The sequence below is a fragment of the Vicia villosa genome, linkage group LG7, assembly GCF_029867415.1.
Source record: "Vicia villosa cultivar HV-30 ecotype Madison, WI linkage group LG7, Vvil1.0, whole genome shotgun sequence".
NCBI lineage: Eukaryota > Viridiplantae > Streptophyta > Magnoliopsida > Fabales > Fabaceae > Vicia > Vicia villosa.
The window spans coordinates 106986263-107058351 of NC_081186.1; the positions used below are offsets into that span (position 1 = coordinate 106986263).

The following is a 72089-nucleotide window of genomic DNA, read 5'->3' on the forward strand; positions in this document are numbered from 1 at the left end:
ATAGAAATTTCTAATTGCAATGTGAGAAGACCAAGTCACAGGTGAATGAAATTCCTATAATTCTTGTTCTTGAAATTTGACAAAATTAAAGGGATGGAAAACACTTCTAAATATGTTGGAAACACGTTGAATTAGTGTGGTAAAACACTTCTAAAATATGATTACTTCTTGCTAATAATACCACTTTTGTGGTAAAAGTAAACTTATATGCTTATTTTTAGAAGAAAAAAATTTAAAATTTCTACTAGTTTAGGTCCTTTGCGTTCATCATGAGACTAATCCATGTTAGGTGTTAGTCACAATTAACTAATTTTCTCTAAGAATGTGTTTAACAAAAATCAAATTAAAATTATAAATTAGTTTGCACAAAATTGATGATTGAGTTCACATGGTTTCACAGGGGTGACAAACAAGCATGTCCGTCCCATTTAGGTCCGTCTCTCAAAAACTCGGGAAAAAATGAAACGGGGCGGACACATTTGAGAGTGTGGGTCTAAAACGTTGTCCCGTTCCGCAAAAAGGTGAGGGTGGGGTGGAGAAGACCCGCAGGTATTGAACTTTTTTAGGCCTTAAAATAATAAAATTGTATGAAAAAACTCATGCCCGCAAAAAAACGGAGCGGGACAGGGCGATCACATTAAAGGGAGCGGACCTAAAACTTTGCCCTGTCTCGCAAAAAAGTGCAGACAAAACGGGCTTCTCCTGTGGACCGGATCCGTTTTACCACCCTTTCGCCGCATGAAATTGACATTGTAACCTAAACTTTTTGATGTCAAATTATAAAATTTACATACTTTCATTGAAATTCATAAATACAGTTATGTCATTTTTTTTTTTACTTTAGTAGTTAAAACTCCATGGTCAATTTTTTTATTAGCTAGGACACATGATGATATGTTCATTGAAAATGGCTGAGTTGGAACTCTATGTGGGGGCTTATGCTGTTACTGATCATCATACCCTAAGAAAAAACCAATAAATTAGGTCCACCTGACACACATGATTGCATCCTTATATTCCAGAACCTTCCTCCATCTTGCACAATCACCAAACAACATTTCTATCTGGCACAAACTTAGTTGGCATCAATCAACTTTGTGTGTGTATGGTGCCAGAAAGTTTTCAGACCCTTCAACTACCAAATGCACAATCATCACTTTATTTTGTTCCCATGTCAAATTTCTATTTTCAGACCAACCAACATTGAATCTAGTAGAACAACTAATCTTCTATGATGAGGTGGTAAATTAAGGTTTGAATCTTAACTAGAATAAAATTACCTTGGGTAAAAAAAACCAAGACAAATTAAAAATTAGTGAGATAGTTGAACTGATATGTGTTAATAAAGTAAAATATGTATAAATCGTTGGTTCAGAGCATGGTAAAATATCTGTAGTGGTTTTTGGATTCACCGCTATGGTAAATATCGGTCAACACGATGAAGCAAACATAATAGATATGATTTTAAATAGTCAATCTCAATTTGAATCATCTGATTTTGATTAAAACAGTCATCAGTCGTCGACGATCTCGTGACTGTGAGGAATCTAGTGGAAAGGGGCCATGAAATAAAAAGTGCTAGAAATATATATTCTCTTTGTATTTTAAGAATATACCATTGTAAGAATGGTTAAATTGACAAAACAAGAAGACAAAGTCACATTGAAATGTGTAGCTGACTCAACTTAAAACAAATGCTACAAGCATCATTTGTCCATTAGGCTCTCAAGTGGCTAAAAGTAGATTAGTCAATTTTATACTGCATCAATGATTACTTATTTATTTAAGCTAGTTAGGACAACTCAATTATTGATGCCCAAATAAGTACTTTTCTATTTAATCACTTTAAAACAACTGTAACAGGTTTGAATCAAGTTTAATCAATTTGTATACAGACAAGAGTGGTTGAATTCCATGATTACACTTTGGAACAATTCAACAAAAGAGGTAGTTTTGTCTAATTTATTCTTCAACATATCACCAACTGTGAAAATTACTATTGTCTTCAATTATCAATCATTTTTTAAACTATTGAATGGAAAAAAAAAAGTACTAAGTAATAATAGAGAAGCAAAAAAATTGAGCAAATTGTGTTCAAATCAAACTTCTAACAACAGCTTGAAAGTTATGTAAATGTAATGCATAACTACAATGAAGAGACTCTAACTTGAATCTAAAGATTTCTGTTTTTATTTCTTTTCAACTTTTCCCTTTGTTGCATTTTCTTCTATTTTCAACTATGTAGCAGAGACACTTCTGATTGAAAACATGTCCTGTCTTCAACCTTGACATGACACTGACACGATACTGACACATATGATTTACATTCAACGTTCGATTTTCTCAATTATTTACCAGTATCAAACATGTCTGTGTCAATGTCTATATTCAGTGTCTGTCTCTGTGCGAGTCCTTTAGGAACCGGATAGAGTAGAGAAGCAGCTTTCCGACCTAGCGAGTCCAGAGACATGAATTTCTCGACTACTCTTATTAACCGGACTATTTGGTGTGGACCTAACCAAACTCCTCCTAAGAATCTGTCTCATAGCTGAAATCAAATGAACGGCAGGATTTGGAGGAGGACCTGAAGTATTGAATTTCTTGCAAAAGTTCATATGTGTTGCCATTGCTTCTTCTGTGCTTACAAGCCTCTCTGACCTCACAATTTCATCTTTAACAGCTTCACCGCACAATCCACAAACCCATTTTCCTTGATATCTTTCTCTGATTCGTTCTATGTATGCTGGCGTGCACTCTTCCGTTAGGCCACAGCATTCACATATTGCAAATTCAACTTCATTCTGTGCAACAACTAGATTGCTACTAGCTGCTGATTGAGTTTCTGGTGCTGAAGCTGTTATCATCATTGGATCACTTATCATTGTCGCAGACATTTTCAACCAACCTATAATGAAAATAAAAAAATCAATTATCAAAAAAGTTAGCATCAGATAAAAATGAATCATTTAAAAGAATCCGAAATCAAATCCGATTTCTAATCTTTTTGACCCGACTTAATTATCTTCCGGACAAAAGATAAGTAAATTCGAGTAAAAAATATTCTTAACTTTATCACATAATTTAGCCGAAAGTCTCGGCTAAACTTCGTATTAAAATTATGAATATTCCCTCTGATATTATTTATAAGAAAAAATTTACTTTTTAAATTTATTTGATAATCAATATATCTGATTTATATATTATTCAGATAAATTAGTTATTCAATATATTTAAAAAATATTTTTTTTATAAATAAAAACAAATATAATATTTTTCTTATAAATAAGACCATTGAACAAATTTAACATGATAAAATCATAAGCTGAATACATAAGAAAAAAAATTGAACATGAAATTTGATAAAAATTACCAGCAGAAGCAGATGAAAACAAAACCAAATTTGGAATAATAATCTTTCTCTACTTCTGCTTATTGGGTTATGTAAACTTCTCTTTCTTATCGTTCTTTCTCCCACTCACCTTCTTCTTCAATCTTTTCTTCTTTTATGCACAAAATCTCAGACATGAAAACCATTTCAAAAAAACAAAACTTTAGCCTCTAAGAAAAAGACCCTTTATAGCTTTGTTGAATCTCTTTTCAATAACAACACAAAGTTTGGTATTTTTTGTTTGTATGAAAGGAAAGATAGGTTTGAAGAAACAGAAACTTTGTAACAAGAAACAAAGAGATTGTTTTTTTGTTTCTCCACCACAAATGTGCACTCAACTATATACCAAAAAATAATTGTAGTGGGGAATATAGAATTGTAGAGAGAGAGAGAAAGAGGGGGAGAAAATATTTAGTGAGAGAAAGAGGTTCAATGATTGAGGATTTAAGGAGGTGGATTAATGAAATGATAATCCACATAGGCAGTATATATTTATGCAAATGTGTTAATGTTTGGCACTTTATGATTGGTTTGCCAGCTAAGCATGGTGATATTGGGATTCTTTCTTACCCAAGATGTGCTGTTTGGATTGATTTCTTCTTATAATAATGTAAATATATGTTATTCCCTAACATACTTGTTGAGTTGTTATTGGAATATTGTTTTGTATTCTCACTTTTAACTTTTTTTTGGTTCTTTTATAATACTTTCTCTTGTTTTTGTTATAAAAAATATATATTTATTTTAATAATTATTCAATTGAATTATTGTAGATTAAATATATTAATTATTTATAAAATATAAAATATTTTTTTTATAATATAAACTAGTTGAAATATTAATGAATCTTTAACTTTATTTTTTGATACTAATAAATATTTATTCTTTTTTTCCTTTTAATTTTTTTAATTTATTTTTCAATGTTAGGAATAAATTTAGGAACAAAATAGTATCTAAAGAACTAATGTATTCCATCTTTATTTTTTGAATTTATTTTTCATTGTTAAGAATAATTTTAGGAACAAAAAATAGTATCTAATGAATTAATGTATCCGATCTTAATTTTTAACTAGATACATCAATTTTTCACATATTATTTTTTGTTAGATTTTATTTTAGATAGAGTAATTCTTAATTTCTTTTTTTGCATGTAAAATTTCTTTTAAAAGTGTAAAAGTGTAAAAATGATGATAAAAAAAATGTAATATCACTTGATTCGATTTACTCTCTTCTTTTTAAATTATATTATGTTTTGATTATTTCAAACAAATTAAAAAATATAGTTAGTTTCGTACTACATATAAAATTATTAAATAATTTATAAATTTATCCTATATTAATAACATTTATAAGAAAAATATAAAAATAAATGTGTTGGATCATGTCGTCAATAGTTAATCGGATTATAATTAGAACTAATAAAATCGGCCTAAAAATTATAGTTCGCCTAGTATAGAATTTTCATAATATTGAGAACAGTAATTTTATTTTTAGATTTAAGTTTGGCTACATACTTTAATTATAGGGATATATAATTTTAGATTTAAGTTCTGCTACTTTTCAAACGTTCTTTTTATTTTCTAAAAAAAAAAAAAAAGACTTTAGCTGCATAATTTAGTTATAGTGTGAAAGGTATTTTAGAAAGAACTCAAACATTTTCTTGAAAAGTCTCATTAATTAACAATCGCATAGATGACTTCTAAAATTTATATGAAACAATTTGAAGTTTTTTTTTTTTTTTTAATTCATTGACATTTTATTGAGAATCAAACGTGAGGAAGAAGTCTCATATTGATTAAAAAAGAAAAGAATGAACACTTTATAAATGAGAGGACCCACACACCTATCACTTTAAGGTTTTAGATGGACAAGTGATGTGTCTCTCACAAAGTTGTGTCCCAAGTTTAAAATGCTCCCTCGTTGATGCCTGAGTTGCCTTCAACAGTGGTATTATGAGGCTTTGGTTCGAGAAAGGGACCGACTTACTTGTAGTTGAAGAAAGTCAACAGATACAATTGAATTTGGAAGAGAGAACTTTTACATAAGTGAGTTTATTATGTATAGGCTCACACTTGAGGGGGAGTGTTGAGAATCAAGTGTGAGGAAGAAGTCTTACATTGGTTAGAAAAGGGAAGAATAAACATTTTATAATTGAGAGAACCCACAAACCTATCACCTTAAGGTTTTAGGTGGACAAGTGGCGTGTCTCTCACAAAGGTGTGTCCAGAGTTTAAAGTGCTCCCTCGTTGACCCTCTGAGTTGTATCCAACAGTGGTATCATGAGCCTTTGGTTCGGGAAAGGGACTGACTTACTTGTAGTTGAAGAAAGTCAACGGATACAAGTGAATGTGGAAGAGAGAATTTTCACATAAGCGGGTCTATTGTGTATAGACTCACACTTGAGGGGGGAGTATTGAGAATCAAGTGTGAGAAATAAGTTTTACATTTGTTAGAAAGGGAAGAATGAAACTTTATAAGTGAGAGAACCCACACACCTATCACCTTAAGGTTTTAGGTGGACTAGTGGTGTGTCCTAAGTTTAAAATGCTCTCTCATTGACACCCCCCCCCCCCCCCCCCCCGAGTTGCCTAAAATGCTCCATTTGTTGACTTCCTGAGTTGTCTCCAACAAAGTTTGCAAGTTAGATAAACAAATGAATGGTATATGGATTTTTCTAACCTGTGCAACATTGCATAGGATAAGGGACAATTAATACACTATTTTTTAAAATATAAATTACCATATTAATTATTATTTATGTCCATTAATTGGGTGGGAGAGAAAAAATATAAAAGATTACTTTTCAAAAGAAAAATAATTAATATGATAATTTATATGGAAGGAAATAATGTATTAGTTGTCCTTATCCTATGCAATGTTGCATAGGTTAGAAAAACCCATGATATATTAAACATGTCTCGAGCAATGAGAAGAAAACTTAAATAATTTAATGATAACGAACAAATTCAAAGTGAATGAAAGTAACAAATATACCTATTATAAATTTGATAATAAGATTTGTACAATAATATATTTTTGTGTACACGATTTATTCATATTTAGTTCAAACATTCTTGTTATAAATGCTATCAAAATTATCATTGTCCAACAATTTCGATTTAAATGACCTTAGAGATGTATTTCTTAGTATTAAAATTAGTAGAGTAAACAAGGAAATTTTCTTGGATCAATTTCACTATGTTAAGAAGATCTTAAAAAAATATAATTTCTTTAATTGTGAATATGTTTGCACTATATGATCCGAGTATAAAACTAGTTAATAACACTGATGAAAGTGTATGATAGTCAGAATATGCAAGTATCATTTACAGTTTCAAGTAAGTCACTCATTGCACTAAGACCCGATATTGCATATGTCATGGAATTGTTGTGTCGGTTTGACAGTACACCTAGTAATGAGAACTTCCAAGCTTGTATTGATATGGTCAGTAGACCTAGCTGATCCTTTGACGAAAGAATTAGTTAGAGATAAAGTCCATAATCCGTATATTTAGATGAGACTACTTCCTATGAAAAAAGTGAATCACTCATGATAGTAACTCAATCTAAATGACTAGAGATCTCAAGAAATATGTTCAATAGATAATAATAAATTGTGAAGTGATGTGAGGAGAACATTCCATTATAGATCAAAAGCGATATGATTTCTAAATCAATACGAGGATGAACTGATATATACTCACAACAATATTTATACTCTACATGGAGTGAAATATCTAACGACAAGAGTCATAATAGACTCGATTTTGTGAATGTGAAAGCGGAGGACACATCCTATGAAATTAAAGGCAGAATACCTAGGGCGTTCACTAAACCAAGATTGACTTGCAAGCCTTTTAATGCACGAGTTTTTTTAAGAATACACATAAAAAGGTTGTTGGTGTTTTGATTTCAAAGATATAGTTCAACACCACGAGTTACGATAATAAAACATGAAGCTTATACACAGTAAAAAGGTTCAACGTATAAGATATCTTTTTCTAATGCACAATCTTAAAAGAAACTACTGAGTCATTTTTTAAATTCAATTGGGGATAATAGAAACACTATGTTTAAATTGAAAATTTTTAAGTATCACCTTTCTTAGCTTACACATGTTGGAACACTATGCGTATCCCATAATGTTTAATTTACACACCTTGGTTAGTTTCCAACAATAAATCAAGAGCGCTCATGTTTCTTTCGAAATCACTCTAAAAAGTGCTATGAGTTATTGAACATTTTTCTCTCTTCTCTCCCTAGCTATTGTTGAGTTATTGAGCAATTTCTTTCTTCTCTCCTTTTTATCCATATGAAAATTTATCTCTTTGAAGAGATTCTATGTCTTCAGAGAAAACTTGTTCTTTGAAGAAATTCTTGTCCCCTTGATAATTAAGAATGATTAAAGTATCATCGTTCGGTTGCCCCTTTGAAAGTTATAGTGATAGTGAACTATATTGTATGGTCTAAGTATCATATAGATAATGTATTTCTAAAATGAATCCTATAATTTAGCGGGAATCTCTACAATTGTAATCGAGTTGTTTTATTTTAGGATCGTCGTTGTTGATAGTTTGTTTGTATAATATTTTTGGATAATATTACAAAACGTCTTAAAAAGAGCTATCTATTTATTAATTTTTTTAACAATTAGTCTTAAATATTCAGAGCCTAAATAATTTTTAAGGTTTAATAAATATGCACTGATAGTGTATATGTCATATCATTAAAAGAATTTTAAAATAAAAATAAGTTGTAATTAGATACATGATTATGATTGCTTGACAGTGTAAAATTTACATATTACGCATTTTCTTTAATTTTTATGTGATGTAAAATCAAAATAATTAATTTAATATAATTACTAGTTAATTTTATATGATCTTTATATATATATGTTGAACATTAAATTTCGAGCAATTCTTTAGTTAATAAACATTCTTTTCGTTTAAACATTTTTTTTAAACATATTTCGTTTAAACATATTAAATGAAAAAAATTAAATTTATCAATCTTTTAAGCAATTTATTTTTATAACTAATATTTTCAAGAAATGGTATTCTTATTATGAATATTATTTAAATCCGTTTTTAAAACGCAGCACTTTTTTTTTTAAGTAGTAATAAATAGCATGAATATGCTGTTTGATCATTAACGTATATTGATTTATGAAGCAATGCTCTTAGATCGCGTGCGAAATATATCCATTCCAGTTAGGTGTACAAGTTACAACTAGCAAGACTTGGTTGTAAGGTTTTAATAATAATAATAATAATAATAATAATAATAATAATAATAATAATAATAATAATAATAATAATAATAATAATAATAATAATAATAATAATAATAATAATAATAATAATAATAATAATAATAATAATAATAATAATAATAATAATAATAATAATAATAATAATAATAATAATAATAATAATAATAATAATAATAATAATAATAATAATAATAATAATAATAATAATAATAATAATAATAATAATAATAATAATAATAATAATAATAATAATAATAATAATAATAATAATAATAATAATAATAATAATAATAATAATAATAATAATAATAATAATAATAATAATAATAATAATAATAATAATAATAATAATATTCTTCATGATAAAGTATATGATTGTCGGTTATGAAAGTGTGAAATTATTGAAGCAATTTACCTTCAAGTGAAATATATTTTTCATGAGATAGTATGATAGTTTTTAAAACTATGATTGTTGGTGAAGACAATGTGACAATTCTTGGAGTGGTGTAACTTCAAGTGACTATACTCTGTATGGTAAAGTATGATTATCAACAAAGACAATGAAATTCGATGTATTATTTTCAATCAAGGTGGGGATTGTTGAGTTTGGTTGAAAATATACACGTCAATACTCTTTTTGGTGGAGTATGATTGTCGGTGAAGACAATGAAAGTTAATGTATTATTTTCAATCAAGGTGAAGATTGTTTGGATTGGTTGAAAATATACATGTGGAAGAAGTCCCACATCGCTTAGTTTTGTGAAGGAATAGAGAGTCCAATGCTATATATAGGATTAAAGTTCTTCTAAGTCCCACATCGCTTAGTTTTGTGAGATGTAGTCAAATATTTGTTTTGGAGAGTGTGGGTGTAATGGGGGCCTGAGTTAGTTGAGGGTATATTATGTGTTGTAACAATTTTCACATAGTGTTATTCTCTAGTTGTCTATTGACAACGACCGTGGTTTTTCTTCGATTTCGGAGTTTCCACGTTATCTATTGTGTTGTTATTTTGCTCCTCCTTTTTCTCTATGTTTTGTTTTTTCCAGCACTATGCTATGTGCCACATGTTTGTTCTTGCAAGATTTATTTATTTGTGTTATTGGAAGAGATGTCATTAGAGTGGTTGATGATATAGGCTACACCCAAATACAAAATGGGAATAAGAAACAATAGGTCAACGTTCACTCATGCAATCTCAAAACCCTACAAGTTTTCTACTCAGTCCTTGGGACAAATTTAAGTCAAAGGCTATCTTCCTTCTTCGATGTGAAGTTATAACACTTCCAGATATAATAAATACTGCTCCTAAAAATATTTAAGCTATTATGGGTTCTACCTGTAGATTTATGAATGATTTGTTTTTCTTTGTGTCAGTTTACTTTTCGTATTACCGTGGCACCACTAACAAACTCAAGGTAACATAATACGATTGGTATTACCAGGCATGTCATCAATTCCATAAAGTTGCTAAAGGGGATAAACCACTATATACTTGTGATGATGGCCAAACTACGGAAACAGAACAAAAGGCATGATGCCTCCAACCCTATTAGTTGGATTATCCTCTTGCGAAGATGAATCCATGAAGGACAGACATGTAGAAATGACTGAATAAAATCGTCTTAGGAATGACACCATAGCCAAGAGTCCAGATCAAAATATAGACCACCCAAAGCGAGAGTAACCAAGAAACCAAGTGAATCTCTCAAACAAGCATACTCCACCTCCATCTGAGAATACAAAACCAATACCCCTCTTCCTAGTGACATATACTAGCCACTACCCCTTGCATTGCAACAAGATATGGTAAAACATCAGAAAACAAAGGTAAAGTGGCCTAAACCCTAGCCATATCTCATACCAAAATAAAGTGTGCATGCCATCCCTATTCTTTCTTAGTAGACCCTCGATAAACATGTCTGAAACAACATTAAGGTTTTAACAAAGAAGAGAAATCTCCTTCAACCAAAAAGAAGTTAGTATAAGATTAATACTCATCCACTATATAAGAATATGACCACTCGAGGTCCATATCTAATAGAAAGTATATCAATCCAAAGACTCTCACAATGCAGTATTTGCCAGCATCATTACCAAAATATATAAGATTCACGAAACAAGATCTCTAACGTTAAGTCTCCTAGTTTCTACTATCATTTGAGTAACTATATATTTGAATTTCATATAGTAATTATTGTTTCTCGTCTCATCGAAAATGAACTGTTAGATCAAACACTCTATAAAATTGTCAATAAATACTATATAAACTAAATCTGTTGGATGACACATCTTCTGTCGAGACCGTCTACTACATAAAATTGCGCCTACAACCGACCATACGGGTTAAATAACTGCATAGTATATGAGAACATTGTTTTAAATTGCGATCCGCAATTGTAATTGCGGGGGCCTCTGCAACCGCATCGACCACAATTTCGATGTAATTTAAGATCACGTGTCCGACCGCAGTAGAAACTACATTAGACAATTTCACCCATGATTTTTCAAGTCTTTTTATCAAATCTCAAAATTTTAGAACTCTAAGACTCAATTTACTTTGAATGTAATAAAAATCTTAACATTAAATGTTTTTTTTTTAAACTTTTCTCTTTTAAAATTCACGTTGTAACGGCCGCAATACACATCACAACAACCGCAATCGCAACACCCGTAACCGTAACTTCCAACCGCAATTTAAAATCATGTATGGGATACTTATCATGGGAGGGCTAATGTTCCTAAGATTAAATTTCCAAGCATTCAATAATAGTTAGTTTAGGTTTTGTTTGCAAGCGCAATGCTTCCTACGCAACAACTTGTTTCGTGGCCCTCACTTTATTTTCCATTATTGATCATTGGTAGAAACATATCAAATCAACAACAAATTAAAACAAACAATTGTTTAGCGAAAATACGCAAGTATACATTATATTATCACCCTTTTCAAGATTATTTTAATTCCTCGTGAATCTTATTTTCATCTATATTCATATAAAAAACAAAAACAAAGAAAAATCCTGGTCCCTACCATGTCACAGTCAAATTCAAATTGCATTTTAGGTTCTATACTCAAAACTAGCAATTAATGAATGGACCAAACATTGCCATGCCAATGAATAATCACTGCATGACATAAAATTGCCATGTTGCAAAAACCAGCAGTTATGATAAGGATACTTGGACACTTCCACACACACCAGTTGTCTTTGTGTCCAAATATGTATTTATTGAGAGACAAACCCACATATGTCTCTTATAATTTCCTCCTTGTTTATGAATCTCTCATTTTCCAACGAAATTTAATTCAACAAAGCAAGTTCAGATATGTGCCATGCAGTTAACAAAGAAAGATATGTGTCATGCTGATTTTAAATGCTCTGAGAATATGTAGCATAGTTCACATGGCTAGTAGGACTTTCTATGTTCAAATTAATATAGGACATGTGTGAAACCATGCATTAATTCTTGTTGCCAAAATGTTATATTTAAATTATGGATATATGTTTGATGATCAACACGTCTTTTATGTGGACCCGTGTTTATTTTCTTTCATTTTTGACAAATAATTACTTTTTCAGTTATTAGTATGTTATTCAGATGTGAACATCTCCAAACCCTATAATTGATCATCCCTACCTCATAACTAAAAAAATTGATCCAAACTCACTATATTATCACTATATTAGTAAAGTTTAGAATCCTATTTAGTAATTCTTAAAAACTATTGAAATAATCCTTCTAAATTATTAATTCGGAACATATTATATTAATGTCTAAAAAATATTTAGATAGACACAACTACAACACTTGGATTTCAATTAAAACATAAATTAAAACATAAATTAAATTTTAAATAAATTTTAAATTTTTTCTCTCCTTATTGTTTTTTCATAAGAATATAGATTTATGTTCGTAACATCCATTGAGTGAGTTGGAAAATTGTGACGTTACCATACTTATATGGCGGTTTGGCAATTAAGGATATTAAAGACTTTAATTTGACTCTTCTTAATAAGTGGAGATGGAGGATAGTTCAAGGGGGTAGGTGTTTGTGGTATGAGATTTTGAAGGCCCGGTATGGCGATTTAAGCATGCATGTTATTTGTGGTGGTGAGGTTTCAAATCTTTCTTCTTCCTCTTTTTGGTGGCGAGACTTGTTAAAGGTCGGTTTTCTCACACCTTTTGAAAAAGACCCTTTTGTTTCAAATTGTCTTTTTTATGTTGGAAATGGTTTTTCTACACCATTTTGGGAAGCTTGTTGGTTAAATAATGTTTGTTTGATGGAGGCTTTTCCGGAGCTTTATAGGGTGTCTTCGTTGAAGAAAGTGTCCGTAGCGGCGATGGGCGGTTGGTGTGAGGGGGTGTGGAAGTGGGGAAATCTAGGAATACCGGAGGGAGCAGCGTTGGAAGCGGGTTTATTTGTCAAGCTTTTAGAATTACGTGCTCTTTTGGAGTCACACGGTGGTTTACATGACGAGAAGGATACCGTTGCTTGGCTTCTTAATTCGGTTAAAGGGTTTTCGGTAGCTTCGTGTTACCACCGGTATACTATTTTACGCACTCCTTTTGGTCCTCATAATAGGAATGATGTGGTTTTGGAAAAAGTGTGGAAGATGGAGGTCCCTTTCAAGATCAAAGCTTTTGCTTGGAGGCTTTTTGTGAATAGACTTCCCACTAAGGACCTTTTAATGTATAGAGGTATTAACTTCTCTTCTTCTAATTTGAATTTTTTTTTTGTGATAGGCAATTGGAAAATAGAGACCATTTATTCTTCAATTGCGATGTTAGTAAGGTTGTTTGGAATGAAATTGCTTTGTGGGTGGATTTACCGGGTTGGAACGGCGAAGATTGTATTCCGTTTTTTATGGAATGGTTTTCCATGGGCCATGTAAAAAATATCAAAGGTGGCAAATTGGGGGTGTTGTGGCTTGCTACTTGTTGGATCATATGGTTGACAAGGAATGACTTTTGCTTTAGGAATGACTCTTGGAATATTAACAATATTGTGTGGAATATCAAAATTTTGGTTTGGAGGTGGTCGGCGTACGGCAATATTGCTTATCCCAATTGTAGCTTTTACGATTTTAGCAAAGACCCTTTGTCTTTTATGTCGTAATTGTAATTGGTTTGTAATTTCATTTTGTCGGATTTTATCCGGATTGTGTATCAAGGTTGGAGAACCCTTAGTCTCTCTTATATTAATTTTTGCTTACACAAAAAAAAAGATTTATGTTCGTTTTCATGCAAGTATTTCTCACAGTGTCTAACAGGGAAATAGTTAAATTCTAGTTTATTTTGTAATTAGAAAATCAATTAATTATGCAACTAGATTATTAAGGGCTAAGGGTTTTGTTAGTAAATAAATTTATTATGCAATTAGATTATTTATACTTTTTTCTATTCTGAGTTTGTTATTGAAATGAGAAAGGTGAGTAGAACAAGAGTAGAAAGTTAGAAAGAGTGTTAAAACATGTTTTTTTGGTGTGTTTTGAAAGTGGGAAGAATCCTCAATTTATAGGAGAGAAATATTACTTAAAAAAACTATACATACACTTTTTAATGCTCGTAATCAATTATGTTTATCACTTATTCGATTATGTGCTTTGTAAAAACGACCACCCTAATTTCTAAAAAGAAAACCATACAACGGCTAATGTTTTAATTGATTAAGAGCGTTCATAATCGATTAGAAAGTTGTATGTCTTGGCAGTCTTGCTCTAACTGATTGACTAAGGGTCTTGATCGATTAAGTAGTGTATATAAGTCTCATAAATGTTTAGGAATATCATTTATCAATTCCACAAGCAACTTGATGGTTCCTCTAAGGGTCTTAAGGAAATTATCAAATAGAGATGTTAAAAACTCTTTTAGATGAGTGTGTGCATTGCATTAGTAGTTTAAGAACTACTCTAATATATTTTACAAGACTTTGATCACTCAGACACAGACAAGACGATATTTCACACTTCCTCTCGTTCATAACTCTGAAATTTCAAGATCTCTTGATAAATTTATCAAAGATTCAATACTTCATCTAGGACTCGACTTTTCTTTTGTATTATGAGGCATGATAAAGCTTCTGTATATACATCATCATCATCATCGATATTACTTGACTAAATATCACCAGGAACTCCATTGAACGCCGCTTGACATTAGGTGTTGTCTTTTAAGGATTTCCTTTGACATCTTGATCTTTTAAACATAACAACTTGATCATCACTTTATATGAAGACTTCACTTTATCTTCACTACTACAAATAACACTTTTTATGATGAAACTTTTACCTCGAATATGCTAAAAACGGAGAGTATAGATCTTGGGAGCGCCATGTTTTATCCATAAGAAAATCAAAGGAATAAGCCTCTTCTCTCGGTTTCTTAGAAAATCAAGGGAATATAGCTATAAGGGATCTCCCTTCGAATCCCTATTTCTTCATTTAAAGTTTTTTTCAACGATTTCTCACTTGGGTCTTTCCAAATTCCATGTTTTTCTTTGTTAATTAGTAATTCTAAATTTTTTTGTTATATCAATAAACAAGAATGGGCAATAAAAGAAAAGGAAATATTTCATTGATAATAAAAAACAGGATAATCGATAACTATTCCACATATTCAAACTTTTGACTCCATTCAACTTCCCCATTATCCCTATTAACTATCTCTAACTGAGTGAAAAATTCAGAAATAACTCTTTCATATGGTATGAGGAAAGTCATTTTCTCCCGAGAGATGATTATCATTTCCTTTAAGAAGTTTAAAATGGTAAGAGGAAGATTAATTTTGACTCTGCGGGTAAGGAAGTACAAGAGATGTTTGTCATCCCAAGTAACCGTTTCCAATAGTTTTTCTCTTGGATAGAGATTTGAAATCAAAATTTTGTAATTGGGAGTAGAGTAGCAGGATGGTGAGCTAATATCTATTGGCATAAATTAGGTGAAGGTAAGTTGAGTGGACATGGTTGAATCTAATGTTCAACACAACTACATTCATCTTCACAGTTTCTTGTCTGGGCAATAAGTGACGGAGTAATGGAGATAGGAGAGTCGTTGACATAGGACTGGATTACCTCAGCATCATTATCAGTTGACACAACAGAGACATTTAACCAGAACTCTTTAACGAGATTAATGTAGATGGGACCATGAAGAATGTCAAAGTAACCATTCAACTTTTGTTTGGAAATAGTTTTTCTTAGATCAAAACCTTTGTCTTTCAAATCATCCAAATCAAAAAAATTTCATTGATAACGAACAAAAGATTTTCATCCATTTTTTGAAGAAAAGAAACGACATAGAAATTAGGTTTGAAGACACAAAGAATTGGAAATGAGACGTTGAAAACTAAACGATCTATCTCGTCAGTTTTCTTAATAATTAGGGGATAAAATAATCAAGTTTTACTATAAAAGCACTCCTTAAACAGATTTTACCCTAATCCTAACTCGTACGCATAATTCTTTGTGATAGATTGCAAGATAATAAAATCTTGAAATTTAAGAACCTTGATAAAGTTCTCTTTGATGGAATGTAATGCAGAAAAATATTTTTCAATAATTAGAACAAATATCTCCTTTTGAAGTTGGATGCATTCAATCTATAAAATATTTTTAATGGTTGGAACAAATAACTCCTTACAACAAATATTGTGTGCATGTGGGAAGACACGTTTTGAGGTTTAAGTTCCTCCATCAGGACTCTTTACATCTAGCCTTTTGCTACATGGTTTTTCTTTTTCAACTCGGTATGCTTACCATGAAGTTCCATTTTATAATTGTAGTTCTTGTATGCAAATTGTTGCGTGAATAGTTACTAAATAGTAGTTTATTTGAAAACTTATGGATGAAACTTTCAGTGAATAAAACTTTGCTTTTGAGTTAATCTTGCTCCTTTGCTTTTGAGTTAATCTTGCTCTTTTCCCAGCATTTTAATGGTCGGTTTCTGAATTTGTTATAAATTAGCTATGAGTTTAAATAAAAATATTTATGAATTCAAATATGATGTTGACTTTAGCCACGTCAGCATCTCTAACATGCTATCACTGCAAGTTTGCAACGTGTTCATCCAATCACCAAAAAATTCTACGTAGTATGTCACGTTAGTTTATGTTAATAAAAGTTGACTGGAGGGAGTAAAAATATATACGGAAAATAGTATAAGGACGAAATTTTTAAAAAAAATTAAAAGTGAAAATAGCTGATTTTAGAAGGATTTTAAATATATTTAATCCTATTTATTTATTTAAGAAATTTATATGCTATTCATATGTGAAGGTGTCCAAATCCAATAATTTAACCAACCGTATCCAATAATAAAGAGTTTAATTACTACACTTCAACATAAGTTGGTCCAGAATTTAACATCCAAATTTTTTTATAATAAAAAAGTCTTCACAATTTATTTAAAAAAAATTCATACAATACTTTTCTAAGAAAATTTAGTTTATATATTTGTTGGTCAACTGAAACCAAATTTTTGCTTTTGAAATTTTCAACACGTTTTACAGATGATACTAGAGATGATAACGATGGAAGATGTAATTAGTTAATACGAAGTGATGCAAGTAATAATAAATGAATTTAATTCATCAAATATTATTATTGAAAAATTATAATATGAATTATAGTTATTAGATTATTTGTAACATTTGACTCTAATTAATTATTTATGGAGACATATATACAATTGAATTGGTTTGTAGTTTATTAAATTTATAAAATGTCTTATACTTACAGATTATCAAAATTAAACTAATAATTAATTTATGGAAATTAATTTATGTAGACGTATAGCGTCATCGCTTACGTGCCATGCAATAATCATGTAAAAAATATTGATTACAAAGTTCCCAAAAAAAGTTAATACACCTTTACAATGAAGTATATAAAATAAAAATAAAAAAAACATTTTCTAACATTTTGGGGTTTGGTATATATACTAACTCATCATTCATTCGTTTAATATTATGTTAATTTTAATATTATATTTATAATAAATGTTAATTTTAAATAACTTATATTCGGTATCTAATTAAACTTTAAGAAGTAAAAAATTATTTTATTTTCTTTCTTTTTATTTATTAGTAAGTTTTTCTTCGAATATATATAAAAAAAATAAAGAATTGGGTCGACTAATAACTTTGGAAAAACATCAAACACGAATTCGAACCCCCAACATCTCACTTATTTATTTTAAATTAATATTTTACAATTGTGAATTTTTAAATTGTATTTCACAATAGTATTAAAAGCAGTACTATTACAATCTAAAAAGTCGTGAAAATTAAAGGAATGTAGTAAGGAAAAACAGAAAAGATAGAAAAGATATGTAAAGACTTGTTTCATTGAATATAATCTTTATAATGGATAGTTATAGACTTAGACTCCGTATTTTGTCCTCTGCTTTCGGTTGTCTCGCAATCTCTTCTACAACTTGCCTTGTAGTTGTGTCTTGACCAACTCCAAGTCCAATACAAGCAAGCCCGACGGCCAACCCAGGAGCGATAACATTGAAATAACGAATCCCTAGATACATCTATTTTATTTTAGACCTATTTTGAATATATTGAAAGATTTAAAAAAAATTAATTATACAAAATGCTTTTCGATTTGTTAAATGTTTAATATAAATAACTACGCAATCTACACTAATGTTTATTGTCCCAATTTTGGCCCATTAAATACCATATTGTTGGAGCACAGCAGAACAAGATGAAGATGGAAGAAGAGAGAGAAAATTGTAATTAATTTTTACTCAATTTAAAACGGTTACAAGAATGATTCTACATGTTACCAATTACAAAGAAAAAATGAACTATATACTAAACTCGTAGTGACAAACTAATTAAAACCCAACACACGGCTCAATAAAATTGAATGTGCAATTACACTTCAACATCATCCCTTAATTCACACTCAGAGATAAAATCAACAACACCAATTCCATTCTTCAAGTTGATGAAGTGTTAAGTCTTGACGGCTTTCATCAGAACATCTGCAAGTGTCTTTTGGGTGCTACAGTGCACAACTTCCAATGCTTCATTCTGGACTTGATTCCTTAGTAAATAGAACTTGATTCCTCAGTGGGATCAAGGTGGATTGCCACATACAAAGACTTGGAGCATGTTATTGGAGATAGTAAGGTTATAGGATCAAGATCATTGAGGATCTTATTTTTGTTACCAGTTTGAGTATCTGCATCAACAGAGGAAACTATCATGTGATCTTTCGATGTAATCAAAATGCTTGTGTCAAACTTATGAAATAGTGGAAGATCGTGATTATTTCCTGATGGTTTTAACACCATTGAAGAGTGGAGTAGGCAAAGCGATGATGAATGTTGAAACACTATATATCTTTGTGTACCTTCCTTTCTTCCCTTATCTCCTTTAATTTTCTGCATCCATTACTATAGTTATTGCATCGTTTGTATGTCATTTAGGTAAGATCTTGCTTATAGCGATTTAATGTGTAAGCTTAGGTATGTGATGCATCAAACCTATTGGATCGTTATAAATCCAATTATGTTTTGAATAAACTTCTGTATATGTAAAGGTTTTTAAATCGCTTTGTTTAAAGCGACTTTGGTTATTTTGTAATTGATTTGCATTAGAAAGAATCATGCCTTTAGTGATATCTTGTAGTATTCTTATTGAATTAATTCATTGAGAAGCTTCCAAGCTCTATTCATGTTGTGTTTTTCTACCACGTATTTTGAAATCTTTGATCTCGTTTTGTGGAATCTAAAATGTTTTTGAAATTATCTTTTTAAGGATAGATCTATTCAACCCCTCCCCCTAGACCTTTTGTGTCCAATTTCTCACCCGACAAACACCACTCTTAAATATTGACAAAGATTGAGAATGACTTCCACTTGATAAAAGAAGTATATACATTAACTGTTTTCCACCGAAGAAACTACTTAAGATGAGATACTCAAAACCTCTAAAATCTACTACTTCATACACTTGATAAGGTCCGTCATGCACTCAGACAAGGAGTGGGAGGAAGACATCTTACTAAGAAGCCACTTCCAAGAAATGAAGATTGATCTATCCACCATATCCTTCACAATAAGTGTAACATTTGAAAATATGAAGTCGTTTTCAGATTTCAACAAGGCCCACACCACAACGTTTCATACCAAAGTAAACCTTACTCTAACCCTAAACCTATATCCAAGGGAGCTAATTAACTCAAATAAGAAATCTAATTCACTAATAAAAACTAATTTCTAACCCTGCCACATATATATTTTATACCACGAAGATTTTGCCAATGCACAATTTACAAAAGGATGGGAATTTGACTTTATAAACCTGATCCATTAACACTCGACGATTATAAAGATTATCCCTCGTAAAAATCTTATCCCTAAAAAGTTGCAAAGAGAAAACAATATCTTTGAAATGTGACCAACTCTTCTAGATAAGAGGCAGGCTCCGCCTAATCCCACAAGAAAGATTAATCTGATGTAGATTAAAACTTAGCAAAAAGTGATATAATACTTGTCATCCTTCCTATGAACCCAAGATGAGTCAGTTTCGTGAGAGATAGTAAGACCCTAAATAGTGGATACTAAATTTGCTAAAAGATTTAGTTTCCAAACAAATATGCATCTTCTCCATTTAAGGTCACAAACCTAGATCTCATTCTTCATGTAAATCATCTTTTTCACCACCTCCAACCGTTGGGTCGAAATAAGGAAAATTCTAGGAAAGAACATGTGCAAAGGGATAAAGACTTTCCACTGGTCATCCCAAAAAGAGGTAAGCAAACCATTACCCACCTTTCTCAACAAACCCTCAAAAAACAAAATAAAGTATCATGTAGGTTGGTGCATAGAGTGGATCTATTTCTGCTATGCAAAGGTAATCTAAACCTAGAGCCCCCCCTATCCTATGAATAAAATAGTCTTAAATATTATGTGTAGGTTGACCCAAAGCCTAAAAGATGGGTAGATAATTATAATTTATTAATTCGTTGAATGACATTATTTAAGAGCTATGTCATTGTCAGTTGTTCATCGATATGTTGATCTTTTGATATTGATTTTTAGAGTTTTTTTCCTATTGTGTGTTGTTTGTGATTGTAGAAACATATTTAGATAACATAACATGTGATATGCAGTTATTTGTAGTAACATGATTTTTTTTACTTTGATGTGTTTGTTCATGTTGAAGTGTGTCTTAAAACCTTTGTTGATGAAAAGAAAGAAAACATATTTCAAGATTTTCAAAAATAAAAAATTCGAAAAGTAGCAAGAATGTCCAATTTGAACAGTTCGTAAATTTCGGGTTTGACCCATTCCTTTTACGCAACCGTTATTTAATGTCAGAATATTGAATATATATTAATTTAGAAATAGTCTAAATTAATATAAAATATTTACAATTTTTTTTAATAAATGAGATGTTTTTGGGTTTTTGGGTTTTTGTAGGTTAGGTTTTAGTTATTATAAATGTGTATTTCTTCATTGTAAAACAATGTGATAATTTTAGAGTTTTAGAGAAAAGGAAGAAATAAGGGTTTAAAAAATTTTAAGGAAAACTTTAAAAAGACAAGAGTTTTAGAAAAACTTTGGAGTTATATTGTTTTTTATTGAAAATTAATATAATTATTTTTTTTTTAAAACCTGCACATTTCAAATGTGACACATAGCACAAGTATGAGATAGAGGGAGTGGTCGTAATAGCAATTAATTAATTATTTATAGCCACACAAAAAAAAGTTAGTTCATATGTAGTTTTCTTAACATAAAATCAATTTAAAAAGCTCTAAATCAAGTGATGCTTACACTTTCACGTCCTATGATTTTTTTCAAAATAAAGTAGTGGATATAGATTTATTTAGTACTTAATGAAGCAATATTTATAACGTGGTTAGTAGGCAACATGTTAACAGAAATTGGACTTTTCCACCCATCAATGTTCAATCAAATCAAACCAAATTAGTCTCAAGGCCACTTTGATGTGAGGAACATGAGATGATTATTGCCACAAGCCCACAAATGTAAGCCTGATATCAGAAATCATAATCCCAACGTTAACTTAAAGTTTTCTTTGGATTGATGAAATCGAATGGAGCTTAATAAAATCGAATTGAATAACGTTTCATTGTTTAGATAATTTAAAATCGGATGGAGTGGAATAAAGTGGTATGGATTCCATTCCATTTAATCCCTTATCACCATATTCCTTCACCTCTGATTTGGGCGGAATTAACATTTGTCTTGTTCCGTCATAAAATTTTCAAACAATGAAATGATAATCTCTGTTCCGCTCCGCTCCACTTCACTCCGCTCCATTTCACTCCATTAATTTTATGATATCCAAATATAGCCTTAAGGAGTAGATAATCTACGAAATCAAATCCCATGTTGTCATTATCTTGCCGCATTCACTCATTCGACATGTTTGCAATCGTTGGATCAAGATTAAACATCTGATCTTCATCCAAAAGCACTGAATATGCCGAATGTGTGAATGTTGTTGGCATTGTCTTGTCGTACTCACACATTCGACGTGTTTGCAATTGTTTGATCAAGATTAAACGTCTGATTTTCATCCAACAGCTGTAGATAGGCCAAATGCGTGAATGCGAAATTGGCCTACACCATTCCTAATTGTGAACACAATGCAATCAAATATTACAAGGGCCCTCTGGAGGATGGCCCTAGCAAAAGCATGGTAAGCCTATAAGGCAAAAACATGCAGAAATACTACTGAATGAGAGATCTCTAAATTTGATCTCTTGTACCTTGAGAATGTCATATTCTTAATGCTATGTTAACCTCAAACACTGCTTTCTTTCATTAAAGAATATAGTATGGGTATTGCTAGGCATGAACAGATTATGGCACTTTCAAATTTCAATGCTCATGGGCAAATGGGCCATGGAAGTTTACAAGTTTTGAGAATCTTTGGTAAGAGGTCTTTGTCTCTTGCAACTTTCAGAATGAATGGACTACAAATGTTCACATGCATCTCAGACTCAACCTCAGTTAGTGAATTTAGTTGAAGTACCCAAGTCCCTAACTCCACCAAACTTATAATGATCATATGAATATGTAGAATTCACAGATCAAAATACATCAAATTTTCGACTGACAAAGCCAAATCATTTCATTTAGATATCACTTTTTTTAGCCTTTTACTGCTCAGTTTATTACATCCTCATTTTTTATTATTTACAAACAACTTTGATTCGGGGAACCATTTACAGTTATTACCTGTCCCCGACCAACATCGATATTAAAATATTAAAAGCATTCGGGGATGAGTATAAGAGTGACGACCATCAGTATATTAGGCAGCAGAAATCACCACCAATTCAGTTCCTCACTGCAGCACAACACAAAAACTGCTGTTCCTATAAGACTTAGTTCCGCACGATCAATGGGACAAAAAACTCCCAATGACATGTAGTATGGTACAAACAAACAAACCTAACTCTGACCATGCCTTTGACTATAACATTACTTCTTGTGTTATATGATCCTCAATAGATTCTTCCTCAAGTTCTTTAATTAGCTTTTCAATCTGCTTTCTGTATATTGGCATGAAGTGATCACTGATCATGGTCTGCGAAAGTCTGAGCTTACTATATAGAGACCTTGAAGTTAGGAAAATTCCAATCTTTGTATCAATTAGCTGGCTATCGTCGGAACTTGTAGAAGAGGTTAGGCTGCCATCGCTTTCAAGCTCGGTAGAATCGGAGTGGAGCGTAACAATGTGCATTATCTTTCCTGGAGGAAAAAATCTGTGAATTTCTTTCATTTCTGATGCAGAGCTGCTTTGCGTTTGCCCTACTACCTCGGTTATGGCAGCTTCCTCTTCTTCCCTTATCTCTTTAGCCACTTCAGCCTCCTCGCCTTCAGGTCTGTCATATAGCTCATGCTCTAGTTGTTGCCACAACTCCACTTCACTCATCTGATCCTGATATCTGTGGTCCATCATGTTCTCATTGAGACGAAGATCATCATCCACCTCGTCGTCTGCAATACTTTCATTTGCACATTCAATTTCAGTTGACCACTCGTCTACAGATGAAGATACAGGAAGGTTCATGCTCTTGGCATTTATTCCCTTCTTGGGCGAACAAAGTGAATCAGAACATTCTGCATTGTCAGAGCCTGAAGATGTAGGGGAACCTTCTTCTTTGAAGTTTGAATGAGAAGCTGTGGCTCTGCGACGGGGTCCCATGCATGACCAAGAGGTCAGGTTAAGATTTGGACGTGTCCATGCTGCCTGAGCCATACTCTTGGCCCTTTTCATCACAACCTGCAGTTTTTCAAAATTCAGACAATGGAACAGAAGAAAATAGCACGTAGTAACCGAATAGGTCCACTCTCCTGGAATGCAATTTTTTCCTTATCCCTTTTATAGGACACATTTCAAATAGTTTACCATATCCTACTTTTTGAGACAAGAGATTGTTGAATGACAACTTATTGCACAAAAGGGAATCGATGTCATATAACAGAAGGAAGAGTACCTGGGTACCATTAGAAACTGGCTGCAACATAGCCCCAGCGCCAGCAACTTTTGCTCTTGCACTGGCAATAGATGGGAGGCGAGAACCCAGTGCTGAGGCAGAACGATATACAGTACTGAGTATTCTTGTTTGCTCGATTTGATTCCTCAAGTCATTTATCCATGCTGATGCTGTCACCTAAAAAACGAACAAATAATTTTAACCCATATTGTGCAGAATAGTGCATGGGATAAAGAGTAATCATCATAAGAATAATCAATCTCTGCACCGGTATCATATCAATGTGATACATAACAGAGATTAAGAATACAAGCAGTATAACAGATAAGAGTTCAACCCCACTCTCAACTGATTCAAAATTAACTTTAACCATTCTGCTATTAACAGATTAGAGTTCTGATACCACCTGATCTCTTACTCTATCTAACACCTATACCATTTTTTATTAATGGTCTGCCAACAAAGCAAGATTACAGAAACATTTTCCAACACAAGATGCATGCTTTTCTATCTTTAAAACTTAAGAATAACAACCTCAGTACGCAAGTCGTCTACGGATGCAGCTGAGAATGTAGGTACCAAATCAGCTCCATTGATAATAGAAGTAATAAAACTAGTGCCTGACTCTGCCAATTCCCATGTCATACAAGCAGCTGCAGGATAAAGAAGATGTCATTTACGAGAATCACTGTGTAATGTAACATTGGTCTAAAAGCGGTCTAGGATACTACCAAAATATCCTTTCAATTTAGAAATAAATGCAGAATTATTTGATTATAAAAATGTAGCTTCTGCAGTGACAAACTGACCTGGAGCAAATGCAACACATGTAGCCACAGACAGTTCCTTTTGCTCTCTTAATACATATGTTAAAATTGCTGCTGTGCCTCCACCCAAAGAGTGTCCTACAATCTACATTAAAGACCTTCAAAAGGTAAGACAGAAAACCAGAGAAATACTGCAGTAACTATTTGCAGCTTAATGATTACAATGTATACTACTTATAAAGCAAAATGCTATCATTGCATAACGGTGAAACTTGTTAAGGGGATTACATAGTCAAAGAGCCAGGAAGGTTATAAAAAGAAACATTTTTACCTTAACTTCATAGTCTGGGTATTGGCCAAGTGCATCAAGGAGACAAGGAGTTGCAAGCTTTGCAATCCAACGTGCAGCTGCAACCATTCCACAATGTGCATATCCTAAAACCAAATCACTAACACCGCCCTGATGAACTACAGTGTGATGAAATGGTACTACAGTTCCTGTAACAGCTGTTAGAGTATCCTTGATACTATGAGTGCCACGAATCAACAATAAAAGACGCCTCGTCTTGTGATCAACTATGATTGTAAAAGCTGGTTTCAAAATCTGCATGAGGAATAACAGACAAGTTTACACATATATTGCTAATGCTTTTAAAAAACAAAATACAGCTACTAATAAGGCAGGATTATCAGTTCCATATTTCTCTGTCTAAAATAACAATGAATTCCATCCTTCCTTGAGAGAAATTGAATGTAAATAATTATCAATTCCTAATTGATTTTTTAGTGTTTTTCCCAAAAATTCAAATTAGACTTACTCCGGCTTTCGCTTCCCGAAGAAGAACATTCTCATCAGTGTAACCAGTTTCTTCTAGAAATGAGGGAAATGACTTCTTTGAAAAATGCCAACACAGAGTCAGCAAGTTTAAGAGATGCTTAAGTTCAGCAGTAATCTCGGGTCCTTTCAGCTGTACACTGTCCGTACCACCAAATACACTGTCAACAAGATAGTTCCCCTGCAAAATTATAATTCAAAAACTAGCAATCAAAACCCGAAACTAACAGAGTTTTATGTCTAACTTAATTTTTTTTAAATGCGCAAAAAGAGAGAGCATTGAAGTCACATACTACAAAGCAATATTGCATTCGAAACAATGTTATGTGAATTTCAAACGTCTAGTAATTTCAGGCTTCATTTAGATTAGACTATAAAATTCTGATATATAATTTAAAATTTGTTCGAGTAGTATAGTACAAAATAAAATTTAGTTTGGCTCGCAGGGGCTTTCTGGAAAACCAATAGGCAGTCAGGCTTTATCTCAAAGCCAGTTTTCTTCACCACAGACACTACAACTTTGCTACTTCTTTTAGATTTCTTTCTTATTTCTTTAATAGGAATAAATTCTGAAAAACTTAACCAAACTACAAGAGATCTGTAAAGATTTATTTTGGGCTAGTCGAATTATTTTGAAGGGCACAAAATCCAAACAAACATGGCATAACTTCTGTGCTAAACCATTGAAAAAGAAGATGCCTAATTACAATGCACAAATTATGGCTTAAGACTTAATATGAAAAGCTTAAACAAGCACAAAACCAAGATTTCAGAACAGCCTCTTAACAACATATGTTAAGCTAAGCTGCTCAGATTCAGCTGTCAAGGATTCCAGGCTAATAAATGAATGCAATGTTTCCAGGGATGTCATAAAATTGATGCATCTTAAAATTTGATTGACATATGATATAGATCAAGATCGAATACATAATGCTGCATGGGTTATCTGCAAAATCTTGTGGTTCAATAGGGGGCTTGTTTTGTAGAAAATAACATATTAATCCCTTGAAACCAGAAATAGGAATTATTTCACGTAAATCATAAAATCCAAGGAAAATATTATACGACAATTTTAAAGTGATAATACATAACATCAGAAGCTAAAATATAAGAAGTTATAAATAATAAATTCAATCCACTGATGCGATGTCAAGAGAGCTTACAACAGAAAACAAAAACTCAAATAAAATTGTCAATTATTTGCGAGGATACATTTAGATATAATATATTTAATAACATTACTCTCCAAATGTTGGACTATTTCTTCAAAGAGCATAAGTTTTTTATTGAGTTGGTAACTGTTAAGCATTAAATTGTCCTCCAACCACTAAATTATCTAAAATGTTACTTACATCTAAAAAAGTTCACATAATTCGCATAGCATTGGTCAATACCATCCATTTCTCTAATGTTAATGATGATCAATTTTCATGTCCATTATGGGAGTCGCACAATGTGCGGGTTGCAACTATAATATAGCTCTACTTGAAAGACATGAACTGTATTTTGTAATTAAATATCCTACTTATAAATTTAGTTTCACATATCCTTATCCTATATTTTAAAAGTTGTTAAGGTTAGAGTTGCAAACATAAAACTCCACAGCATCTCGTCTCTTCTAGGTTGCTTAAAAATCAAGGAACCAACAAAAAATCAAAATCCCACCATTTGTCGTTTACCTGTCTCTTGAGAAGAAAGCTGATACCAAAAGCTAAATCCCCAATAGGCCATTTTCCAAGTGTCTCCGAATACGTAAACCTGAGAGTCTCAGACAACGTCGAAATTGTTTCCAACCATGTAGCAGGTGCTTCAATTAACCTATGAGTAACACGGAACCGCCCATCCGTCGGCGCATCACTACCACTATCCTCATCATCATCAATTGCGCTTTGAGACTGCAATTTCTTATTCAACGTATAGTACAAAAGAGCAGCTGCACCGGCTGCAGTAGCCATGGTTGCAGTTGCCATGAATAACCTCTCCCTATAACAACAAAAATCCAAAAACCAATTAAACAAAACTCAGAAAAAAAATTCACAACAACAGATAACAACACTGAACAAATTCCCAACACAACCCAACTTCAAATTTCAAATCTTACATTTTTTTTTCAATTCAATTGTAGACCAAATCAAACCAAACCCACCAAAAAAAAAACTTTTTTTATCCTTTTACGGTATCATCATTCATCAATTCAACTCTAGAGCTCAATTTACGATGATAAGAGAAATTAGGAAGAAAGAAAACGAAATTAATAAAAAATGATAGAAAAAATCGATTTTTTCACGCTAGTGGATTAAATTGGACAATTTAAGCTATGAATTGAACTGAAGCAATGAACAGAGAATCAATCAGTCGATTAATCAATTAAGAAAAAAGTGATTAAATCAATTGAGAAACATGAAGATACATCGAAACCCTAAAACCCTAAAAGTCCAAAATTAGGGGAAAAAGTTAAAAATAAATAAATAAATAAATTGACAGATAAATCAAAATTAGAGAAATGAAGGAACCTGATTGATGAATGTTGGAGAAAGTTGAAAATGGCAAAATTTAGCTTTTAGTTAAAACGGCCACAGCTTATACACAAAGTTTCTGTTGCAAAATAAAAATAACTATGACTATAGTTATAACATTATATTTTCTTATGCTAAAGTTTTTCAAAAAATGAAAATGAAATCACTTATAAAGTTTTTTTTTTTTGGACTAAAATGGTTTTCTTTGAATTGAATTTGGATGCAGGGATAATAACAACATTAAATTCATATAGTTTTTTATATGATATGATATTTTAACATCTTGAGGGACACGTGGAGCTTAGAGAGAGCAAGTAGGAGATGAAATTGGATAACTTAGTAGTCAAGATATCTTAAACTATTTATTGGGGAAATTCAAAGATTGTTGTATTTTTTGTTTAAGAAAATGATATTATATTCACCTATAAAGACTATATCTTCTAGTTCTTCCATGCTTACCAACCAAAGTTTGTATGGCAAAACCAACAAGAACATTTCACAAGATTGCTCCCACGTGTATAGAACTATAATAAATGCAACTATCATATTAAAAACCAACATTTGAATAACATTAATGTAACTTTAGGACTTATTCTTATTGCTAACTTTAATGTTCAAATGAAGTTGTGATTTTGCATTATTTTACTTATATTTATATCTAAAAAAAAGTTTATAATCAAATACGAGGGAGTAGATTTTTCTCAAGTTCAATATGGTTCTTGAAGATGGTGAGAATGAAAAAAAAAATGATTGAGTTTGATTATTTGAATTGAGATAGACATAATTGATTTTTACATACTTGAGTTTGATAGAATTAATTTTAACATAATCAATTCTACTTTAAAAGAACTAAACACCTAAAAATTACTCCAGAATTAATTTATATCTATAAAATTGCTTTTGCCTCATGCAAAAACTAAACCAAACATGCTATAAATAATTATGGAACTTGACAATTTGATATTTTGTGTTTATGGGTGTTCATTGATTCGGACAAATTCGAACCAAACCGAAATTAAAATTAAATCAAGGTGTTTGGGTTGAGCATTTCTTTAGTTCGGACAAAAATCGAATCAAACCAATAAAATTCGGTGTTAATTAGTTCGGACATCGAATTTCTAAAATTCTACCTGCGAACTTGTCTACCCGAACCAATCATAATTAATTAGTATAATATATATCGTTAGAAAAGAAAACACTCTATTTGTGATATTCACAATCTATATAAAAAAGAAAAATTAGAAATTTTATATTATTTTAGAAAATTAATTTACGTAAATTAGATTTTTTTTTAAAATATTTTTGAATATTTATTTTTTATGTATTCGATCAATCCAACCAAAATTAACCTGTTATTTATCAATTTGATTCAGTTTTGGCTTTATCACAAAAATGTGTAAATCCAATTCAAATCAATTCATATATATTTTATTGGTTTGGATATTGGATTCTCTCAAAACCGAATCAAACTGACCCGTGAACACTCTTATTTGTGTTTGTATTTTTTAAGTTTGTTGGGTCACCAATTAGAACAACTATTTTTCCTTAAACATAAATTGAGGTAATAACACATGTGTGGGTAAGAAAAACATACATGTTACGAAATAGAATGAGTCGGATAAGGGGTGTTGAAAGATGTCAATATTAAGATGAATTTGAAAAAATTCTTTAAATCTCATATTATTAAAAAAAATAAGTGTTTGTAAGTTAATTGAAAATAATAATCTCATATTATTAAGGGTTAAATATATTAAAAAAAAATTGTAATATGGACAAAATTCGCTTTTCCCCTGTAAAAAAATATTTTTAGATCACTCTCTTGAGATGTTAAAATCTATGTTTTTTACCCCCTAATTGCACAAGTTACTCCCTTGTAATATTTTTTTATTTACCTCCAGATTCAGTGTTTTATTTGCACGCTTAGGGAGGAAATCCAAATAAAAAAATATTACGGGGGTAATCCAAAAAATATATATTGCAAGGGGGTAAAGCTAGGGGTGTTCCCGGGCCGGTTTGGTTCAGTTTTGAGAGAATCGGATATCCAAACCGATTAAAATTAAATGGATTAGTTTGGATTGGATTTACAAATTTTTGCGATAAAGCCCAAATCGAACCGATCCGAGAAACAACAGATTGGTTTGGATTGGATTGATCGGGTAGATAAAAAAAATTAAAAAAATATTTTTAAAAAATAATTTATTTACAAAAATTAATTTTTCATAATATTATAAAAAATATAGTATTAATAGTGTTCAAATTTAAAAATAGTCAGGCAAAAAAAGATTAAATAGGCTGGCCTTATATGCATATATATTAGAAAAAAAAAAGACTAAATAAGTCTATAAGGCTTCTTAAGTAATATGGATTAACTGAAAACTATAATGAGAAGCAGACTTTTAAAAAGGTCAGGCAAAAAAAAATCTATAATAGACTATAGGCCAAATTTAAATCTTTTAAATTTATCGTAGGTTAGATTCAAACCTTCTAAAACCTAGCAGCAAGTTCGTTCATGGTTTGCTAGCTCAATTAGCAAGAAGTCTCATTGTTTTGTATGGCTTACGGTTTGTTGGTTTTTGTGGCTAATTAAAAATGAAGTTGTCTTCAATGGCAAGCAAAGGAATGTGGAGGAAATATTTGGTTTAGTCAAAACCATGTCTTGGGATTAGTTGGCTTTTACTTTGAAGGGGAGGGTTAACTTAGAGTGGGATATTTGGAATTCTGACCCATTGTATTACATTTCCTAACTTGTTTTGGTTGCTGGATCTTTCGTGATCTTGTGGCTTTTTTTTCTATTTGAGTTCAGCACCCCCTTGTGCTTCTTATTTAATCCATTTTGCTTATAACAAAAACATTGGAATTGATTTCTAGATTTAGTGACACCAAATCTAGAGAGAAACTTTACATTATTTTGCCCCTATTTAAATTTGGTCGTCAATTATAATTTCATTAGTTAAATAAACATGTTAAAAATGCTTAACAATTATTATCTTTAAAAATAATTATTTAATTCTATCTAGCATCGACACCTCTGAAAAAAGACGTATCAGTATCGGAAACTTACACCGACACTTGTAATTATGTTTAATTTATTATTTTTTCAAATTACTACTGATGTCGCCTTGTCAGTGTCAGGATCAAATTCGGAGTGTCTGTACTTCTTAATTATTTATATAATAACATGAAACATACATGTTTTCGACAAATTCAAACCATGTCAATCATTGACACATTTCAACATTTCATTTCATCACACTCAACATCCATACTAAAAAAAAACATAGTTTACCCCACAATCTAGTAACACAAATTGTGTGTAACCAACATTATTAAAAAAAAAAAATATCACCCAAAATAAAAACCTTAACAACATGAAACCTTGAACCATACACAAACATAGTAGAATGATGATCAATCAATGAGCACGCCTAGCGATAGTGAAACCATCACCAATTGAAGCAAGACAAATCTCAACACGAGTGTCACTTGCAATAGCTTCATTGAAAGCAAGTGCATCTAGTCTTATTTTTCTCTTGTGACCTAAAACATCTTCTTCAGGCAATGCAACAGTTCCACCCCAAAGAGTGTTATCATAGATGATTAATCCACCAATCTTAATTAGTTTAAGAAGCCTCTCATGATAATTCCAGTAATTGTGTTTGTCAGCATCCACAAAAGCAAAGTCAAAATTTCCATCATTTGAAGGCTGCAATAATATATAGATATAGCAACATAAAATCACTAGCCAATAGCATAATTTAGTACTAGCAATTATTTAGCAAAAAAAACTTATTATGAATGCTCACATTTTCTAAGAGTTTATCAAGAACCGGTAAAGCTTCAGACTCTATGTAATCAATCTTGTGTTCAACACCGGCCTTTTTAATGAACGGAAGCCCTACTTCATAAGCTTTTCGGTCTGGATCCACCGCTATAATCTACAATGGTAATACAACGTTAATACATGTAAATTGTTACCGTCTAACAAAATTCGAACTTAAGATTTTGAGAAAAACTGACTCTCGGAAATGAATACACAAACCTTTCCATCATCAGGAATGGAAAGTGCGGTGAGGAGAAGAGAGTATCCGGTAAAAACTCCGACTTCAATTGTCTTTTTAGCATTCAACAATTTAAGGAGTATGGCCATTAGTTGACCCGCATCAGGTGGAGTGCTCATGAAGCCCCTAATGAATTGAATGACAATGACATCACATTAAACAAACTAATTGCATCATTTATCAGAATATTAATGACGTTATGATGTCTCTGTAGCACTGACATCTCTTAAAAAAATATACCAGTGTTTGTGACAGTGTCATAGAAAACAAAATTATAATTTTTCTTATTTTTTTTCAATTTATTACAGGTATCGACATATCATATCAGTGTCATACATTACCATTCTATGCATCTTAAATAATAAACTAGAATTACTACATACATAGGGTAGCTTGCATTGGCATTCCTTATATCTTTGAGAGTTTCTGCTTCTCGTGGATAAACACTCGTTTCAAGTATATACTAACACAACAAAAACTTTGGGTTAGTTAAGCAAATAAGATTTAAAAATTAATAAAAATGAAGATAAGCTAAATTAGAAAAATATATGAAAATATATAGAATAAAGCAAACCTTGGTCAAATCCTCAGTCTGCAATATACTTAGGTTTTTATTTGCTGTCATGTTTTTCAGTTCTCTCAATTAATTTTTAAGACTTGCAAAACCTTCTGAGCTTCAACCAGTTTTATAGGATTTTTTTTTTTACATGTGGAGGTTGTGTTGTGTGTTGCACCCTCCATTCTTTCATCTCTTGAGTCTTGATTGAACAACTTCAACTTAATTTTTCACATGTACAAAGATTGTACTTCATGTTGGTTACTAGTAGTTTTCAATTCTCTTTCATCAATGACTCGTTTTCTTAGCTCATGCCATCAGATTTTGAGGTGCAATTAATTAATTCAACATAATAATAATTGTTTATCAATGTAGTTTTTTATATAATGGTGATTATTTTAGTAGGTTAATGAGGTAAATTACCCGTACGTGGGGTTTATTAAAGTATATATTTAAATTTTTAATAATTAATAAATGGTTGTTTTGATATTTACTTAACAAATAAATAAGTTTCAAAATATTATAATATAATTGTATTAAATATTATATTTTATGAAACAAATAAAAATTATTTAAAATGTGAGTTTATATAAATTTGGAGTGTAATTATGATACATATTTTGAAAATAATTAACTTTTTTGTCTATTATAAAATATTCAACACATTTAAACGATATATTAAATTTGACTATTTTCACAAATAAGAACTTGGAAAATATTTTACTTCTTAATGTAACTTTTTATATTTTTTATTAATTTATTTAAAATATAAATGAAAGTGTTATATTGTTTATAAGTAGTAAAACTCTTATTAATTTAAACTATATAAAATTTATGAACGTATACACTTAATATAATTTTGATGATTGGTGCGTAGTTTAGTGATTTAACTCTATAATTTTAAAGATACCGAATTTGTTTTTTTTTTTAAATTGTTAAAAGAGATGTTTTAGCAACTTTTTAAAATAAATAAAAGTTACAAAATTTTTAAGTGGTTTTTATAATATTAAATAAATTTTGAAAGTTACAAATATTAATATAGTATTGAAGAATCAATAAATTTCATTAACAAATTAAATTATAGAATGACATCAATTGATTAAATATTTGGTTATCTTATAAAATTAAAGTAAAATGTTTAAGTTATAACATCTATCTAAAAGGGAAAATAACAAAATTGAATATAATTTTAAAAAGTAATTGATAGTGATATAGGTAATAGTAAGGATATTAAGATTGTACTGTCAAAAAAAATAAATATTAAGATTGTAATATATTATGTTATTAGTATAAAAGAATATCTCCATTCATATTCAAATTTTGGAGATAAAATTTTTATGTATGCCTAATTATTTTTAATTTTTATATTAAAGGTGTACAAATTAAATAATGCTTTAAGAAAAATTATATCCATAAGACTTAAATAGTTTTGTGGTCCTTATAAGTTAGCGAGTTTTTGAATTTGGTTCTTGTGTCTATTTTTTTGTCTGAATTATTATATCCCATTATTATGTTGGCGTTAGTCCCTGGGGTTAGATTTCTGTTAATAAAAGTTGACTGGGCTAACGACGCTGATGTGAAAATGATTTATAAATTTTTGTGGTTAATACATTGAAAACCTGGTGAATGGGCCATAATAAAGAGGACGGAATCCAAAAGGGCACATTTTTGCATCAAGTTCATATCTTCTTCCTCGCTTCTTCCTCTCTTCTTACAGATTTCTTCATCGACGCAAATTCAATCATGGCAACATCATCTATAGGTAATTACTCTGAGTCTCAAATTGTAGTTTGTGGTTGCAATAAAGCAATGATGATGTTCATCTCAAATTCAACCGAAAACCCTAAAAGAAGATTATGGAAATGTTCAAATTTGGGATTAGGTTGTGAGTTATTCATATGGGATGATGAACTTTAACGCTACACATTAACTGAACCCAGAAAATCAATTGGATGCAATTTCTCAAAGGTAGATCATGAATTAGTATCATTAAAGAAATTGAAGCTAGAAAAAAAGAGAAGACGAAATTGAAGTTAGAAAACGAAAGGAAGAATGCCAAATTGCTCCAACTTTTGTTGACTCTTTCATGGTGTATGTTTCCTTGTTTACCAGAAATGGTAGTGAGATTCATGTTCATGGTGTTTGTAATGTTTTTCTGTTTTAGTCCCCAGGACTTATAATATTTTTGGTTATCGTCCCTATATGTTTGGAACAATTTTTTTCATCCCTATTTACTAATGATTTATTTGTATTACATATTTATTTGTTAATAGTTTGTTTGTAATTCATCCCTATATATCATGCCTTTACATATTAATGTAGAACATAAAGGCATATAAAATTGTCGCAAAATTCAACAAAGCCAAACTATACTTAAACCATAGTGATGAAGTTGCTGAAGTTTGTGCACGTGTAACAAGGCCAGTTTCAACAAGTTTTGGTTGAGGTTAAGTTGCCTCAAATGCTACTTCAAGATCTGCAGCAAGCATTTCAAACTCTGAGTCAACATCAGTTTGTGTTACATTTTGTTGAGATTCATTTCACTACAACACGCGTGAGCTTTAAAAGCGCTTTTTTTGGGCTTTAAAAGCGCTTAAAAGCGCTGTGAAAGCCAGCGCTGGCGTAGGTAACAAAAGCGCTTTTGAAAGCTCTCTGGTAGACCCCCCTTATAAGAGCGTTTTTCTGGAAAAAGCGCTCTGGTAGACCCCCCCTATAAGAGCGCTTTCCTGGAAAAAGCGCTCTCGTAGGGTGGCCTATGAGAGCGCTTTTTCTGGATAAGCGCTTTTGTAGGTGTCTATTATTTTTATAATTTTTTTATTATTTCTAAACCTGCACTTTTGGCAGCAATATTTCAGAACCTGTAATTTACTATTTTTTGGCAGTATTTTTTCATGAACCTATAATTTATCATTTCTAATCGATATATACCATTATAATCGATATCGATTATATACAAAAAAAGTATTATATTATATACCATTAATGTAAATCAAAATACATATATACATATTTCTAAACCAAAACAACTAAACCAATTCACATATTTCTAAACCAAAACAACTAAATGGGAAACAACTTCCGAGTTCTTATGCAACCAATGTACGCTTCCTGTATTATCTGGAGCTATGTTGTATTGATGCTTTAGTGGAGAACCAGTAGTCACCTGAGCTATGTTGTATTGTGTCACAGAATATGAATCAAGTAACTGTACCCCGAAGGATCCTGCCATAGAAGACTTCGGGGTACAATTACTTGATTCATATTCTGTGGAACATAATCGACAGGGGCACATTGTGTTCTATCCTTTACCAGTCCATCCACTGTTTGAAGCTCAACCTACAATAGAAAAACGTGATTATTACTAACTACATATAGAAAATCTTGAATCATGTAAAAGTTGATGAAACAGATATAGCAGAAAAGAAAATTAAACCTGCAAACGCTGCTCTGTAGCTCTGGTTGTGCCTCTTAGCACACCCAGTTCATGTTTCAGCACGTGAATTGCTTCACTTACATGGAGCCCTTGTAGGTCTATCATTCTCGCATGCCCTCTACCATTAACTTGCATCTTTGGACCAACTGGATTCCTGAAAAGTCATAGAGTTGTACAGTGCTGGAGAAGATTATAACTCCTACATCAACATCACACAAAATTCCAAGTTGCTTCGCCTTCTTCAACAAACTGTTTCTCCGCTTCGAAAACGTAACTTGCCTACTCATAGAATTATCAATCATCCTTATCACGATATTTCCTGTCCCCATTCAAATAAACCCTAACGAACCAGAAAAACACAGATCAAACGAATCAGAACTTCAATTTCATCACCAAAACCAAAAAGCACGAAAATCAAAAGTATAAACATGAAAAACGTAGATCCTGAAAAACTGTAATGAATATTGCAGTTTCATTGTTGCGGTTCAATACAGATATGAGAGAAGACGAATATGGAGGAAAATTGGATCAAGTTTCGGAGAGAGAAAGAAAATCTAGAGAGAGTGAGAGAGAGAGAAGCGCTTACTGGTTAAACCCTAACCTGAACAGAGAAGAGACGGTTGAAGGCTGGAGATGGAGTGAGGAAGGCGGCGGCGGAGTCGGTTGAAGGCTGGAGAGGGAGTGAGGACGGCGGCAGTGAGGGAGTCACGACGGAGAGGAGACGGTTGCTGGAGGGAGGGAGTTTGAAGACGGAGCAACGAAAGGAAGAAGAAGGTTCGCGTGTTTTGGATCTGAAACAAAACGCGTGTGTTTGTAAAATATAATTTTTTAAATGGGCTACCAGAGCGCTTTTCAAAAGCGCTTTAATAACACCCCCTACCAGAGCGCTTTTATCCCAAAAGCGCTTTCGTAGCACCCACCCTATAAGAGCGCTTTTAAAAGCGCTTTCGTAACCCCCTACCAGAGCGCTTTTTAAAAGCGCTCTCATACCCCCCCCCCCTACCAGAGCGCTTTTTGAAAGCGCTCTCATACCCCCCCTACCAGAGCGCTTTTTTTGCATCATTTTCCCTTGTTTATTAATTTTGTTTTTAGCGAACCATACGAGAGCGCTTTTGCTAAAAGCGCTTTAGTAGCTGCGCTGCTACAACTTAAATTTGGCGTAGTGTTTGTTGTAGTTTGAGCATCAGTAGGATGATTTTGCTCATGTGTTGAAGTTTGAGTATTAGTAGGCTGACTTTGATGATGTGTTGCAGTTTGAGTATCAGTAGGCTGACTTAGATCATGTGTTGCAGTTTGAGCATCTGTCTTCTTTGGCTTTCTCTGTACAAAAAAAATCAAAAAAATCACATAACACATCAATGTCATTAATAACATATGTAAAGTATAAACAACTTCAATACCTTTTCTTTTTTGAGCTTCACGTTTCCAGAATATACAAGAGTTAAGAAATCGTAAGTCAAGTTTGTGTAATTGTTTTGACAGAGTAACAACTCTTTAATTGTCAAGGTGCAATATTATGTTGTCTCTAAGATTCCTTAGCTCCTTTTTATAGAGGAACACAAAAGAGACGTTGAATAAGACTTCAAGCACAAATAATCTTTAAGAGAAGCATCATCAGAGACGTTGGAAAGCTTCCAGGTATGGTTAATTCTCTTGAGAGGCCATTCGAACATCCTTTGCTACAAGAGGAATTATCAGCTACAATTCTTCTATCATCTACAAATTTCTGCTAAGTATTTACGTAATCAGAAGAGGGAAATTGATCTTAGAGTCTGATAGCGACTTGTTAGGCTTTCCTTAGTTCTTGAGCTTTGACTGACTTTAAATTCTGATCCTTCAGAGTTCGAGTCTCAGCTTTTGATCCTTCAGAGTCTGGGTATTTATAGGTTAACTTGATCTTTAGATGTTGACCTAATCAGAGTGTGGGATCTTCAAGTTCTAATTTCATACGGTGACCTGATCAGAAGTTGATTCTTCAGAGCCTGATCTTTAGAATCTACATCTTTAGAGCTTCTCTTTAGATGTTCGGTCCAATATCAGAACTAACTTTAAATCAAAATTTAGTCTCTTTTCCTGCACACTTGAACATATGTTGATATACCCAATTGTTCTTTAAATACTTTGTTATCATCACAACCTAAGGGATATGGTATAAACCAATTTTGTTCCAACAAGGCATGACCCATAAGCCAATCGTCTGACAATGATCTTCGTACGGTGTGTAGCATATATCATATGCTATAGTGCGGTCGAGAAACACTCATAACGACTCGATCACCTAGCTCCCTCTGAACGGGACGAATGCGCAAGCATGTGCCAAATCCTCAGAGTAATCCTCATCATATGACCAACCGAAGATACATGGAAAGTGAGAGAGAAAACATGCCTGAAAATGGTTTAGATAAAATAATAGTAACGGTGTAGCACACGTGATACGAAATATTAGTGATAGTAAAAGTGCAAATATATTACTGTAAACAGCGTGCGGCTTATTGTAATCTCTCTAGTCTTCCAAAGACAAGCTTCACTTAACTTTGAGTATAGGTAAGTCAAACAAGTGGCCCCTAATTGTATTCATGAATCTGCTCGAAATCAAGGAGGTATCTAAGGGAAACCACATCAACATGATACACATTTTTGTCCATAAATATGGATGTGTCAATCAAATACATGAGGTATGACCTCAATGCACATGCTCTATGATGCAAAACATGTGCATCATCACCAACGACATCCATTGCCGCAACCAAGTGGTTTTTGTACAGCTCCTCTAGAAAGGAAAATCTAGCATGACACATTTTGGTGTCATCCATCTCATTTTAGGCATCACTTGGGTCAGTGATAAGTGCCAAAATGTCATTATTTTGAGCATATAATTGTGGCACTTATCGATTCTATTATTTCCATTTTTGTAATAAAAATCCCAACTTATGTGTAAATATTTGTATAATCGAGTTTTGATTCCTTTTATATACCGTTTGATAGTTTTTCCTTTGTTTTATAGGTATTGATGCATATCGGAGCCTCGAAGAATAAAGTGTCGAAGGCACGACTTCTATTATGCAGTTTTGGAGTAATAAAATGGAAATTCTCTAAAACCTCGCTAAGCCAAGCTGTAGCGCGCTAGGAGCTTCACAAATAGAGGCGCAGTGTTTTCCAAAGCACGCTTAGTGCTGTTAGCTCGCTAAGCGAGATTTCCTTTATTGTACTAGATATTTTAGGGAATAAGTGTAGCTCGCTTAGCCAAATTAGCTCGCTTAGTGAGCCTGCGCAGATTTTGTTTATATGTTCTTCATTTGTAACATTATAGGGTTATGGTTTTGGGAGTTTTTATGTCCAAACTCCATCAATTCCCTTCTTAGGTTAGGATTAGCTTAGAAAACAACATTGGGTCGTGCATTTGGATGATCGGAGGTGGATTTCTCATGAATTGGAGCTGACAGCCCGCGAGATGTTCGATTTATCTCTTCTCCTCTTTGTGCATTTCCCTTGTGTTGGGTTTTGTTTGTATATTTACTCGAATCTTATGTATATTTATCGCTAATGGTGTTGTATAAAATATGCTTTATAAATCGTTATTGTTATCTTCTCTAATCTTTTTGCATTTATGTTTAGGATTTGAGTTGCTTTACAGATAAACTTCGTGGATCCCGATTAGGGATGGATATTTCTTAGTTTCTAAACTCTATAGATAGATTTAGAGCTGACAATCACTTGTGAGTCAAAGCATAATGCTTCCATGTTCGAGTTACGCACGAGAGATCGCCGCTGCGATAATACAGATGTTCTCGCAGCTTTGTGTTAGAGATAACCTTGGTTGTGATTGGTCTCATAGATGCTTTAGAGATTAACGCTGATGGGAGAGGCACGTGATGGTAATGACGAGTACTATAGGTTAAGTGCAACTGAACGATAGGTTTAAGTTTGTGATGAGTGAGTATATTTAAATGCATGATAAATTATTTCTTCCCTAAGAATGTATTTATTTTTCCTGTTTATATCTTTTTACTTTTCGTTCATTTTAACCCGAGCTTGAAAACATAGAAACCGTTGAAAGACATTCTAACGACCATCTTTGTGGACACGATAAATTCCCGGAGTAATATTTTCAAATCTTTTGTTGCTAGTTGCTATACAAATTTAATAGTTAGCTCCCAAATAAGTCATTGTTATGTCCAATGCATCAGGTCTGTTGATTCTAGAGTGGTATTTTAATCTTCTCCTAATTGGAAGATGTAGTAGGGATACACATCATCTAGTCTGATGGATATCTCACCAATCGTAAGATAAAAAAATGGCGTCTATGAGTTTCATCTCACCATAAAAGCTTATAACATACCATGGTTAATAACAATATAATCAGTCGTGCATAAATTTTGCAGTCCAAATAGGTGCATGACATCATGTAAACATTGCTCCTCATGTTGTTGCAGCTTCACAATCTATCTATCATGGTTGATGCATTTTAATCATTACGGTACTGCAAAAAACTAGCATAATCTTTAAAAGTTCAAATATCATAACACATATGTTTCAAAGAATAAATACAGATATATTTTACCTCTCTATCCCACACGTGCTTAGCAGCATGGTTGGCATACAGAGGAAGTAGTGAAGTGTCATAAAGGTCGCCTTAAAAAACCTCAAGAATGACATCGACAATGGGTGCATCAACATGGTATGACGGGGCTTACAAGGCCTTAGCATGGGACACGTGCCTCCGGGAAGATGAAGTTGAAGACACTTGAACTCCAAAAGTGGACGCTTTTGCATCAAATGAATAGACACCAATCGTTGGTCACGAGGGTCGAATTCTCTCCTTGCGAACATATGCTTGTTGTGATACTCTACCGTGCCTCAATCGATCGGCTGCCACTAATTTTACCTATAATTAAACTAGATGACAAACATGCAAAATCAAACAAAGTAGACAAAATCAAACCCAAATGACAAACATGTAAAATCAAACAATGCAGACATAATACGAAAATGCATTTATTCAGACAAAATACAGAAGTGCACTTCCGTATTCACCTGAAACATAGAAATGACAGAAAGCGCATATATGCCTCATGTCCTATGCTTTAAATGCCAACACATGCCTCAATAAACTATATATTATGAGTGTAACTACAATCTAATGTACCTTAAACAACCTATTTAGTAATGCATGCTTCACAAATAAAAAAAGGAAATGAAAAAACTTACCAAATGTGAAAAATGGAAGCTCTTGGATTGAATGGACTTGAGTAATGATTGATAAAGCTATTCAATTAGGTGTAACATAGTAGAAAGTTTGAGAAATATTGAGAATGGTGGAAATGGAGTTTCTCACACACACCTCTTTTTTCGTTTGGAATAAGCTCGACTGGAAATGAGAAAGGGGGAGGTCTGAAGCGTTAATATCACTCAAATCTTGTTCAGAGGTACACTTATGTATTTTTTATGAAGATGTATCTTCGTAGTAATTTATGAGAAAATGAGGGTGCCTCACATACGAAGTGTTTTGGAACTTTGGTGTGTCGGGTAAGACATCTCTGTATTTGAGGGGCATTTTTATTTTTTCACTATGATGTGTGCGCACCACTAAGGATGCAATAAACAATCTTGTTTCACGTTTTGGAAAAGCAAGTTGAGCCCACAAAGCCCACCTTTATCTTCGCCCTACTTAAGTGACAACACTCATATGTTGATCGCAACTAGGTTTGAAAATAGGCTGGGCCGAGCTACGCTTTGCCAAGCCTGAGCCTGACCTGCTAAAACATTTAAAGCCTAAGTCTGACATGTGGTCTATCATAGACTTATTTTTAGGTTTGGACCTAGCCTTTTCGAATGCTTGTTTGGCCTATTAGCCTACATAAAAGCCTATTTTATTTGAACATTTATAAACAAGCGATATAACTAATATTTAAATAGACTAGCAAATTAAAAGATCAACGAGACTAAATGCTTATTTGCATTGGTTTATTCAAATTTACCTATTAATATAAGTTTTTTGATATTATTTGTTTGAGAGAATTTATGAAAATAACTTATGATATTGTTCATAAGATTTTTTTCAGTTTATTTTCATAAGTTTTTCAAAGTAACTAAGTTTGATTTTTGTATTTTAATTCAAAGTACAAATACAATATAATAATTATAATAAAACTATTCATATTTATTTAAATAGGTCGGTCTGATAGGCTTAAAGGTTTTTTATAGCTTGTGACCTAGCCTTTTTAACTAAGGTCATATTTGGTAAAATTAACGGTTAGTTGATAAGTGAACTTATGGCTTATAGATTTATTATTAAAAAAAACTTATGGCTTATAGCTTATGGTTGATGGCTGGGAGCTTATAACTTATAATTGATGGCTGCTGATTAATAGTTGATAAGTTAATTGAAGTGTTTGACAAAATTAGCTGGTAAATGTAAAATGACATAAAAGACATTTAATACATAATTATTTTATTTTAAATTAAATTATAAAGGGAAAAAGTGAATTTTAGTTAAAATATTAAGGGTAAAAGTGAAAGAAAAATTGATAAGATATAATCTAAAATATTATTTAAAATAGTAACTGAAAAATAAGTTATAAATTAATAAAACAAACTATAAGCTCGCGAAGAAAAGACAGTTACTAAAGAGGTCTTTTTATTATATGAGCTTATAAACTATAAACTCAAATATATGTCTTGCCAAACATAGCCGAAATAGGCTTGTAAAAAAGTCTAGACCTATTTATTTATAAAAAAAAATTTAATTTGCCCTGAACATGTGTAAACTAGTTCGTTAAGCCCTAATCGCAACCCCCACCAAAATTTGTAACCATTCTTAAACATAAAGGCAGGTAGCCCATAAATTTGGAGAATTCAACTTGGCACCCCCCAAATTAGCCATGGCACCCCCAAAAATGCATGAAAAGACCAAATAGTCCATCCAAAATCATTTACCACATTTTTCGAAATCAGCAGAGAGCATCGGATTTTTCAAATTCCTGGGAGATACCGGAAATTTGAGGAGCTTACCGGAAATTTCGCGAATACAAGTAAATTTCAGGTATTTTTATGAAATTTCCGGTACTTTTTACCAGAAATTGTGAAATTTCCGGTATTTTGTACAGGGAATTTCAAAATTTACGGTATTTTGAATCAGAAATTTCAAAATTTCCGGTACATTTATAAATTTTTAAAAATACCGTAAATTTTGAAATTTCCGGTATTTTGTCCAATACCGGAAATTTTGAAATATTTGAAATTTTCGGTATTTTTTATTTTTTTAAAAAAATTCTATTTTCCATATATTTTAAATTTTTTTAGTGAGGACTAGAGGCAGAGATAGTACTGTTGTGGGTCGGACTATGGATAGAGTCGAGGCTCGTGCTCGGGCTAATGCTGATGAGACTGGTACGTCATTCTTACGTGCTAGACGCGTTGCTCCGACCAGTTCAAACCGGAACCAGAGGGCTGAGCAGGCGCAGGCGGGTAGGGGGTTCCGTGCACCTCGGCACCGGGGTGGTAAAGCTTCCACTGCTGTGGACGGGCAGGTGCAGCAGGATGAGGTTGTAGAGGTTGTGTCGAGGAAGTGGCGAGGATCGTTCGGGAGTTCCGTTTGTTGGACTTTGCTGGATTCTCCCTGACGATACTGGACGCCCCTCTATTATCAGCTTTTGTAAAGAGATGGCACCCGGAGACATCATCCTTCCATCTTCCATTCGGGGAGATGACAGTGACTCTGGATGATGTGCATGCCCTGTTTCACCTTCTGATAGCTGGTACATTTTTTACACCAATTCATAGGGACCAGACGACGGCGGTGCAGATGGTGAGGAATGCGTAAAAGGTTGATGAGTCGGCTGTGCTCAAGGAGTTTGGTGACACTCGGGGCTTTCACCTCAGGATGTTTTGGCTGAGAAAGGTTTATCAACAACTTGTCGATGCAGAGAGGTACGAGGCTGCCGTTAGGGCGTACATGCTACATCTAGTGGCATGTACTCTCTTTGCGGACAAGTCTGCATATTATATAGATGTTCGCTATCTTACTCTCTTCAGCGACCTTGATACCCTGTGTTGGGCTTGGGGAGTGGTTGCTCTTATAATGTTATACACAGCGCTTAATGCTGCTTCTCGTCTTGACACCAGAGATCTTACTGGTTATTTGAGCTTACTACCGGTATATATTCTTACATGGTTTTTTGTTTTATTATATTTTACCGGAAACTTGATTATTTTTATTTATGCAGTGTTGGATCTAAGAGCACTTCCCTCACATCTGTGAGCGGAGGACCCACCGTTGTGCGGCTGTTGACCCTTGTGCGATGTGGTGGAAGGTCAGACAGACCCTTCCAGGAGAGGCACCCTTGATAGAGTACAGGCGGAGGCTGGATGCTCTGAAGCTGGATGATGTCATCTGGACACCGTATACAGGTCACCGCATGCATCGTCCTTTTGATGTATCTTCTTTATATTCGGGGTATGTCAGATGGGAGAGCCATGTGGCTAGACACTTTCTTGAGAGGTTTCGGCGCCAGTTTGGTTATATACATGGCATCCCACAGCCGGTCCCAGAGGCTCTAACTGATGGCATTGGTCGCTGGTTTCAGAGTCACATCCTCATCTCCCCCCGTGAGATCATGGATACAGCCGTTGCGGTTCAGCAGTCTGGGCAGTGTCAGGATGGATACCTGGAGTGGTTCCTCAGAGTGTCACACCCTAAGGTCAGCCCCCCATCCGCCGCAACATTTGATGTTCCAGTGCCTTCAAATACCAGGGCTTCTTCACCACCACTACCACCACCTCCACCTCCACCTCCCGCTGGTGGCCAGGACAGCCGCCTGCAGTACATCGCAGTTCACTTGAATAGCCTCAAGGGTCTGGTGAACCCTGATGGTGAGGTCCACAGTATTTTAGCTAGGTTGGCAGATGTTGCTCGTGGAGGACCTATGTAGATTTATTTTGTTATCATTGTATTAATTGTATATTTGTATATTTTGTACGAACATCTTATGTGTGAACATCTTTTTTATTGCATAATCTTTTTGGCTAGTACATGTTTCGAGTAGATAACGAACATCAAATGACAAATAACAAACAAACATAGTTAACAAACATCAGATGACGAACAACAAACAAGCATAAACAGTACTCCGAAGACATGAAAACCTAGGCACTACCGGAAGACTCTGGACGAATCAGACACTTCATTATGTCGTCAAAATCTCAACCGTTTAAAAAAACAAAAAAATGAAACATACCGGAAATCCGGTATACCAGAAATTTAAAAATTCCGATATACCTGAAATTTCAAAATTCCGGTATACCGAAAATTTCAAATAAACTAAATTTCCGTTATGGTGTAGCGGAAATTCCAAATTAATTGAATTTCCGGTAATTTATACCCGAAATTTTGTTATGCATACCAAAAATTTACTTCGAAAATTCTGTTTCTCACAATTTTTAATCAGAGATAAAATTGAATTAAAAAAAATTGAGGAATGGCAGATTAAAAAAGAGAATGGCAAGTTAATTCCTCATAAATTTGGCTTAGCAAAACGCCTCCTCCAATTAACCCAAAACACCCACTAACAGATAAACTACTATCAGCACCCTCTTTTTTTATCTGGTAGACATGATTGAATTTCTTCCACCATCACACGGTCCATCCCATCAAACTTACACACCTTGCCACACTCCCTTACCCCCTACACAAGATTCTCCCACGCCATTACTATTTACTATTATAATTATCACTACTTAAATCCCTATTATTTTGGAATTCCACGTTATTCCCAGCCCATGATTTTGGATATTAAAGTAGAGCATAAAGGAGTTGTCGAAATCTCATTTTAGTTGACAAAAAATGTTATCTACAAAATAAGTTTAAATATAACAAAGATATAAAAAAAATTAAAATAATATTAAATTTCTGTTTGGTAAAAATAATGGTTGACTGATAAGCTAGTTGATAGCTTATAGCTTATAGTTGATGGTTGATGACTGATAATTTATAGCTTATGGCTGATAGTTGAGACTGATAACTGATAAGTTAATTGAAATATTTGATAAAATTAGCGGTTCAAGTAACTTATAAATGTAAAATGATATAAAAGATATTTAATATATAATTATTTAATTTGAAATTAAAATAAATTATAAAGAATAAAAATGAGTTTATACTAAATCAATTGTTAGTTGGTCCAGTGGTGATTGGCGCTAGACTTGGTAGGGATAACCATCTTCCTAATATAAATTAGTGATGAAAAGACCGTTATTAAACAGACTTAAATTATAAGACATAAACTAAAAATTATAATTCATCAAACAGAGCCTAATTATACTTACAAAGGCAAAACCATCTATTTTCGTAATTTTGTTCCTCTTATATAATTTTTTTTCCAACCATATCTCAGTTGTTATTTTCATATCTCATTGTAGTGTGAAACTGTTGTTTATTTATAAGGACACGATGCATCCAGGAAATTCAACTCTAATGTGACCTAAAGAGAGTATACTTTAAATCTTAATTAATGACAATTAAACATACTGTCGTTGAAATTGCTTTTTAAAGGGACATGATCGAGTGACATTGTAGCACAAACTTTCAACTACATATGGTCCATTAAAGTTCCTTTTTGTTTGAAAAATTAGAGATGCATTTAATATGCTGCGGTGCATCTTCAAATCTACGATTAATATTTAACACTCAGTATGAATGCTTTTTAAATAATTTTTTTAATAATTATTTAAATGTTAGAGTGTTAACTTTTTTTCAAGTGTTTCATCTGTGCAACAAAAAATCTTAACCACTATCTCAAAAACTTTAAAACATTGGTCATTTTTAGGGGTGAAAATAAGTTAGATCGATTAACAGAGACTTATGCATACATGACAAATAAACCAATCTCTGTCGGGCTCGACTGCCCCCGCCCTGAAATTAATGGGGAAAACTCGATTTAAACAGGGCGGATGCGGGTGCGGGGAAAATTTATTTTTTATTTACGGTGCAGGGGCGGAGGAGGGGGATGCTAGTACCCACCTCGCGCACACCCCACCCTGCCTCGCACTCGCCAACAAAATTTAATTTATTTATTTTATTTTTATTAATTTTATTACTCGATTACTTTTAGAATTATTATTATTTTTTTTGAAAATATCGTTTAAATAAAAATTGTTAAGTATTATAATTATTCTTAAAATAATTAATTGTTTAGTTATTATTAATTTTTCCTGTTATTGAATATATATATATATATATATATATATATATATATATATATATATATATATATATATATATATATATATATATATATATATATATATATATATATATATATATATATATATATATATATATATATATATATATATATATATATATATAATATAATTTATGCGGGTGGAGACAGGGCGGGTTCGGGGAAACCCGTTTCTTGTTGGGGGCGGGGAATAATTATTAACTCCGACCGTGTTTAGGGACGGAGGCGGGACTGAGTTCAGAAGGCGGGGGTTAGTCTGAGTGTGCTTAAACCCGCCTCCGCCCTCACCATGTTGCCATGCCTAGGCCTACAGTTTAGTCTTCACAAACTCAGGTCAGACCAGACTTATTTTTAAATAGAAATGACCTAGATTTTTTTATAAGCCTATTTAATTAAAAAGATTAGGTCACGTGTCATAAAAAAAGTCTTTAAAACATATCAGGCCGACCTATTTAAATAAATAAGAATAAATAATTTATTATTATATTTTATTTATACTTTAAAATAAAATACAAAAATAAATCTTAGTTATAGTGTAGAAATTACGAAGAGAAATTGAAAAAAGCTTATGAACAATGTCATTGATTGTTTTCATAAGTTCTCTTAAATAAATAGTATTGTAAAATTTATATTAATAGTAAAATTTGAATAAGTAAATGCAAATAAGCATTTATTATCGGTGATATTTTAATTTGTTAGTCTATTTAAATATTAATTGAATTAATTATTTATATTTGTTCAAATAAAATAGGCATTTATGTAGGTTAATAGGTCAAACAGACATTCGAAAAAATTAGACTTAAATCTAAAAATAAATTTATAATAGACTACATATCAAATTTAGATATTAAAATATTTAGGAGATCAGACTCAAGATAAAACTTAACTCACTATATTTCCACCCCTAATCATCTTCAACTTCTCATCTATTCCTAATTCTATTGCAAAATAGTAACTAATTAATACTAATTCTATTCAAATAGGTTATCAATCAAATATTTATTTCATATCTTATTTACACCAAAAACAATTCATATCCACATTTTTACTCCTAGTAGACGCTTTAAAGGATGATTTCAGAAAGCAAACTCATTGTCTTTATTTAGAGTGTCAGCTGTCCTAAAGTTATACTAGTTCATAGCCACATAAACTTCTGTCACAGTAGGTTGGTGGCCCTCTAAATTGATTTGGTGCGGTACATATGAATTAAAATTTGCATGTGGAGATACAATGGGGCCAACTACTGTGCAGTATTATAAGGGCATGGGATTTGTTGTGGACCTTTAGTGGATTCTATTCCATCACATTTTGTAGGTTTTCTGTGCAGCAAATCCCATTTTGCACCAGCTTTTGTGGAAGAATTAAACACCATTTACTTGGTTTACCCTACCAGGACCTTCCAGCAAATCTAATTATTTAAGGCTCTATTCGATAAAAATAGCGGTTGACTGATAAGTTAGCTGATAGCTGATAGTTTATGGCCGATGACTGATGACTAATAGCTTATAGCTTATAGCTGATGACCGATGACTTATAGCAGATAAGTTGATTGAAGTGTTTGGTAAAATTAGCGGTTCAACTAGCTGATTAATTAAAATGACATAAAGGACATTTAATATATAATTATTTTATTTTAAATTAAAATAAATTATAGAGGGTAAAAGTGGATTTTATTTAAAATAATAAGGGTAAAAATGATAAGCTATAAGCTATAAGCTAAAACGCTATTTAAAATAGCGTCTGAAAAATAAGCTATAAACTAGTAAAATAAGCTATAAGCTCGTAATGAAAAGACTGTTACCAAACAGGTCTTTTATTGTTATATGAGCTTATAAACTATAAGTTATAAGACATAAGCTCAAAAATTAAAATGCCAAACAGAGCCTTTTACTTTTATCATTTTGGTAATGAATTATCATTAGTTTGTTCAAAACTTAATTTATTTATATATAAAAAACTTGAATTTCTTCTTTGAGTAATGAATAATCATGACTCCATAGTCCATACTATTATCTGTCCAATCACAATTTATGACTCTGCCTTAGAAAGTTTGTTGTTTGAGTGGGAATACACTTAGCCGAAATAAAATTTGAAAGCCTTAATCATAATATGATGCAAAATTTCAACACCTAATTAACATAGTATCTCTTTATTAATTATTGTTGTAAAATTGAAAGGTTCAATAAATCAAATCAAAATAAATATTCTTTAGCAAAATCAACTTACAATGAAACAACAATTTAACTTGACAAAAAATACAATAACTTATTTATTAACTTTGATCAAATAATTTACTCTAAAAGAAAGAACATTTATGTATTCACCATACTTCTAAAAATTGTTACAAAAAATTAAAATGAGTTATAAAAAAATATTCACTTTAAATTTCTAAAAATAAATCTTATTTTCTGCTATAATATTTTTTAACCTCTCCAACTCTCTTTATATATGAATCACATAAACTCAATGTGTTTAAAAGTGTTTATGAGTCCCCTTAAATATTTCCAAGAATTTTCCAAATTCCAAGAACGCACTCTTAAAAATTTACCCCTGTCTCTCTAAGATTACTATTAGGATTCTCAAATTATTCTCTTTATCTTGAGCTCTGAAGTTTCGAAGATTGTTAAGACAATAATGATAGAGATGCATATTTATAATTGGTGAAACACAACGGATCTATAAAAAGTCCAAAATATAATACATTAACGAACATATCCACGAACCAAAACAACGAAGGTTGATACATGCGAACTGAGAAAATCAGACATGAGCTCTGACAAACTGAATGCCCGTCAGACTCAGACCCACTGTTGTACCACTGGTTCTGGCACCAGACTAAGTTTTGGTTTCTGCAATCTCAAAACATGTTTTTTTTTCTCTTCATCACGTATGATTTTAATGCATACTTCAACAATCTCCACCTTGACTTGAAACAGTGGTGATGCCAATTTACCTATCAACCACCTTGTCGATATCTACCAATTCAACATTTATTGAACAATTATTATCAAGATCAAGCATCGCTTGAACCTTGATCTTGCCACTTGCATCCACTTGCTTTCAACAATATTTGTCGACTTTAGTAGTCTAACAAAAATCTGACAAGTATGGTTCTTCAATCATCTTTGACTCCACCTGCTTTCAAATGCCTCCCCGAAGGTCATTATTTCTGAGTTTTACAACCCTTCAGCAACATTCAAATCATAACACCCAAGGTATGCATTATTGTCACTTAGAGATGGTGCAATCTTCATCCTTACCTTATAGCAAGTCAACTGATAATTAGAGACATATGTAATCATTCCGTCACTACTACTAGTATCCATAGCAGAAACCTCCACATTAAATTGAGTATTCTCTGCTGCAGTTTCCAAAAGTTTCATCCTTAGGTCTTTACTATTTTTCCTTTGATGTGACTCACTGCAATCAATACATCTGCAATTGATGAACTTCGATCCTCCTAGTTTCACTCCTAACAACTCATAATTCTTCCTACCTCTTGGATAACTATTGAAGTTACAACCTACAATTTTACCATCAAGTTGATTTGACTTAATTTGATCAATAAGCAAAGTTTTGACGACTTTCAAAATATAGTAGGTTACAGTCCTTAGGTCTTTACGTTGTGAGGAAGAAACTCATGATCAATGAACATTTTAAATTTGACTGTACCAGTACCATGAATCTTGTAAGTGTTATTGTCAAAAAGTTGAACTACTCCATCTCCCTACAACTTCAAAGTCTCAAATTATTTTTTTCAAGGATATATTTGATAAGAGCAGATCAAGTCCATGACACATCCCTCTCCAGTCTTCAAACTTAACACCACTAATGCGACAATACTCTCATAACAATCCTCATCAGAGGCACTAACTATTTGAACAAAATTTTTATTGTCCTCCTTCTCGGAACAATCCCTTTTGAAGTGACCAAGTTTCTGAGAAATAAAACATTTTAATTTTGTCTTGTCAAACCTCTTTTATTTGGACATCCTTTTGCGGTCACTTCCTCCTTTGAGGCACTCAAGCCTTCACCACTGTCGTCAATCTTCAAATCTTTCATCTTTGAAAATTCTTTGGATTTCATAGTCGTTTGCACTTTATTCAGATTTCATAGTCGTTTGCACTTTATTCATACTAATAGTATCTTTCTTATCACAAATAAGGACATCCTTAAAGTGATCAAAGGATATATGTAAAGACCTTAACAAGAGAACAATTTAATTTGGTTGAACAAGATTAAGAGAATAAGCATAATAATTTTTTTACCCAGTTTGATCAAATGATATACTCTAGGAGAGAGAGAGAGAGAGAGAGCAACTCTCTGATTTACTATACTTGCAAAGTTGCAAGAGTTGTTACAAAAGATGAGAAATGAGTTACAATAAAATATTCATCCAAATTCCTAATAACGAACCTTATATTTCTAACCTAATGTTTCTCAATTTATCAAACTATCTCTATATATGAATCACATATGCCCAAGGTATTTATAAGTGTTTCTTAATTCCCCTATAGATAACTCCAAGAGTTTCCAAATTCCAAGAACACACTCCTATAAATTTACTCTTCTCTCTCTAACACTACCACTAAGATTCTCAAACTATTCTTTTTGTCTTCACTTTTAAAGTTCAGAAGGTTGTTAAGAAAAAAATGATAAAGATACATATTTAGAACTACTAAAATCCAATGCATCCATAACAAGCCAAAAACATAATCCATTAACAAACTGATCCACGAGCCAAAACAAGAAAGCCCAATGCAGGCACACTGAGAACCCGAGCTTCAACAAACCAAACTGTTAGTAAGATCTAAAATCACCCAGTTAATTTCTATTTTCTGTAATTTCAAAATATATTTTATTTCTATTCATCACTCAAAATTTTAATTTGCATACTTCAACAATGATTTGAGATGAAGTTGAAAAAAAAAGGTAATTTTTTTTTACTAAATGTATCATTTATTTTTTTCTTATTAGTGTATAATGAGATGATTATTATTAATTAAAATATTAGAAACTACAAAATTATACAAATTAATTTGATATTCAAATATTCAAGATACATTGATGTTTATAAATTGTAATTGTTCTGTCTTTATGTTTCATTTTCTTTTTTATTTGTAACGTATTGAAAATTTTTATTTTAATGTATTTGATCAAACAAGCATTTATTAATTTATCTTTCACACACATTTAATTCTTCATAAATAAAAATTAAATTTTTTAATAGAAATTATTTAATTTAGGGTTAAATATGTTTTTGGTTCTTATAAATATCTCAATTTTGCCTTTTAGTCCCTATAAAAAATATAATGACTTTTAGTCTCTATAAAATTACTTTTGCACTCACTTTTGGTCCTTCTACAGAGACTAAAACTGAGTGCAAAAATAATTTTATAAGGATTAAATGTCAATTTTTTTTATAGGGACTAAAAATCATTTTGAGTAAATTTATAGGAACTAAAATATTTAACCTTTTAATTTATAATAGAAAAATGATACAATTATACATATGAATAAATTTGTGGGGCTAGTTGGTTGCCCTCAATTTAATGTGTGTGCTTATGTCCCAACCTGAAGCAAGCCAATGTACCTAATCATGTCAATGTGTGGAGTGATAAAATGGATTCGACCTACGGGATATATTTGTTTTGTCCGCACTTTTTTATAGAGCAGATTGAAATTTTAGATCCACACACTCTAAGATGTCCATCTCATTCCGATCTGTGTTTTTTATTGGGACTAAAAATCATTTTGAGTAAATTTATAGGAACTAAAATATTTAACCTTTTAATTTATAATAGAAAAATGATACAATTATACATATGAATAAATTTGTGGGGCTAGTTGGTTGCCCTCAATTTAATGTGTGTGCTTATGTCCCAACCTAAGCACGTCAATGTACCTAATCATGTCAATGTGTGGAGTGATAAAACGGATTCGACCTACGAGGTATATTTATTTTGTCCGTACTTTTTTATAGAGCAGATTGAAATTTTAGATCCACACACTCTAAGATGTCCATCTCGTTCCGATCTGTGTTTTTTATTGGAACTAAAAATCATTTTGAGTAAATTTATAGGAACTAAAATATTTAACCTTTTAATTTATAATAGAAAAATGATACAATTATACATATGAATAAATTTGTGGGGCTAGTTGGTTGCCCTCAATTTAATGTGTGTGCTTATGTCCCAACCTGAAGCACGCCAATGTACCTAATCATGTCAATGTGTGAAGTGATAAAACGGATTCGACCTACGGGGTATATTTGTTTTGTCCGCACTTTTTTATAGAGCAGATTGAAATTTTAGATCCACACACTCTAAGATGTCCATCTCTTTCCGATCTGTGTTTTTTGCGGAATTTTGTCGACGTGAATTTTAACATAATTTTTTATAATTTGTAAGCATTAAAGGGGTAGCTTTTGTGGACCTGCCCTATCTTGCCCTTAATTTTTACGGGACAAACAAGCGTTGTAGGCTCGTGCCCTCTATATTGTGTGTCCCACCTCATTTTTTGCAGACTTTTGCTAAAAGAAACCAAACGGGACAAATATGTTCGTTCGCCACTCCTAATGCCATGATCTCATTATAAGACTAGAGTTTAATACTTTCAAAAATATAGTAAAATTTATTAGCTTACATAAAAAGTTATTTTACTTAAATATATTTAAATAAATAATTTAAGTTAAATTTAAAAAAACTAAATGAAAAAGTAAGTGAGATAACTCAACTAGTATTAAATTTAATTAATGTAATAATAATAGAAACAAATAAGTTATTGATATTTATAATCAATAAATTTTTAAAAAATTTATTAAATAAATTAATTTGTTTTTTAATATTTAATATGATATTGTAGAAATTCTATTATATATTGTACTCGCAAAAAATACAAATGTTTAACTATCCCTAATGTATAAGGGTTGTCTGAGACTTTAGGGTTGTTAGGGTATTGAGAGTTAGCTTACGTGAGGTCATACACTATTGTATATAAGTATTTATTAGTGTTATTCGTTATCCCCTCAATGTTATGACATTGATGTATTTAGAGTCCCAGGGATCTCCACTGAGGGAACCAAATATCCCTATAATATAGAAACTTCCACGAGTGGTTGATTCCCTGAAGTCCATGAGGTGTAGTTATGTCCCACTATTTCCCGTGCACGACTGTTGACCCGGTACATGCTTGATTCCCTGAAATCCATGAGGTGTAGTTATGTTCTACTATTTCCTGTGGAAGCCTTTCACTTTCTGCCCCCAATCTTAGGTCCCAACTTATAGTATATGCATAATCCATTTTAGGGTGAGGAATGACAGCCAGGGTGAGGGGATCCATCGCTACTTCCAAGTTGTTTAGATAACATTCTTGGGAGATCGCATGATCTTCTCTGAACGTACCCACTCGCCCATTGGGTAATGGATATTTTAAGTTTAAGTGGCGAGTGTACATGACCTTTCAAAGTAGCTTGAGAGCGGGCCTTCCTAGGATGATGTTGTGAGGGGGTGTGATGTCTACTACGAGATACTTTACTTGTATGGTCTTTCCGCCCCGCCTAAACTAAATATTGTTCCGTGGGTGATGTTGCCCTTGACCTATATGTGTTCGCCCAATAGACCGATCAGGGACCCTTGGAAAGATCAATATTATGGAGATCCATCTAGAGCCCGTGAAAGGTGTTATATAATAGGATGTATGTAGAGATGCCAACGTTGTTTAACACTCGTTTCACATCCTAGTTGGCATGCTTAACCGTGATGTCAATGGGATAATTGTTGTGGGGAAGTACGCTGAAAATGTCTTCTCTTGGAAAGGGGATTTTAGACTCCCAATCCCCACTAGAGACATCGGTAAATTTTACCGATGTGACATCTGGTGTTAACCTTTGTCGACCGTATCTTCTCCGGGAGGAGCTCCCTCTCCGACGGCGAAACCTCCAACGATGGTGTTTGTGGTCTTCTTGAAACTTCGTTCGGACATCCTCGTGAGAAGATGGTGAAAGCGACTGTGAGTAGATAATGTGTGTGACCCATGTTAGTTTTACAGGGACTCGACGATGGGCGTTAATTATACTCGCAAAAAGTACAAATGCTTTATTATTGGTAGTGGATAAGGGTTGTTGGAGGCTTTAAGGTTGTTAGGATATTTAGAGCTAGCTCACGTGAGATAGGAAGCTACTGTATATGAGTATTTCTTAGTGTTATTTTGGTTATCCCCTTGCGCCACTAATGTATTCATAACCTCCTACGATCTCCACTAAGGGAAAAAATGCATCCCTAGAATATAACAACTTCTATAGATGTGGTTGATTCCCTAAAATCCAAGAGATGTAATTAAGTCTCACGACTTCCTGTGCATGATGGTTGATCCAATACACGCTTCATACACGATCGCGTGTTATGGACGGAGAAACAAAAAGATGGTGCGATACATCCAGATAAGAGGTGATCAGACAAAATGAATGACGCTCGAACTAATAAAAGGACAACTCGGAATGGGTGAAGATTACTCAATTATACCATTACATATACAATATTTTATTTCAATTCCAATTTATAACTTATATTTAATTATGTGAAAATTTTAGTAGGTCAATCAACTTAAATTATTTAAAAATTTAACAAATTTATAATTCATTCAAAAATATAAAATATAAAATAATAATAATAATAATAATAATAATAATAAAATATTATATATATTTAATTATTTAAGTAAATCACTTAATAAGTTTAAAAAGCTTTGCTAAGACATGCACTCAATAGTTTTTAGTTAACTAGGTTTCCAAGAAAAACTTAGTCTTCTGTAATTAAGAAAAAGGTATCATCCAGAACAATTCTTTTTAAATGTTTATAAAAAATAATAAAATAAATCTTTTGTAATATAATTAAGAATGCATCGTTAGTTGGTTTTAAATTTTATTAATTCTTAAAAAAATATTTTTTAACTTAAAAAAAGTTGCTTTTTTATTTTATTTTTTAAAAGATAAAATTAATTTTAGTTAAAATCGGTGTGTTGTAGGGTGGGGTGTTTCTGTCACTAGCCAAACCTTGCTATATTTGTCCGATCACAATTAAAGCTGCATGATGAAGTAATTAGGAAAAACATTATTTAGATTCTTTAACATCACATGAAGATTACCATCAACATGGATTCTTTAGATTGACTATGAGATTAATCTTTGCTTGACTGTTTAAGTTGCAATATCTCTTGGCTGCTCCCCAAGGTTGATACAAGAATCAAATATTGGTACTCCTCCACAAGCTTAGTAGTAATTAATACTTAACCAAGTGATCCAGGTTATATGTTGTTTTAGAGTTTTTTTTTATAACTATGTTAAAGATAATTTTGTCTCTGTTTTAATTAGAGTTTTAGTTCTTCTATTTATGATTTACGGAATTAATTTTTTATTTTAAATTCAAATGGTTTTACTCTCTCTTCACTTTGTAGATCGATGAAGTGATCAGGTTTTAAAAAACGATCGGGGTCGCGTCACGTTCGCATAAAGGTTTTCGCGATTTCGGTCGGTATAGGTGCATTGTGGTCGTCGCAGTATGAATTAATCATAATTTATTCTTCAATATAGAAAACAGTGATAACGGTATCGATTTCGACATCTTCCAAAACCGTTTTGTCGCGGCCGTTTTCGCGGTCGCTAACCGGTTTTAAAACACATAAAGAGGAGGTATCATTTCCTTATGGATAAAGTAAATAAAGAAAAGCTAGAACTTGATCAATACAAAACAGAATGACAACTAACAACTATCTGATATACTCACTAAGCCTCTTAAAAAAAATTAGATTTGATGAGTTGAAGATAAGCATTAAGGTGAAAAGTCTTGAAAGCATGACTTAGAAGGTGTGTTATAAGCTAATAATTCAGTGTATTCAAGAGAGTCAAATACTTATTGTGTCAAAATATAATTTGTATGTAGGTCCGTCGGTGGTGACAATACCTTGTATGATAGGGCGCATCATTTTCATTTTTCTGTCAACACCATAAGACAATGTATCACCACATTACAAAACCATCAAAACTCTAATAAAATTGACTACACATATGAATGCAAATCTTCCCATTTTCCACAATTCAGTCTCCAAAATTGAAATACAATTCCAACTTTATAAGTAGTAGTAAATAGTAAATAAGATCAATGATTATACGTGCTTTTATTCATAATTATAGCCTCATATTATTAATACAATATATATAATTTTTCGTTATATTTTATTTCTTGTTACTATACTATAGAACTTTATATTATATCATCGACATGTTGATTGAGACACTTGAATAGTATAGCACTTTGCGTTGACCAGCCAAAATACTTAAATCAGATAGTGCATGCCTTCGATCATCGTTAGAATTATTATTAAAAACAGTCACTGATTTTTTTATAAACAAGATTATTAAGCATTTCACAGATAAATAAATAAATAAATCAAACAATTAAGAAAATTCGAGATATATTCTACGAGTGATCCTTCGCGCTTATCTTTAAATAAAGCTTAGCACATGAATATCATTATGCCTGCCCGTAAAATAAAAGTTAAAGATTAGTAGGACCATTCGTTTAATTAATTCACTTATTGATTAGATTTTTTATATACTTTATACAATAACAAAAAGAAAATAACTAAGCATAATTTTGTTTTGCGTTGAAAACCATGATTTTAAGTAAAATAATTGTGCAAAATTAATTATGACTTAAAGTAAATTGAAGGTTGAGTAATTTATGATTGGATATTTTATTATTTTACATAAAAGTAAATTGAATAATAAATATAAGTATAAAAATCATGTTTGGACTCAAAAGATACAAATTTTAACTTAAAATTAAAATTAATTTTCGAGTAAAAAATTTTTTTTATTAGAAAATAATTAAACATGTAATAATTAATTTTACACATTCAAAATGAGACACCAAACATAAAACCAAATAAGAGATTCTTATAATCTTATTGACTTTTTATTTTATTTACTTATTGCTGACTTTAAAATTTGGTGGACAAATGATATACAAATTGCATTGAGGAATTAACAATGTCATCAGGTTGTAAGTTACTTAATTACTTTAGAGAGTGTTAAATACATTGTGAGGATTTTAAAAAACTAACTTAAGAAATTTATTAAAATATATATAAAGTAAAGAAGATAAAATGGGTAACAATTTGATTTATTGAATGTATCAAATTATTTATAAGTTGTGATATTTATAGAAGAAACTCCCACCTCCATTACTTTCTCATCCTCATAACCCCTCTAAAATATGCCACAAGAACATAATATCCACCTATTTTCACCCTCCGCACACCTTCATTAAAAGATATAATAGAGAAAAAATGAAGAAAGGAACAAAAGCTGACCTATGGTAATGTATGAATTTAGTTTTGCTAATATTATTTTGTTTTCACTCAACCATAAATATATTTTTGGCTAAATACCCTTTTTCGTCCCTTATCTTTTATTCGGGGTCCAGTTTAGTCCCTTAACTTTTAAAATGACCATTTTGACCCCGTAACTGTTCAAACTGGATCACGTTAGTCCTTTCCGTCCAAGTGTCAGTAACGGCGTCAATTTTTGGTGATGTGGCAAATGACATGGAGCACAGAGCTTTTGTGACAGAAAAATATGTCTCTGAAATAGGAGTTCTGGATTTTTGAAACACTGCTCATCTTCTAGGTTAAAATCAAGAACACTAAAATACAAAATAATGGACACTAATATTCCTTACTTTGTTTTCTTCATCGCTCTCTTCATCTGTTATTGAATCATAAAAAGAATTATGTTTTTGTTTAAGATTTACTTTTTTCAACAAAATTCAAACAACTCAGATCTGGAATTAGGTGTACAAAATCCAATCAATTTATAAGAATCAGTGGAGATTGTGTTATAAATAGAAATTAGTTTCACTTTGTTCAGGTTCCTCCCATTTGACTGTCACTTCGCTCTATTCATGGATGGATGGTGAAAGTTGAACCTCCGCTCGTCGTTTCGCCGGTCATACAAAAGATGTTCTCTCAGTTGCTGTCTTAATTTGGCCGAAGGTAAGAGACTTAACTCTCTTCATCCTGCTTGTGAATTTGCTTTAATTCATAGGTAGCAAAAAACATACAATATACAAGGTGAATGAAAAGAAACATGATTTAATTCACATGTAGCAACTTGCTTTAAGAGGAAAAACTAAATTTAATAGTCAAATATTGTGAATGAAAATAAACTAAAGAGGGACAACTAAACTCAGTCATGCTAGTAAATTTTCTGCAGCTACTGCGGATAACTTTTCGGGTTTTCAGGTTTTTGACGGTGTTTGTTAGACATACCAAGTATTCGATAAAATGCTTCAGGAAATATAAATGGATATAAATATAATAGCATATTTTTAGGGGTTTCATTTTAAGTATGTTTTGACGATGGCACAACAAATATTCAACATTTATCTTTGATTCGTTGTTATAAAAGTATGTATGGCTGCTATAATTCAAGCAGAACAAGTCTTTTTTTTAATTCATTTTTCTCTATAAAAAGACAAGAATATTTTTGTGCAAACATATGAGTTTTTCTACAGATTTGCTATTAACATTATCATCTCTATAAACATATATATTGAAATGAAACCAGAAATGTTCAGTATACGCATTTAATTATTCTCTTAATAAATATGGATTTGGTTTGGATCTTAGATCACGTACTATATGAATTGGTATTTTTTCCAAAAACTGTTGCAGCAAAGTGAATCTGAAACAAAATGGAAATGGGTTTGGATATGAAAACCCAAAAATGTGAAACAAAAATGGGTTTGGATCTGAAACCCCAATAATGTGAAATAAAAAATCTATGAGATCCTGTGAAAAAGATTTCGAGGCTTCAAAAACAGGTTTGGATTTTCTGGGTTTTCATGGAAGTGATTAGATATGGAGAAGAAGATGAAGAACGATGATTAAAATCCAGAAAATATTTTAGTGACGAATTTTCCGTCGCTGAATCTGTCACAAAGTTGGCCAAAGTGACGTGTCATGCCACATGAGTGCCATGTAATCTTATTAATTGACTTTGACTAACGGAATTGACGGAAAGGACTAACGTGGTTCACTTTGTAGAGTTAAGGGACTAAAACGGTCTTTTTAAAAGTTAAAGGACCAAAATGGACCCCGACTCTAACATAAGGGACGAAAAAGGCTATTTAGCCTATATTTTTTCTTTTCTTTGGGAAATTCATCCCTATTAGGAAGATCCTAAAATCCCACATTGGTTGGAGATAGAGCATTGAAAAAGTATATATTGAGGGACACTCCTCACCTTACCAACCGGTTTTGTAAGGATGAGTTAGGTCAAACTCAAATATGGTATCAAAGCCTGTCGATCGGATCATGGGCCACCCACCGTTAATATCCACGCACCAAGCCCAAAAAGAGTGTTGGGCGTGAGGGGGTGTATTAGGAAGATCCTTACCAACCGGTTTTGTAAGGATGAGTTAGGTCAAACTCTAATAATCCCCGACCATGATTTGGTTGATTCTTCTCCAATGTGATTCGATTTTTAAAAATTTTATTCAATAAATTTGAAATTTTTAATAAAGAGAATATTGATAGTTAGGGTTTATTACTTCATAATATATTTATAACTTAAGTTCATAATTTATTTTGATTTTTTTTAAGTTGATTAAATTCTTTTAATATGTAAAGAAAATTGATAAAATGAAAGTGATGATCATGCTATTGAGTCTTGACCCATTAGGGATATAGAGTTGATGGTTCAAGTAAGGCACCAACTCTATGTATTGAAATTTTTTCTGACATGGTGGTGGTTAGGCGGCGTGTCTTGTTGAAAGTGCCTGTGACGTGGTAAGGGTGTCAACTGTTAGAACAAGATTTGTTTTGATCAATATTCTTAGTTTTGATGATAACAAGGATATGAATTGTGTGTGAGATAATGTGGTACTCTAATACATTGCAATTTCCTTTTCAGGAAATATATAAAGAGTATGCACAAATCAGCGCTCAGAAGCTTTGACTCAGAAGGTTCAGCATGCAACATCAGAATATGGTCTGGCAAGACATCACAAGATGGTCAAGGCAGAATCAGAACATGGGTCTATGGAAGCATCAGAAGAACTTGAGATCAGAAGCAGAAGCACTGAAGTTCTCATGGTATCACGCTCAGAAGCACTTCAAGGTCAGAAGACAAGAAGATGCTATGCACCAAGCTGTTTGACTCTGATGATATTCAAACATTGTATACACAAATATCAGATAAGAAGAAAGTACAGGTGGCAGGCTACGCTGACTGACAAAAGGAACGTTGGAAGCTATTAAAGGCAACGTCAGTAGACACAGCGTGAACAAGGCTCGAGGTAGTTGACAAAAGCGTGAAACATTAAATGCAATGCTGTACGGAATACGCAAAGCATTAAATGCTCCCAACGGTCATCTTCTCAAGTGCCTATAAATATGAAGTTCTGATGAGAAGCAAGGTGAACAATTCTAAAAGAACTTACTCTGAAAAACTTGCTGAAACGCTGTTCAACTCAAAGCTCAAAAACTTCATCTTCATTAAAGCTCACTACATTGCTGTTGTAATATATTAGTGAGATTAAGCTTAAACGTTAAGAGAAATATCACTGTTGTGATTATAGCTTTTCAGAAGCATTTGTAATACTCTTAGAATTGATTACATTAATTTGTAAGTAACTAGAGTGATCAAGTGTTGATCAGGATACTCTAGGAAGTCTTAGCTTGTGTCTAAGCAGTTGTAATTAGAGTGATCACTTGGTGGTCAGGATACTCTAAGAAAGTCTTAGCTTGTGTCTAAGCATCTGTTCCTAGAGTGATCAGGTTGTGATCAGGATACTCTAGAAGACTTAGTCGTGGGCTAAGTGGAAAACCATTGTAATCTGTTGCGATTAGTGGATTAAATCCTCAGGTGAGGTAAATCACTCCGTGGGGGTGGACTGGAGTAGTTTAGTTAACAACGAACCAGGATAAAAATAACTGTGCAAATTGTTTTTATCGTTCAAGTTTTTAGACTACACTTATTCAAACCCCCCATTTCTAAGTGTTTTTCTATCCTTCATCAACGACGGTACGAGTGAATATGGATGAAAGAACTTTTGCTTGAGGGAAAATATATTAGATGAAATCATTAATAAGGAGATTATTGAGATACAAGTGTGACTTAAAAGTCTCACATTACTTAAAAAAGTGGAGGTTGAACATTTTATAAGTGAGATAACACATATATCAAATACCTTAAGGTTTTGGGTAAATATGTGGTGTCTCTCTCATTTATGTGTTGTTCTTGACCTAATATAAATGCTCTTCCTTGTGACCCGTCAGATTTATCATTCTAACGTTCAAGTAAGCTATACAAGAGAGAGAGAGAGAGAGAGAGAGAGAGAGAGAGAGTTTGCAAGTAAATGAAGGAGACATATATTAATGCAAGTTAGAATAGTCTTTAGTAGATACAACACGAGATACAAGATGTTATTAGATTAATATCAACGGCTGAAATGATGGCGATGTCATACTTTAGTGTGAAACTTCAGGATATCGTTGGTTGAATATCAACTCTTGAGATAATAGCGATGTCATATTTTATTGTATATTTTCAATATAAAGGTGCGCTTGTTCTCGACCTAAAGGACATCTATAATTGAATTAGGAATATATATGTATTGGATTGATTTTATTAGGCCATTGATTAGCTAAAACCATATTATATCACATTATGGTTTTTCTTATCACCTCTTAAGAATAGATACCATAATGTAGGAACAAACTTATAATAAATGTTAAAATAGTGGACTAAACCACCAATTTTAAAATTGGAGACCAATTTCGTATAAAGTATTATTTTATTAAAATTATTAGTGACTACTAATAAAAAAAAGGTAAATACATAAAATCAATTATTATTTAGATAAAACTCAAAATCTCATTAGTCTAATCCATCTTAAAAAAAAAATCACATTGATTTTTTAATATATATCATCAGTTTTAAAATCTCAATTAAAAAAAAAACAAAAACTATAATAATATCACTCAGATAAAGTCCATCAATTATTTATGGGTCATGCTAACATGTGCCCTAAGGGCACATGTTAAGAGCTAAATGTAGAAATTCTTTCTAAAAAAATGTGCATTGTTTTCCTAAAAAGTTCATAATTAATGTATTTATTACATTTTCCAATACTAATTTACTATATTTAGGTTTCTTAACATTTGCCCTTGAGGCACATGTTAGCTTTATCCATTATTTATTTCACCCAAACCACAATAAATATAACGTGTCACATAACTATTACTCCCACATCTGTTCCAACATGTCATAGCAAAACAAACAGTACTAATTATTACATACATCTAATCTAATAATTCAATAAAATAAAATAAAATAAAAAAACGAAATTAATCTTCCTGTCATATCCTATCCAATCAAATTCCGAGAGTAGTTAATACGAAAACGATTACGAATTGAAGTAACCTCTCCCTCTTCCTTCCTCTTCCTCTCTCTCACTCTTCCTCTACTGTTTCCATTTCTCTTCTTCAAAACCCTCTCCTTCACATTCCTCCTCTCAAACCTCCCTAACAAAGTAACAAACAACCGGAAAATCATCTCCGGTGATTCATCCACCTATGGCGCGACACTTTTCCAGTTCCGTCGACTTCGGACTCAACCTCTCAAAGCGAATTCATCACTTCAAAGGATCGGCTCCTGCACCGGTGCCGGAAATGTCCAGGTCGACGGAGGATTTTCTACCGTCGGCGCCGATGTGTTATGCGGTGATACCTGATCCTGAGATAGTAGATAATCCTGACATTCGGAGTTATCAGCCGTATGTTTACGGACGGTGTGATCCTCCGGCGTTGATACCGCTTCTTCTTCATGGAATTGCCATGGAAGTTGAGTGCTGTTTGGATACGGCGTTTGTAACCGTTACCGGAAGTTGGCGCGTGCACTGCGTTAGGGGAAGTAGTGTGTGTGATTGTCAGGTTGCTATTCCAATGGGTGAACAGGTAATTATATTTTCTGAGAAATTTTTTTATACGTTTTTCCACTCAAAATTTATTTATATAAAGCATTTATACAAAACGTATATATATCCATAATAATAAATTCAATCGAGACTTATTAAACTCATCAATACAAAATAAGTTCAAAATTATAATTGTAACAATTAGAATAATTATCAAATCCTTTATAACTGCGTCATATTGACGTCCGGGTCCGACTTAATATGTATGCACGATTATCAATTGAATTGAGTTAAAAATAAATTTTTTTTAATCATATAAAAATAAAATTTTTTTTCAGTAAAATGGAAACAGTTTCTACTTTTAATTTACTAAAAAAATAAATAAAAAAATTTAACATATGTTTGGAAAAAGACGAAAAAGAAATTGGCGTGAATCTCGTGTCAACTCTCAAGTCAGTTAATTTTATTATATTGTACTATTAAAGTATAAGAAAAATAATTTTTCATTTTTTAATAATTAATAAAATAAACAAATTTTTAAACTATCCGTTTTTTCTATCGTTTTCTTCTGAGCATTCGAACCATCGAACCTGATATGGAAAACTGTTTGCATTTGTCTTTTTTGTTAAGAAGTAGGGTAAATTCGACTTTTCAGTTGTAAAAGAAAAGTAATGATTGGATGTTGAATAAAGCTTAATGTGGCTTTTTGTTGTATAGTAACAGCAGTTGAATAACTTGTCGGGGAAATTTTTGTCGTTTTCAGGATTATAAAATATTATGTGCTCTTTATAAACGAATAAAGTAATAACACTAGTAATAATAGAGTACTCCGTTATTATAAATTACAACTTTACAATTTTAATGCAAGATTAATTATATTTTAAAACAAAAAAGTTTTCTTTTTTTGGACTTTTTTCTTAGTGTTAGAATTATTTTAAAATAAATAAATATGTTCATCATCTTCTTATTGATGCATTTATAGTAAGTGTAAGTGTAATGATAATATCTAATTGCCATCATTCTGTTTTACAAATGCATGAAAGAAAGTAATCATCATTCATGATCATACAATATTATATATTTCTAGTTGAGATTTGAGAATTTAAGTGATGATACTATCATAGTAGGAGCAAAGAAAGTAAATGGCATTCAATTTTATCAACTGATATCTAAATCATAAGTTAAAGATGAAATTTGGAAAACCTACCATAACATATATAATAGTTGAAATTGCATATATACCATACAAATTTTTCCTTCAACTGTTGCAGACTTGCATTTTGTTTCATATGACTACTTCTCAAGTTAAATATGATCATGTGGCTAACAGGGTTCACTTCTAGGTGTCGAAGTTGATGATTCTGAAAAATCCTATCACACTGAATTGGTCTCTCTAAAAGATGAAAAAGATAAGCAGAAAATGGCCAAAGCTAAAGATGGATACTATTTGAAAAGCCAAATATACATTATCAAGATTCCCCAGGTTAATAATAATACTATATCTCAAAACAGGTTTATCTCACCTTGTTGTTTATCGTTGTTAATTTAACATGTACATTTAAAACTCTGCAGATTAGGGGAGGCTCCATCTTCTCAGTTAAAATCAAATGGTCCCAGAAGTTATTATTTCATGATGGCGAGTTCTGTCTTACGGTCCCTTTCTGTTTTCCTTCATATGTCAACCCTGTTGGAAGTAAACTATCTAAGAAAGAGAAGATACTTTTGAAATTGAATTCTGGTACCGCAAACGAAGTGTTATGCAAAGCCACTAGTCATCCTCTTAAAGTAAATTCTATTGCCTGTTGTGCTGTTACAGTGTTCAATTTGGCTTCTGTTTAGACTTGAACTAAAATCAATTTTATTATTTTCCAGGGACTAACGCGCCAAGCTGGAAAGTTAAGTTTATCTTATGAAGCAGAAGTATCAACTTGGTCAAATACAGACTTCAGTTTCTCGTACAAGGTAAGAACTAGAAGCACGTCATTTTATTAATTTGTTTGGAAAATGCAGATTGTTTATGAAATAATCAGCACACAAAAGGCATGAAATAATACATGTAAGTGAGAGGAATGTTTTCACTAACTCTTGTGCTTCTTGCCTATTTATCTCGAAACAAATAGCAGTCTTCAATTTGTTTTAATGCAATTCCATAAAAGAAGTAAATTCTGATTTTGAATGATAGACATTCAGGATGCTACATCCAAATTAGCTTAATTTGCTGGTCCTCTTACAGGTTTCTTCAAGTGACTTATTTGGAGGTGTTCTCTTACAATCGCCTTTCCTGCGTGATTTCGATGAAAGAGAGATATTTTGCTTGTATCTTTACCCTGGAAATTATCATGATAGAAAGGTTTGTTTCAATATTATACTATGTCAATTTATTTTTCTTTTCTAAAATATATTTTTGTTCTGATTCCTAAGACAGAAAAGTTAGATAAGTTAGTGTGTGCTTAGCTTAAAATGGTTATATTGTAGTTTGCACAGATGCATTTTTTTTTTCTTTTCAAACTTTCAATCAAGTTAAGATGCCTTTAATTTTCAAGAAATTTTATACTGGAGCATTCTGTCCAATGATAGGTTTTTAAAAAGGATATGGTGTTCGTAGTAGATATAAGTTTAAGCATGAAAGGAAGTCCTCTCCAAAACGTAAAGAACGCGCTGCTGGCTTCACTCTTTAAATTAAACCAGCAAGATACATTTAACATAATAGCTTTCAATGGGGAGGCCTATTTATTCTCGCCATCGATGGTAACAGCTACAAAGGAAGCAATTTCTAAGGCTTCCAAGTGGGTAGACACTACTTTTGTAGCAAAAGGTGGTACTAACATCATGCTTCCCTTAACTCAGGTAATTCTTAATTTTTGACATTTTCAATATGATGTGCCTTCTTTTCTTACTTCATGACTTGTTAATTAAAGCTTCTCTTGTCATTTTGGTTTCTTCATTCAAGTGCGTAAATGAAAGTACTGTTACATCTTAAAAGAGGTGATGAAAAGGCAAAGGCTACTATTTTTGTTATCTTAGTACTTGATTTTATTTTGTTGCAAGTCTTATGAAGTGTTCAGTAAATTGTATCCTTTGCTGTACTGGTGGATGTTGAGTCCTTGATATATACAAATTTGTCATCGGAATATTTGATTTTCTTTTTTGCTCTATCTTAGGCAATGAACCTACTTCGGAAATCAAGCCATTCAGTCCCTCTTATTTTTCTTGTAACTGATGGGGCTGTCGAGGATGAGAGAGAGATATGTGAATTTGTGAAAAGCTATGTAACAAATGGGCCATCAGTCCGCACACCGCGCATATGCACTTTTGGCATAGGCAAGAGTTCTAACTTTCTCTTCTCTTTGGGGTCATCAGAAAATAGATTCTCAAATATCATTAATTTGCAGTGTTGATTTGACAAACCAACCTCTTATAAATGTTTTGCTTACTCTAGATAAAGCTTTAAGTAGCTGAAATATTTTGAAGCTGAATCTAGGCATGTTTAAGCTGGAGAAACAAATGCTTTGACATGATGCTTAATTTGTCAAGATGAGACTGGCAAAAATAGGTTTTACTTTGTTCAACTTTATTTGTTTGTTGTAACACTTCACATAGCTTTTCTGTTTTGTAATTTGTAATTTTCAGGTTTATATTGTAATCACTACTTCCTGCAAACGCTAGCAGAAATTGGGAGGGGTCACTATGATGCGGCATATGATTTAGGTCAGTATCTTTGCTAGTCGAGTTAATCTAACATTGCCACTTGAAGCTAGTGAAACATAGATGCTTAAACAAAAATGATTTATTGTTTTGTAATTTGTCATGAAGTCACAATAAGAACACAAGTAATTGCAAAATCATATCTAGATGTTTCGTTAATCTATCTCTCCGCCTCTCTAAATCATGTCCAGATACAATTGACTCTCGAATGCAAAGGCTATTTAGTACTGCTTCATCAGTTACAGTTGTTGATATCACCATCAAAAACTTAGAAGGCCTTGACTCAAAGGAGGTAGGTACATGTCAAGTAATGTTTTGTTTTCAATTATAAATGGATCATACTTACTATTTGTTGTTATAACTATAGTCCGGTCAATGCAGTTGTTCCCAACTCATATTCCTGACCTATCATTTGGAAGTCCATTGATCATATCAGGCAGATATAATGGAACTTTTCCTGAACTAGTTAAGGTTACTGGTACTTTGGCTGATAGGACCAGCTTCGAAGTGGATCTTAAAGTGAAAAGAGAAAAGGATATGCATCTCACTAATGTAATGTCTCAACCCTATGGCTTAATTATCACTTGTTCCTCATATCTTGCTGAGAATCAAAAGTTTATATTATTTAAGTATGTGTTTGGTTCTTCGGTAGCAAAAACTGATTTTAAAAAAGTGGATTTTAAATGATTAATTTGGGTTAGAACTGACTGTTGTGATTGTTGAATGCATGTTGATATAAATTTTGGTATTAACTCCAGGTCTTTTCAAAGAGACATATAGACCTAGTCACTGCTCGTGCCTGGTTATTAGAAAGTAAAGAGCTGGAGGAGAAGGTTTGTCTATTTTGTGATTTTCTGCATGTTGGATTTGTTTTTTAAAAGAGAAAAGGAAACTAAGGAATATGAACATAGAAAGTATGTGGAGACAGTTCATATTCAAGCAATGATTTTAAACAAAGCCATTCGATTTTACTTTCTCTAATAGGTTACTAAAATGAGCATTCAAAATAATGTCCCCTCTGAGTATACCTTCCTGGAGATGATACTTGTGAAGAAAGGTGATGTCAAGAAGGCACCTGATAATTTTCTGTTACAAAAGGTAGATTTTACCTTAGTGTTAGCAAAAATACTGTCGCGTTTGTATTTATGTCGTATCTGTAATCAGTATCGGTGTTTCATCCTATATGATTTACCTGCATTCCTTCAAAACAGGCTTACAGCAGACTTAGCTTCAAGGATTTGGAAATTGAAATCCCAAAGCTATTCCTCGGAGGACTGAGTCATGGATTTGGTGACTTGAAATCAACTGCTGAGAATCTTCCACCAGCAACAAAAGAGGCAAAACCATCTGAAGGACTATTGGAGAGAGCAGCTTCTACTTGTTGCGGTAAGGTGGCTAACACATGTTGTTGCATGTGTCTGCTACAGACTTGCTCTCTTGTGAATGATAGTTGCACCATAGTTTGCACTCAAATTTGTGCAGCCTTGGCTTGTTTTGAGTTGATTAAATGCTGTATTGAGCTATGTGATTGTGATTGCTTGCAGTGAAATTATATTTTCAGTTGAACATAAGAAAATCTGTTTAGTATTAAAGTTTGCTAAACGGTGTTTGTAAGCTCTTGTATAATAATGTCTACAGTTAATAATAGTTGCTTCTATTTCCTCAGTTTCTCGTCTAAAGTAGGAGAAATGGTAAGAAATACGTATTAAACATAAACTGATTACATCGTTTTTTGTTCCCTGTTGGCCTTTTGTTTTCTTCTAATGTTAATGCTTAAATGTTAAATTTTTAATTGTGAATTTTCTTTAGATGTTTAAACAAAAAATGGAATTGTGGGAAATCCCATATTCAAAATGTAATCGCATCTACCAAAGTTGTAGTACTTCTGAAGCCGGGATGTGTGCTTGTGTGCAATGTTTAAAACTCCAGAATTTACACAGAATCAATAAGGGATTGAAAATCATAACTCTTGGATTGTAGCACGGGTAGAAAAATATATTTATATATGTATAATTACATACAAATGCTCAAAACACCGTATATAAACAAAATAAGTGACCATAAATTCACAACTTCACAATAAAAATCATGAATTCATAAGCAAAACACAATTTGAAAAATTTAGTTCAAAATGAAAACAATACAATAACTATTCTAGACATTAAAAATATCATCAAATCTCAATCTCATATGAGTATAGTCATCTTCATCTTCATCCTCTTCTAATTCTTCATCAATCAGATCATCATTAAAAAGATTAGTAGTATGGTTATCAAAATCTTGATTTAAATCTTAAAATCTTATGATTTTACGATTTCACTCACCCCCAACAATCTAGATCTTAAAGAGAATCGTGTGTTATGGTCAAATTATAAAAAATGATAAAAACATTGATTATGTGCGACCTTGGCCATTTCCGGCCACGATCGGTAATTTCCAGCCACCACCATTACAAGCCGAGAAGGATGATAAGATACAGTGGCGAAACAATTATGGTTCGATAGCGTCCATTTTGTTAAATTGTAAATTTTTTTTTGTGTCGAAACTATGTGTGAGTCGAATTGTTGTAGCCACCTCTACCTTTATTTACATTCCAACTTCCTTTGTCTTTCTTTTCTTTTGTTGACTGAGCCTGCAAAGCCACATCGCCCTTCGACTTGTCTGCAGCTCTTTTAGTCATTCTTTGTTCATGAGATTCAAGTGTCCCTTGAAGCTCTTCTTTTGTCAATTTCGAAAATCTTTCGATTCTTCTATGGCTACCACTATGTGGTCGAACTTGGGAGCCAATGACCTCGAGATCTTTGCAACAACTTATCTTGATGTCAACACTTCTCCATATACCTTGATTTGATTCACTAGTTTCATAACCCTAGTGAAGAAATCAATTATGCTTTCACTTTCTTCCATCTGAAGCAATTCATATGTTCTTTTGTGAGTTTGTAACCTCACCTCTTTCACCTTTTCTACACCTTCAAAAGACTTTTCAAGAATATCCCAAGATTCTTTTGCAAATTCTACATCACTAACCTTTTTCAAAATCATCTGGACTCAAACATTGATGAATTATAAAGAGAGCTTTATAATTCTTCTTCTTCTGCAATACTTTATGTCGCGTCTTCTGCAATCGGTGCTACCCCTTCTTTCACAAGATCCCAAAGATCTTGACAACATACCACAACCTTCATTTGTTAGCACCAATTCTCATAGTTATCTCCTTTTAGAATTGGAAGACTTGCTAGAAAATGTCCATTCGGATGATTCATTGTCATCATCATTCTCTTGCCTTGAATCGTTTAACCGGAGATCTAGATACCAAATGTTAGAATTAAACTCAAACCTTGAGTAAATCTTTATCACTTACACAATGACAATGAAAGAAGGGGAATTTAGGGAGAAAGGTGAATTAGAGTTTGCAGTTGCAAGTGAATAAGAGATTTTTCACAGTTTGTAGGCAGAGAGAAACTCTGCAGAAAATCATCTTCTTCCCTTTTATTTTAATGACAAGAAATGATGGGCATCTCTACTTCTTCATATTTTGCAAACTTTGCATCACTTTCTTGATTCTTATGCTTTTCTGGACAATCATTAGAATAGTGACCATACTCCTAACAATTGAAACATTGTATGTGACTTTTGTCAGGCTTTCGACCACCACCCCTTCCACTACCTGTAGCACCACCTCTTTGGTTTCCTTGGTATGAGGGTTTTCTCTTATTCGACTAGCTTTCTTATTGATGATTTCAACCAGTCGAATTGTTGTAGCCACCTCTACTGTTATTTCCATTCCAACTTCCTTTGCCTTTCTTTTCTTTTGCTGACTGAGCCTGCAAATCCACATCGCTCT

General features: G+C 32.3%; 5 protein-coding genes across 6 annotated transcripts; 2 read left to right on the forward strand and 3 right to left on the reverse strand.

Moving 5' to 3' along the window:
* Positions 1-2063: 2063 nt before the first annotated feature.
* Positions 2064-3844, reverse strand: LOC131618200 (uncharacterized). Of its 2 annotated transcripts, none has more exons than XM_058889465.1 (2): positions 3480-3844; positions 2064-2905 (listed from the first exon to the last, which is right to left on the reverse strand). In XM_058889465.1, exons 1-2 carry the CDS (start codon positions 3532-3534, stop codon positions 2415-2417), a joined length of 546 nt encoding a protein of 181 aa, XP_058745448.1. In that variant the 5' UTR covers positions 3535-3844; the 3' UTR covers positions 2064-2414. The 2 variants fall into 2 exon arrangements, with proteins under 2 accessions (XP_058745448.1, XP_058745449.1); XM_058889466.1 differs by having other exon boundaries at positions 3371-3841.
* An 8910-nt stretch (positions 3845-12754) lies between these two features.
* Positions 12755-13779, forward strand: LOC131619951 (uncharacterized). Its single transcript, XM_058890990.1, has 2 exons — positions 12755-13353; positions 13407-13779. The coding sequence occupies exons 1-2, from the start codon at positions 12755-12757 to the stop codon at positions 13777-13779; spliced, it is 972 nt and encodes a 323-aa protein (XP_058746973.1).
* Positions 13780-22758: 8979 nt separating this feature from the next.
* Positions 22759-28454, reverse strand: LOC131616442 (uncharacterized). The gene is made up of 8 exons (XM_058887767.1): positions 28272-28454; positions 27438-27741; positions 25742-25939; positions 25255-25527; positions 24966-25068; positions 24691-24809; positions 24157-24333; positions 22759-23942 (listed from the first exon to the last, which is right to left on the reverse strand). The coding sequence occupies exons 2-8, from the start codon at positions 27726-27728 to the stop codon at positions 23130-23132; spliced, it is 1974 nt and encodes a 657-aa protein (XP_058743750.1). The 5' UTR covers positions 27729-27741; positions 28272-28454; the 3' UTR covers positions 22759-23129.
* A 3023-nt stretch (positions 28455-31477) lies between these two features.
* LOC131618201 (probable caffeoyl-CoA O-methyltransferase At4g26220) lies at positions 31478-33035 on the reverse strand. Its single transcript, XM_058889467.1, has 5 exons — positions 32907-33035; positions 32716-32795; positions 32314-32458; positions 32078-32209; positions 31478-31977 (listed from the first exon to the last, which is right to left on the reverse strand). The coding sequence occupies exons 1-5, from the start codon at positions 32955-32957 to the stop codon at positions 31687-31689; spliced, it is 699 nt and encodes a 232-aa protein (XP_058745450.1). The 5' UTR covers positions 32958-33035; the 3' UTR covers positions 31478-31686.
* A 30947-nt stretch (positions 33036-63982) lies between these two features.
* LOC131616443 (uncharacterized) lies at positions 63983-69982 on the forward strand. Its single transcript, XM_058887768.1, has 13 exons — positions 63983-64580; positions 65871-66023; positions 66113-66325; positions 66413-66502; positions 66774-66890; positions 67118-67387; positions 67702-67861; positions 68171-68248; positions 68437-68537; positions 68627-68797; positions 69004-69078; positions 69230-69343; positions 69457-69982. The coding sequence occupies exons 1-13, from the start codon at positions 64200-64202 to the stop codon at positions 69790-69792; spliced, it is 2259 nt and encodes a 752-aa protein (XP_058743751.1). The 5' UTR covers positions 63983-64199; the 3' UTR covers positions 69793-69982.
* Positions 69983-72089: the final 2107 nt, after the last annotated feature.

What these genes read in the sequence shown, in the direction of transcription:
- LOC131619951 (XM_058890990.1), top strand. Translation starts at nt 12,755, where the DNA reads ATGCATGTTATTTGTGGTGGTGAGGTTTCAAATCTTTCTTCTTCCTCT. An exon ending in CCCACTAAGGACCTTTTAAT is followed by an intron (nt 13,354 to 13,406) that starts GTATAGAGGTAT and finishes TTTTTGTGATAG; the next exon opens with GCAATTGGAAAATAGAGACC.
- LOC131618201 (XM_058889467.1), bottom strand. Translation starts at nt 32,957, where the DNA reads ATGACAGCAAATAAAAACCTAAGTATATTGCAGACTGAGGATTTGACC. An exon ending in AGACTGAGGATTTGACCAAG is followed by an intron (nt 32,796 to 32,906) that starts GTTTGCTTTATT and finishes TTGTTGTGTTAG; the next exon opens with TATATACTTGAAACGAGTGT. An exon ending in TTGATAAACTCTTAGAAAAT is followed by an intron (nt 31,978 to 32,077) that starts GTGAGCATTCAT and finishes ATATTATTGCAG; the next exon opens with CCTTCAAATGATGGAAATTT.
- LOC131616442 (XM_058887767.1), bottom strand. Translation starts at nt 27,728, where the DNA reads ATGGCAACTGCAACCATGGCTACTGCAGCCGGTGCAGCTGCTCTTTTG. An exon ending in GCTTTCTTCTCAAGAGACAG is followed by an intron (nt 25,940 to 27,437) that starts GTAAACGACAAA and finishes ATAATTTTGCAG; the next exon opens with GGGAACTATCTTGTTGACAG. An exon ending in ATGTGTTGCATTTGCTCCAG is followed by an intron (nt 24,810 to 24,965) that starts GTCAGTTTGTCA and finishes TTTATCCTGCAG; the next exon opens with CTGCTTGTATGACATGGGAA.
- LOC131618200 (XM_058889465.1), bottom strand. Translation starts at nt 3,534, where the DNA reads ATGGTTTTCATGTCTGAGATTTTGTGCATAAAAGAAGAAAAGATTGAA. An exon ending in AGAAAAGATTGAAGAAGAAG is followed by an intron (nt 2,906 to 3,479) that starts GTGAGTGGGAGA and finishes TTTTCATTATAG; the next exon opens with GTTGGTTGAAAATGTCTGCG.
- LOC131616443 (XM_058887768.1), top strand. Translation starts at nt 64,200, where the DNA reads ATGGCGCGACACTTTTCCAGTTCCGTCGACTTCGGACTCAACCTCTCA. An exon ending in ACTTCAGTTTCTCGTACAAG is followed by an intron (nt 66,503 to 66,773) that starts GTAAGAACTAGA and finishes GTCCTCTTACAG; the next exon opens with GTTTCTTCAAGTGACTTATT. An exon ending in TGATGCGGCATATGATTTAG is followed by an intron (nt 68,249 to 68,436) that starts GTCAGTATCTTT and finishes AATCATGTCCAG; the next exon opens with ATACAATTGACTCTCGAATG.